Source organism: Notamacropus eugenii, chromosome 3, assembly GCF_028372415.1.
Source record: "Notamacropus eugenii isolate mMacEug1 chromosome 3, mMacEug1.pri_v2, whole genome shotgun sequence".
Classification (NCBI taxonomy): domain Eukaryota; kingdom Metazoa; phylum Chordata; class Mammalia; order Diprotodontia; family Macropodidae; genus Notamacropus; species Notamacropus eugenii.
The window spans coordinates 220,382,209-220,440,006 of NC_092874.1; the positions used below are offsets into that span (position 1 = coordinate 220,382,209).

At 37.1% G+C, this 57,798-nt stretch overlaps 1 protein-coding gene, 2 non-coding genes and 1 pseudogene across 11 annotated transcripts; 1 reads left to right on the forward strand and 3 right to left on the reverse strand.

The window, feature by feature from the left end:
• Positions 1-18,422: 18,422 nt before the first annotated feature.
• Positions 18,423-57,378, reverse strand: KANSL2 (KAT8 regulatory NSL complex subunit 2). Of its 9 annotated transcripts, none has more exons than XR_011977134.1 (11): positions 57,292-57,378; positions 56,333-56,591; positions 47,930-48,108; positions 47,246-47,360; positions 43,425-43,588; positions 43,021-43,187; positions 38,234-38,330; positions 32,195-32,448; positions 25,575-25,850; positions 21,403-21,522; positions 18,423-19,194 (listed from the first exon to the last, which is right to left on the reverse strand). XR_011977134.1 is itself a non-coding variant. In XM_072654522.1 (10 exons), the coding sequence occupies exons 2-10, from the start codon at positions 56,581-56,583 to the stop codon at positions 19,057-19,059; spliced, it is 1,485 nt and encodes a 494-aa protein (XP_072510623.1). In that variant the 5' UTR covers positions 56,584-56,591; positions 57,292-57,378; the 3' UTR covers positions 18,423-19,056. The 9 variants fall into 9 exon arrangements, 5 of the variants coding, with proteins under 5 accessions (XP_072510623.1, XP_072510626.1, XP_072510624.1 ...); XR_011977137.1 differs by having other exon boundaries at positions 43,021-43,183; positions 43,421-43,588; XR_011977135.1 differs by lacking the exon at positions 57,292-57,378 and adding an exon at positions 56,756-56,971.
• LOC140497923 (small nucleolar RNA SNORA2/SNORA34 family) lies at positions 22,780-22,915 on the reverse strand. The gene has a single exon (XR_011964926.1). It is a non-coding gene; the product is annotated as a small nucleolar RNA SNORA2/SNORA34 family (small nucleolar RNA).
• LOC140497922 (small nucleolar RNA SNORA2/SNORA34 family) lies at positions 38,002-38,136 on the reverse strand. The gene has a single exon (XR_011964925.1). It is a non-coding gene; the product is annotated as a small nucleolar RNA SNORA2/SNORA34 family (small nucleolar RNA).
• LOC140531072 (heterogeneous nuclear ribonucleoprotein A/B pseudogene) lies at positions 44,201-45,497 on the forward strand (annotated as a pseudogene).
• Positions 57,379-57,798: the final 420 nt, after the last annotated feature.

Here is a 57,798-nt window from a genome sequence, read left to right on the forward strand (position 1 = left end):
AGAATTGTTGAGTTAATTCACAACTCTACCAACAATGCATTAATGTCTCAATTTTCCCATATCCCCTGACATTTATCATTTTGTTCCTATGCTTTTTAGCATGTTTTCCACAATGTTGTCAGATGCCTTCAACGAGGTTAAAAACAACAGCAAGGTCAACTACCACACTGGTAATAAACTACTAAACTTGAAATGACTATAAGTGATAACTGAAGTAGAGGGAGAGTTGGTGTGCAGCTTTTTGTTTGCAGATGACTGTGCACTCAGTACAGTCTCTAAGGCTGAGATGCAACAGAGAATGGATTGATTCCCTGATGTTTATGCTAATTTTGGCCTCTCATCCATATGTAGAACCATTGGTCACAGCAAATGGAAAAATTCTGAATGCTGTAGATAAGTTCATTTAACTTGGCAGTATATTTTACAGGGATATAGATACATAGGTATAGATAGATAAATATAGATATAGATAGATGATAGATAAATAGATAGATAGATGGATGATAGATATAGATAGATAGATGATAGATAGAAAGATAGACAGACAGACAGACAGATAGATAGATAGATAGATAGATAGATAGATAGATAGATAGATAGATAGATAGATAGATAGACAGATAGATAGATGAGGTTGTCACCCACATTGTCAGCTCAGCTTTTGGGAGGATCCAAAAGAAAGTGTAGGAGAGAAGAGGTATTAGGCTACATACCAAACTGAAGATCTACAGTCATTTTGCTGACTTCATCATGGTATGCCTATGAAACCTGGACAGTCTAGCAGTCCCATGCTAGAAAATTGAACTGCTTCCATTTGAATTGTCTTAGGAAGATTCTGAAAATCATTTAACAAGATAAGGTACTGGACACTGAGGTCCTATCTTGAGCTTAACTGACAAGTATTCAAACTCTACTGTGGAGTGCAACTCCCATGGGCTGCTATATTGTTCAAATGTTAAATGGATGTTTGTCTAAAAGACTATTTTATGGAAAATTCCCACGAGGCAAGTGCCCACTTGAATGTGAGAAGAAGCATTACAAGAACATTCTCAAGATCTCTCTGAAGAACTTTGGAATTGATTGTCAGACATGGGAGACACCGGTATGCATACCAACATCAAAGATGTTGTGCTCTATGAGCAAAACAATTGCATAGCTCAAAATAAACGTGGACTGTGCAAATCACCATCCTAAATGTTCAAATGGACTATTTATGCCTGACCTGTGGTAGAACCTGCCAAGGTTATATTGGACTGATCAGCCATAGTTAAACACATTGTACCTTGACCCCAGCATTGTGATTCCATTGGTCCTCTTGGAGGATGAAGGACAAACAACAACAACCACCCCAGACCTGAAAGATTCTCCCTCCTCACCTCCACCACTTAGTTTCCCTGAATGTTTTCAAGGGTCAGCTCAAATCTCAGATTTTGCAGGAAACCTTTCCCCATTCCCACCCCACCCCATGTCCAACTGCTAGTGCCTTGCCATCTAACATTACTTTCTGTCTACTCTGTGGATATCTTGAATGGACCCAGTTACAGTCATTCTTGTCTATATTTTTAGAATCTGAGTACCTTGAGGGCAAGGACTGGTTTTAGCTGTCTTTGCATCTCCAGCACTTAGGAGAATGCTTGGCACACATTAAGTTGTTAGTAAATACTTATTGACTGAGAATTTCTGAAAATACTCCAGAACATTCCCACTAGATGCCCTTACTGCCAGTAAGGGAACATGTGTATTGATATAAGCCTGGATAAAGGTTGGTGTATTCCTGAGAATGTTGTTCATAGCCATAGCATCACATAACCTCATCCCACAGAAACTCATACACTTTTTTCAAAGTATTTTCACAAGCATTATTAAATACAGCTTCAAACCATGTGGCATGTCATATCATGTTTTAAAAAGGGGGAGGGGGGAGGCAGTTAGGTGGCATAGTGAATAGAGCACCATCCCAGAAATCAGGGGGACCTGAGTTCAAATCTGTCCTCAGACACTTGACATTTACTAGCTGTGTGACCTTGGGTAAGTCACCTAACCCCAACTGCCTCATCTCTTCCCTCAAAAAAAAAAGAAACAAATTTTGGGGGGAGAGGCTGCAGGAAAACAAGCACATTGATATACTGTTGGTAGAGCTGTGAGTTGGTCCAGTCATTTTAGAAACCAATTTGGAATCATGCTCCAAAAGTTGTCACCTGAATACCTTTTGACTGAGCAATATAGCTGCTAGGCCTATACCCCAAAAGAGATGAAAGAAAGAAGAAAAGATACTATATGTACAAAAAATATTTATAACAGCTTTTTTGTGTGTGGTATGAAAGAACTGAAATATGAAAGGGCACACAACAATTGGAGACATGCTACTGTATGTGAGTGTAATGGAATAGTGCGGTGCTATAAGAGTCAATTTCAAAGAAACCTGGGATGACTTCTATGATGTAATTGATGCAGAGAAGGGAGTAAAACCAATAGAACAATATATACTATGGCATCAGCACTGTAAAAATGAATGATTTTTGAAAGGCTTAAGAATTCACTTACAAGTTATATGTACCCCCTTCTGGGATAGGTCTTTTTTCTTTGCACTTTCCTCCTCTTTAAGATGACAAAACAAAGTGTGGGGTTGAATTGGCTGGGAGACTTTTAAAAGATGGTCACTTGTTTTATAGAAAACGTACCAGAAAGAAATATAATCTGGACAATTGGTCTTACAATGCAAGGTAACAAAGTGATTACTTAGAAAAATTGATTGAGAAGCCCCTTTGACCTATGGGCAACACCAAATGATACCTCCCCTGGTCATCTAAAACGCTGGGCAAGTAATGAGCTTTCACCCTGATATTAGCTAGAACTAAATGAAAATGATATGTTTGTTTTTATAATGTTGCAATGAGATGAATTTTGATTTTATCCCAGAGACCTTGAAAATAGCACAGAAATGTTTCCTGACAAAAAGTATTTGAGCTCACTTGATTAGAGGAACCAGTATAGGAAAGTTGGGATTTCAGACCTCACTAGTAACAGTGGGCTGCCCACCAGTCAGAAGACTTTGTTTCTGCTTTACTAAATGTGTATTTATTTAATCATCCTCATGGGAATCCTCATATGAAACTGAGGAGAAAAGAATCCCTTGTAAATAAACAGTAGTCCGAATCAAGAAAATTGAATGTATTATTAATTCTTATATGAATCGTGTTAAGGAAAATTATATATTTCACACCTTAGAGCAAAAGGGATCAAACTTGGAGAGGCACAAAAAAATAAAAGTTAAAAAGATTAAGGCCCAAGGTACCTAGACTAGTGACATGCTCTATCTTAGAGCGCCATCTGGTGACATGTACACAGATTGCATCCTGAGTGTTTCATTTATCTTTGCTCATCTGCCTTTACGTCTAGTGAGACCACAATGCCACTGCTCCTGTGGACAGGAGCATCCCTGTTTTACATATCTTAGACCCTGGCACTGAGAGTTTCAGTCACTTAACTATCATCACATATATTAGATTTGGGAGTTGAACCCAGGCCTTCCTAATTCCAAGGCCAGCCATCTGTCCATTGCATCACAGAGAATATATAACAAATAATTTCATTGAAGTCCCTCCTTATTCCTTGTAATAGAATTCTGACTTCAACACTGATGACAACTCTCAGAACTGACTCCACTCACTTCCTTATGTTCTCAAACTGATGAGCCATATGCCCAAGGACAAGAGACCAACTAAAGCCTTTTCTTATAATTCTTACAATAATTCATTACAATATTGTAATGGAAAGAGTCCTGAACTTGGAGTCAGAAGACCTAGGTTTGAGAACAGGTTTCATTCTGGAAGACCTAGAACAAATTTTCTTAACCTCTCTGAGTTATAGCATTATTACCAGTAGATGGGGATAATCCCTGTAATATCTACTTCACAGGATTGTGGTTAGGCTCAAATGAGATAATGTAAGTAAAGGGCTTTGAAATCTTCCAAGTACCATGTGAAAATGAGCTACTATAATGAGTTGTTATCAGGATAACAGATCATCCCACTACCAGGCCACAATGAGCTAATATAATAATATTATATAATAATAATATAATAATATATAATAATATAAAGTTAACTTTAAGGTTTAAAAGAGATTGACAGTAATTACTACACAAACTGTGGTACAGGAATGCAACACAGTATCACTGAGCCATGGAAATTAACAAATATGAAGAATTCAGAGAACACTTAAGAAGTGTTGCAGAGTAGAGTTAGCTGAACAAGGAAGACAATATACAGAATGGCAACAATGTAAATGGAAAACAATACTGAAGAGGTCATGTGGCATAACGGATAAGGAGCTGGACTTGGATTCAGGAAGACCTCAATCCAAATCCCTCCTTAAACACTTGCTAGCTAAATGATGTACAACAGTCCATTAACTTCTCTGTGCCTCAGTTTCCCCATATGTAAAATGAGAGGGTTGGCCCGAATATCCTCTAAGATCCTTTTCAGATCTAAATCTATAATCCTATGAATCTTGTGTCATTGCAATGACCAAATTTGATCAAAGAAGACTTAAGAAAAGATGCCTCTCTCCCTTCATTGTAAAGGTTAGGGGAGATGAGTGTGAAATGTTGCATACTGTGTCAGTCACAGTCAATGTGTTGGTGAGTTTTCCTGAACAGATTTGTTTTGATTTCCTTTATAAAATTTTCATTATAACAATGAGCATCAATAAAAAATAAACATTTTTTAAATCTTAAAGCATTAAAAAAAACATGAACAGCCTAAGTTAAGGTCAACATCAATTTAGTTGGAAATACGCAATAGGTTGTTCTCAATTTACCCATCATTATGTATTGCTTCTGCTGTGTGCACCCCTTTTTGTGTTGGCCTTCCTTATTTTCTACCCATAGAACCTAGCAGGGATTGTTGTTACCAAATTCAGTGAGTTTGAAAGCAGTTCATCAGAAAAAGCTGGGAACCTCTGCCTTTAGGAGAAGCACTGGGGTCAATGTAATCTGAGTGTAAAAGCTAGAATTAAGGTATTTCTGAACATAGGGGAATAGCGATTTTCATGTCCCAAGAAAAGTGACCAAGGACACCCTAGGAAGGAGCCTACCCTGTTAGGAAGGTATATGACCAAAAGTCTTATACCTTTACAACCTGCTCCTTCCCGGCAAGAGTGACCTCTTTCTTTGATCATCTTTTAATCAATCAATACATATTTCTTAAGCACCTACTATTTGCCAGGCTCTGTGCTAAGCTTCAAGGGAGTACTTGGGACAAACCTGGCAACCTCCATGGTACATTCTCAATTTGACTTGTTTTGTTTTGGGACAGTGTTTTTAAGACTAGCTGTCTCTATATGGCCCAGACTGGAAGTGCAAGGCCTACTTATTCTAATGAGCTTTAAGCTGCTTAATTAAGCGGGTAATGTCCAAGCTCAGTTCAATTTTCTCTAGGCCCTGTTGGGACTCGTTGCTCCCAAGGGCTCACCATAGGGGCACCAGACTTAGTAAGGAAAACCAATTGGCTTTAATCCTATTGCATGTACCAAATTCAAGTGACCTGCCTTCAGCCTCTCCTGATAGCAGAACTATAGATGAACACCAGCAGAACCCTGACTGTTAGATATTTTTAAACTGACATTTATCAAACTCTCTCTGACATACAGGGCATGTATGCAAAGGCAAGAAATCTAAATGGGCTTGCCTGGCCGGAGTGCTACCTTCTTGAAGCCTACAGAAACACAGCACATCATTATGATATTATTTCTTAATTATTCATTTGGTGGAGTATTATCTACCTTCTATTGGAACCATCAGTCAGTGTTCTCATTACAGTCTCACTGATATATGAATGGAATTATTTTTTTCTAAAATCTGAAACAAAGTCTACAGACTTTGCAAATTGTATTAGCTATGTACAAGATGTGACCAAATCATTTTGAAGGTCACATTCTCTGAGCAGAAATTCTTTTTTAAAAACTCTTGTATTGTCAGAATCTATATGCATAACTACTTAAAAGTTTTTTTGAGTTCTTGTGGCTATGATGGCTTTTTGAATGAAGTTTATGTTTCCAACGTCTTCAAAGTACGATAAAAATTTCTAAAAGGAAATTATTTTGGAAATTTATGCACTAGAATCATAGGAAACAAAAATTCATGTTTCTAGTTTTAAATTTCATCCCTGTTTTGAAAAAGGATTCCCACTAGCTAAAAGACACTCAGCCTGGAAATACCTACTCTGACCACTAAGACTGGGGCTTCAGTGGTGGTGCTGAGATTTGAATCAAACCCCCACCAGCAGAGAGCAGAGTTAATATAGGAGACTAAATAGAATATTACTCAAAATATTTAAATACAAAATCTGCAGTCTGAAGACTTCTTCTGGATTCCCTGCTCTCTTCATAAACACTCAGATTCATGAATTTAAAAACATCATGCTGTGTTGACATAGTTTATTGTACAAAGGAAAAAGTGAAAATAAATAGATCAAGTCCACCTATGTGGAGACATCCATGTCTAGACATTTCCAAAATCTCCTTCCAGTTATCCTCTTAAATCCCTGGATATAGCAGAAGCAACTACATGAGCCTATAGTACATGGAAAGGAATAATAGAAGGTGAGGACCACATACCATTCCAGAACAAAAAAGAGAACTTAAATAACACTACTTCAGAAAAATAAATTGGTCAAATCATAAACACACTCTCAAAGAGGGGAGAAAAAGGGCCAGATGAATCTACAAACGAATTCCATCAATTCAGGGAATCAATCAAATCAGGGAAAAGGATGTAATCTCCTATGGAACAAAAATAATGCCAATGCCAGGGAGAGGCAAAGCAGAAAAAGAAAACTAAAAACAAATATTTCTAATGAAACATTGAATAAAGTAGGTTATAGCAATATGCTAAAAAAAGGTTAAGCACTATGATCAGGATAGATTTATATCAGGAATGAAGAGTTGGGTCAATGTTAGGAAAAACAATAAACATAGAAGCCATATTAATAACAAAATCACATTATTATATCAAGAAATACGGAAAAAGTCAAAAGGCACATAGTAAGTGCTACATAAATACTTGATTAACTGATTATCAAAAACATTAAAAGCCATAGGAATAAATGAACGTTTCCCAAAGAAAATAGTTATCTAGTACCTAAAAACACAAATGAGTATTATCTGTAACAAAGGGAGAGGAAGTGGGAGCTTCACTACAAGAACAGGAGGAAAGCAAAAATATCCACTGTTGCCAGAAAAAAAAGATTGAGGGCATAACAATAGAAAGAGGTAACTAAATTATCACTTTTCGCAGATGATATGATGGTTTACTTAGAGAACTCAACCAAATCAACTAAAAACTCAAAATGTTTATTAATTCAATAACTATACACATTTCTTATTCTTATTTATGTGGAAAGGGAGGAGTCGTGGCAATTAAAAAGAGTGAAATGATAATGTTGGGGGAAAAGGAAAAAAAGAGGTTCAATTAGACTTGTTTTAAATACACAGAGAACAGGAGAAAGTTCATAAGGGGACACAGTCAAGTGGGGTAGTGTTGGTGCAATATTAAATTTATTATATACTTTTTAAAAGCAAGTTATACATAATAGAAATTAATAGTTACCAATATTGCCCCCTTTTCTGTTTTGTTCCTGTTTCCTGTTCTATGTAGAAATGTTCATATTTGTCAATTTCACATTTTAAAAATGAAGTTTTTAAATAATGGAATATTGATATTTAAAAGATGGGCCAAAATTCTACTGTCAGGAATATGCCCCCAAGGAGAAAGAGAGGTCTTAAATGCACTAAAATACTTTTTGTGGTAGCAAAGACCTAGAAACAAGGTAGATGCCCATCATCTGGGGAACAGATAAACTACAAAGAATTCAAGAATGGTAAGATGTGTATCAGTTGATGCACAGTGAGACAGAATTGGGAAAACAATATTCACAATTGTTACAATAATTTTAAAAAGGAAGGAAGGAGGGAGGGAGGAAAGGAGGAAAGAAGGAAGGAAGGAAGGAAGGAAGGAAGGAAGGAAGGAAGGAAGGAAGGAAGGAAGGAAGGAAGGAAGGAAGGAAGGAAGGAAGGAAGGAAGGAAGGAAACTTAGTACTGTATAATTTATGTGGGGGACTAGCATTGAATATATTGCCATATATAGTTGATATATGGATGGTAATACTAAACCATTTTTCCTTTTTCTCTAAACTGTTCTTATAAAGACCCAAAGGATGGCTTAGTGGGGGGAAAAAGAGGGAAGGACATTCAGAAATAAAGGTGATAGAAAAGATATACAGAAACAGCATTTAAAAAGATGGGCCTTTGCTTCAAGGAGGACTGTGGTATGAGTGTATACAGGTAGCTGCTTCAGAAATGGCTCCCATAACAATATGATTTGATTCTTGTCCATTGACAATAGAATCATTTTCATTTTTGGATGCTCATGTCCTGTGCCTTCCAATAGTTTTTTAAAGAAAGTACTCATTATGCATAGGATAGGCATGAAACTTCAGTGTAGTTTACAAGTCTCTTGATTAGTTATTCCTGATCTATATTTTCCAGTGTATTCTTTTCTAGACTTTTCACCAGGTAGGACTACAAAAGGGCTCTTGGTAGGAATGACAATATCTTGTTTCACTAGAGCAGTTATTATTAGATGGATACCTTTTTCAGCTTCTAGTTTAAGAATACTTTGGAACTAAGGGTTTCTGAGGATTTAAGGCTAATCCTGACAGACTAGAGAAGTCAAATTTGCTCATCTTCCTTGACATGTTAAGGTTGGGGAGACAGCAGTACCTTTAAGAATTTCCTCTTTTTAACTGAGAAAACTGAGGAGTGGAGAAGGGGACTTCTACAGAGGCTGTTGACTCTGATGATTCATTTTCACAAGAAACATCAGGTACTTGGACTAGAATACATAGTAAATAATACAAACTGACATCTCAATCTAGAAGATTTTATAGATGAAGGACTCAGAAAATTGTCTGAAATGGCATCCATGAAATAGTCAAGGTTTTCAAATGAAGAATAACTTGGTCAGAAATGCCAGTCGCATTTAGAGCCTTAGAGGATAGAAGAGTATTAAGAAAATCCTGAGAACAGAGCATCTAGCTCCAGTATTAATAGCATACTTTTTTTCCATTTAATCTGCAAAAAACATAGACACCAGATTGATCTAAAGTAAAGGCAAGATAAAATGACATTATAATTCCTTATGCATCAGAGGGGTTGGGTTGAGAAGAGGTGACTTGAATTTGCCAAATAGTGAAATGAATGTGGGGTTCTGACATTTATGTCAGTTTTTAGGTTACATTTAGGTCACTCGCTTTGTTCTTTAGGATCATTCATGTGGTTATCCTTGATCTTGTCATGATCTCTTCTTCCAGACCTTCAAAAAGGTCTCCAGGGAAAGATGAAGCTCAAAGAACATGATTTGGAACATGATATATCTTCAAGAAAACATAATCTTTCTTCCTGTGTAGAAACTCCTTTTAAAATTCCCAGTCCTACTACAATGTCACGAGGGAAAAATTTCTTGGGCAAGACAAGTTGCCAATAGCATACTATCACCAATGGATACAAGTTTATACTCCCAATGTCCCTAACACTCTCATGGTAAGAAGAAACAATTTTTTTTCCTCAATGGAATGACTTTTAAATAAACTCTCAAACTCTCTGTTAAGTCTTTCTAAAAATAATGGGTCTTTTTCATCATGAGAAATAAGGCATTACCAAAGGCATTTTTACTCAAGCTTCTCATTTTTATTATAGTTCACTTCTCATTTCAGTTGTTTCAGAATAGCTGCCTCTTCACTGGTACAAGCTTCTGCCACTAGTGTTTTGGAAGCTCCAGTTACAGTTCGTTTATTTTTTTAAAACAAGAACACATTGATCCAATGCTAGAATGAGGTATGGAATTTTACTGCTCTCTGCTAGTCATATCACCTTCACCCATCGTCCAGTTTCCAATCTTATGATGAAACACAATTTTAACTTACAGCTTATCTCACAATGCCTTGAGCTATGATCTTAAACACACCACTACAGGATGCTGTATGATCTCAAAATAAGGTTGTTGAAAAGTTATTCCCAGCCTTCTGTATAGGCTACAGAACTTACCTTGCATGTTAGCCTCTGGTAAGTCTTGTAAACATTTATATTGATTCTCAGGATGCCTTTGGCAATGCATATGATCGTGATCTACTTTGGAGATTTCTTCATGACAGGAGTTGCAAAAACTAGTAATTACTCTTCTGCAAAGGCTTTCCTTAATGCTCTGCAACCTTTTGCTTTTGTTATTATTGGGTGGGTTGCTTACCAGAAACCCTACAGGTTACCGGTAAGAATGCCTTGACAGCTACAAAGACCCTTTCCTCAAGTCAGGACACACCTTTGTTTGCTTCTTTTGTTAAGAGCCAGTCTCCTGTAGCAAGTCTTGAGGATGTTGCTATTCTCTAAAAACAGCTCTGAGAATGATGCTAGGACACTGGTGTGGTGTCTTTTCTACCTGGATCAACTAAGGTATCCATTTTCCAGAATAAGTTGTAAAGTAAATCTGCAAGGCATTCAATATCTTCAATGCTCATATCTCCAAGTCTGCAGGAGCAGAATGATAAAGCTGAATTCTCAAAAATAAAATAGCTATAATTTATGTCGAACCTGGACTTAGGTGCTTTTTGCCCAGTACTCTTGAGGTGCATGAAATCTACCAGAAGTCTCAACTAAAATCCCATTTTTTACAGGAAGCTGTTTCCAACCTCTCTTAATTCTAGTGTCTTCCTCCTCCCAATTCCTATTTATCCTATGTGTCTTGTTTATACCTATTTGTTTATTGTCTCCTCCGTTAAGTTGTGAGCTCCTTGAGAACAGAGACAGGACAGTATTTCCACTTATATCCTGAGCACTTGACCTAGCATATAATAAACACTTAATGTTTATTAACCATTATTGACTACTGACTAATAAACAGATCCCTGCAACTTTCTATATCGCTGGTGTCAACCATATTTTCTGATCTGAATGTAGTTGATGACATTGTTTTGAATTAGTGAAAGGTACAATGAAATGTGTCAAAGCTTTCCATACACAGGTCATGCCCAGAGAATGAAAGAAATGAAAGGAATCCTGCCATTCCATCCCATTCAGTGAGACAATGTGATGATATACCAACAAAACCCTCTCTGGAAGAGCCCATACAAAATTCTCCTGACACTGAAAAGAAGCGCCAAGTCCTTCTAACTTGGAAATTCTTCACAATGCAAAACAATTCTGCTAGACTCCAAACAACCATCATTGATCTCACTTGAAAGACTGTTGTACTAATGGGCAACAAGACTATCAGCCTATTCCAAGTCCAGTGGTGAGCCAAGCACCCACTGGGGAAGAGGATTTGTCATGCCACAGCAAAAGGAAATGCCATCTGGGAAGGCAAATTCTCTACTAAACCTAGACCCTGTAATGGTCCACTTTTGACCTTCCCTAGCAGGATTAGCATGGATCACAGACTAATCAGGTATTAGAATGACTCCTACTGCCTCAGGCAAATCATAGGTTCTGAACACATTCTTCCAATTATTACATCAGTATGTTTGACTTCAATATAGAAATGTGAAGTGTATTCATGTCCCTCATCATTTAAAAAAGTGTTCCAATGTTGGTTTGGTCATACTTGAACTCTTATGCCTTTGCAAAGTACATGAACTATAATTTGACTGGAATTTCTCTGACTAGAAACTTCACTGACTGATATCAAATTCAAAACAGAAAACTGCCAGTGACCTTTCAGATTTGTCCAGATAGGTCATATCATGTTCAAAATAAGTTGAGCCCACTGGGTCACGGTAACTACAATCACAGTGTAACCCAGAGGTTGTTAAACAGGATCCATAATTTTTTCAAAATATTTTTATAACTAAACTAAAATGTGGCTAATTTCCTTTATAATACTATGTATTTTATTTTATGCATTTGAAAAGCATTATTCTAAGAAGGGGCCCATAAGTCTTACCAGATTGTGAATGTGGTCTATGGCACAAAAAAAAAAGATTAAGAACCCCTGCTTTAACCTGTTTTCAATCTGTTAATATCATTGGATTTGGGTCTTGAATTATTCTCTGAATTCACCAGCAAAGGTCTTTCTGACCCTAAAGGGTACCTAAATCTGTAGTCATAACTGCAAAATGATTGAGATCCTGGCATATGACCCACTTAAGTGCCATCTCCCCAAATGACTATCACTGTACATTCACAATGAGAGCAGGCACTGAGTTCAAGGACATGAAGCTTCCAATATGTCAAATGCCATTAAAGAAATAAGATTATGTGGAGAAGGTAGTGGCTAGGTACAGAGGTAAAACATCAATGAAACATTTAAGAAATACAGAGCAGAAGGCAGTTCAGAAGAGGTCATAGAAAATAGGGAGACATTGGTACTACCATCTTAAATTTAAGCTACATGTTTTAAAAACTAAAGCTGCATGTGAAAAAGAGATTCTTGGCCATAATCCTAGCACAAAGAAAAGCACAACCTCAGAGTCAAAATAGTGGCTATCAGAGAAAGAGTCTTCCAGAACTGGAAGGCACTAGACTTTATCTAAACTACCAATGGGGTGAAAGGCACATGCCTTTATCAGAAAAGCACCGTACCTACTTAGGACTCCTGACAAACCTGAGAATCTCAGGTTTTGATAGAACATATTAGAAATTAGATGATCAAATTCCATCAGGACAACTGGTACAATTTTAAGATCTTGGTTCTATTTTGGGGTCCCTTGGTTCTACCCTCAAACATGGAGTCTTAATGATTATTGTACTTCCTCGAAAGTATAACATCTGCATATTAATAATTTTATGATGCTGTTCAAATTATACATCATTAGATTTTAGCCAAGAGTAAATGATAGTATGTAGACTGATTTTTTTAAATACAAACTAAGTAAAAAAAAATAATCTGATGTGTATTAGATTTGAGGAAAGCTTGGACCAACTAGTCACAAAAGGAGAAAATGTGGAAGTGTTATGGGAGTTAAAAATCTTCCCTACACATTAATAAGCCTCAGATGGGGCTTTTAAGGAAAGCTTGATTAGGGAAGGCTTGCTTTGTATGAAGGCCCACACCTTTCGTTGATTGCTAATGAGGTATTACAGTCACGTTTGCCCTCCAGCTCTGAAAAGTGGATATATATATTCTGAGGTGAGGTTTTGCTTTCGGGTTCAAATCACTGCAAGAGTGTTTATGTGATTATGCCAGCAAGACTCTGGGCAGTCATTACGGTGCCCTCCTAGCTTTGAAAACCCAGCTGGTGGCGTTTCTCTCTGGTAACAATCTATGGTCACAGTTGGAAGGCGTCTCTTGGTCTTTTTGTAATTTCTGCTTATGATTTGTTTGTATTTTCTCTGAAGTTCAGGGTGCTTTTTCCCCTGAACTAAATGAATGATACATACTTTACTAAAGTAAGACTGTTGTTGCTTTCCTTAGAAAAGCTTATCTAAGAACCTGTGCAGCAGGCCCTCCTGTGTATGCTGCGGTGCTTGCTATTTACAGAAAGATATAAAACATACCTCAAATTTCAATGTGTATTTATCAATAGAAAGGGAAGGGGAAGCTGCATTTTATTTGAAAAGTTAAAGTCAAAGGAAGAGTTACAGCTGTTTGATTAGAATTTCAACAACTAAGGATTTACAAAGCATACTTGAGGTAATATGCTATATCTTCCACTCTATGTTGAAAAGGTTCCTTGAGTTTTTAAACAATCATCTAAGGACTTAATAAAGCACTGGGCTAAGAGCTGGCCATATATACGAAGAACAAAAAAGTCTCCCCTTAAGGAACTTACATTTCAACATGGAGACAAGTAAATAGGTATATATGGTTGGTTGGTTGGATGTCCTTTGTTCTCAGAGGACCAAAATGACATCACTATGCTAAAGTCAAGTTTCAATGTACCTAGCTATGTAGACCAACACAAGCTCAGAATGGTCTACCACAGGTTGGGCACAAATAGTCCAAGTGAACATTTAGGATGGATTCTCTAAATCTGTGCTGTCTCAAGTCTGCTTTGCTCATAGAGCACAGAGCCCTTTCCGATGCGGACACATCATGCTGAGCAGTCCTGTGCCATTGTCTCCCATGTCACACAACCAATTCCAAAGTTCTTAAGAGACAGCTTGTATCACTTCTTCTGACTACCATTTGAATGCTAGTCCTGAGTTCTCCATAAAAGTCTTTTTGGCAAGCATACGCTTTGCATTCGAACAATGTAGCCAACTCATGGGAGTTGTGCTCTCTGAAACAGTTTGAATGTTTGGCAGTTCAAGTTATGACCTCAGCGTCTGGTACTAAAAGTTATCCTGCCAGGTGATCTTCAAAATCTTCCGAAGGCAATTCAAATGGAAGCAATTCAGTTTCCTCTATCCTACTTGTCATCAAAAGATAGTCTTCTTACCTGCCAGCTCCTGCCATCAGGTGATTGCTAAATTCATGGAGGGTGAAATGCAGTTACTGCTTTGGAAATAACCTGTAATAAGATAACTGTGAGCTACAACTACAACTAGTTAGATCCACCAGATTTAAGAAGTTATCATGGGCATGTGGTCAAATTCTCACACAATGTAGGGACCACACACTGGGAAATTATCAAAACACTTGTCCTGGATGTTGTCAATGCAGAAAGAGTAAAAATAATCATTCAGTGTTACCTTAAATCCAACATGGTCCAGATTTATATACTGATCCTATTGAAAATGAGCTAAAGGGAATGCCAGCCTTAAAAGAGCTTGTGGCTCAACATCCAAAAGCTGTTTGACCTACAATGTTACCATATGTTAAGTCAGCTGCAGCAGCAAGTAATGATATCAGTGGGGTAGGGAAAGCACTAGGCCCGAATCAAACATGCCAAACTCTGATTTTTAAAGATGTCATTGTAAACATTTTTATATTAGATGTTCTAAATATATGCCCTGGACTAATTTTAACTCTTTATTTGGATTCAAGATCCCCACTGCCCAGATGTAGAGTGCTGCAGGCCCAAAGTAACAACCTAGTACCATTCCCTGGACAAAGAGAAGGCAAGATTACATGCAATAACAGTGAAGAGGAACCAACATTTCTTCTAAAAGCCTAAGTGTCTGAGAAAGAGATTTCTCTGTTAACTGTTAAAATGTCTGTTGAACGGACAGGTCACGACATCAATTTCACAACTCCAAACATGAACCTCCTCCATTAGCTCTAAAGCAACAAATGAAAGTTGAACGTCAGTCAACAAATATTGAACATCAATTGGTTGTCATGGGGAAGAAGACAGAAGAGTACTTGACCTATCTCTGCAACGTCCATACAGCAGATATTAGGATAAAAGCCCACGAACACCAAATCAGAGTAGAGGGCAAGATAAACTAAATTCTTTGAAAATAATCTAGGGAGCATGCGTGTGTGCATGTGTGTGTATACCTTCCATACATACAGTCTAGTCATGCATTCCAAAACTTGAAAAATGTGTAACTTTAAATTTATTTTGTATTTTTTGGCTCAATACTTTAATCTGCTGGGATTTTTTCAGATACAGAGAGCATCCTTCCAAGCTTAAGTTTCATATGATCATAGGAAATCAAATATAACCATTGCATGTATCTTATGTCATCATCCAAGTCATTGCTAAATAATTGGCAAAATAGCATAAGGCCTGGAAGAGCCCTCTAGGATACACTACTAGAGAACTCCAAGTTGACATCAAGTCCTTAATGATTAACCTTTGGAATTTATCATCCAACCCATTCCAAATCAACCTAGCTATCACCCAGGGACCTACCACTTGGTAGCACCTAGGTTCCCTTACCATATTTCCGTACATATTTATGGAGCAAAGATGAGAGAAATGTGTTTTTTATCTTCTGTGATGCTGAGGAAAAATCACTTAACCATTCCATCTTAACTTTTTCTTTAAAATGAAATGAGATAACAAACTGAAGCTCTTTGCAAACCAAAACATCACATAAATGTCAGTTATTATCATCTAAGCCACATGCTTCCCCTTTTCCACAAGCACAGTAGTATGAGAGTTTGTTAAACAAGGACAGAATACTTTTTGTATGGAGAAGACAGAAGGGAATTACAGGCTAATAGATTCAAAATAAAAAAATTTCAGAGAAAAGAGCAGATGTGCTTTCAGAACGTGGACTAACTAAAAATGTTTGAAATCCACATTTAGAATAAATATGGTAAGTGGTTATGAAAATGAATAGGAACGGATGAATCTAAAAGACTTAAGTCATAGAATCCAAAGAATCCTATAGAATCGAGAGCTAGAAGAGGGCTTCAGAGATCTAGTGCAACCTCCTCATTTTACCGATGAGGAAACTGAAGCCCAAAAAAGGTGAATTATTTTGCCCAAAGTCACAAAGCTAACAAGTCAACAGCAGAGCTTGGACTGATACTTTCTTGACTTTTCGACTTCAAAACAAGTGCTCAAATACCACGTAACTCTAAGGAAGCAATCCACAGATGGGGTGTAACAGACAAATGATGCAAGACCTAAAAAACGATTTTTATAGTTCTAGAGCTGGAGTCTGAAACTTAGATAATTGAGGTACACAAGTTGAATCCATATAGGTAGATGAGACATAAATTAGATTGTTATGAAAAGAGAAAGGAGAATGAGAGCTACAATCAGTAGAATAATTTGTCAAAAGTTAGAAAACCTAGCATAATTAGAAATATTAATGGAAAGTCCTTCAGTATTTACAAAATGCTGTCCTCACAAGAAGCCTATAAGGAATGTAGAATATTATCCTCATTAAATAGAGGTACACCCTGAAGTTAAGAAAGGTTAAGTCATTTGCCTGTTATTACATAGTTGCCAAACTTCAAACACAGGTCTCCTGACTCCCAAATCCAGCCTCTCTACATCACAGTAGCCTTAGGATGAGGATAATCCAAGTTTCCAGCAATGTCACCAAAAGGGTCAAGTAAAAAATTTTAGGTTTGGCTAAACTGGCCAAACTAGGTGGGGGCACTGCACTTCGGCAGAGTTTAGTGAAGTAACTGCAATCAGTCAAGATTTGTCAAGTCAACAATATTAAACATTTACTATATGCCAGGCACTTTCCTTGCTGACTTGAGATATGGATAGGAGTTGAACGAAAAGGATGTGAACAGTTCCTCCAGGAAGAAGGTCAGATTTTGGAAAGGATAGTAGATCCAGTGAGGATTTCCAAGATTAGAATGTGAGAGAGAGGTTTAAAAGAAGAAAATGCTGAAAGTTATGTTGGCAAGGAATGGAATGGTTCTCGTAAGATAAATGTCAACTTGAGAACTTCTGCATGGATACAGTGATAAGCAAGGCCACCCAGAGCATTTCATACAGACAGAAAAGAGAGAAAGAATATAATTAAATGGCAAAGAAGTCTTAGTCTTTGTCTCAATTTTCAATTTTTTAAATAGGCTAGGCTATAAAAGGGTAGCTGGGAAATAACCTGAAACCCTAAAATGAGAAACCTTTAAATTATCTGTTTTATGAATTTTGGTAGCAATGGTCAGAGAAGGGGTTAAAATAAATTCAGAATTCTATTCAAGGCTGGAATAGATTTAGTCAGAAACTCCATGGCGTGCACAGATAGCATTACAACAAAGAACCAAAAGTAGAATCTTTTATGCAATTCAGGAGTGGGGAACCTGCAGTCTTAAGGCCACATGTAGCTTTCTAGGTCCTTGGGTACAGCTTTTTGACTGAGTCCAAGTTTTACAGAACAAATCCTTTTACTAAGTGGATTTGTTCTGTGAAGTTTGGATTCAGTCATAGGGCTACACTTGAGGGCCTAGAGGGCCACACGTGGCCTTGAGGCTACAGGTTCCCCACCCCTGCTACATGCACTGGGGACGACGGGGAAGGTACAGAACCCCATTTATTCTGGAAATACTTTCCTTCAATGTTTTTTGGCAACTGTCAAACATACGTGGGCTGTGGAGACTTACAATTAAGCAAAGAAGACCCCAGCAAGTGGACACCAGAAAGAGGGGAAGAGAAAATAATTATGTTGTCTCTTTCCCTGGCAAACTGTTTTTTTGCTTTAGTAACTTTTTCTAACACTGACATTCTCAATACACCCCCCAAACCAATGTCCCCATATCCCACAACCCAAAGTAGTTTTGATATTTTATTTACACAGATATGAGTGTGTGTGAGAAAGAAAGTGAGAAAGTGAGTGAGAGAAAGAGAGTGTGTGGTGTGTGTGTGTGTGTGTGTGTGTGTGTGTGTGTGTGTGTGTGTGTGTGTGTGTGTGTGTGTGTGTGTGTGTGTGTGTACAGGTTTAGAAGATGAGTATTTATAGGTCTTTGTAAAGTAAAAGATTCTCACAAAGTTCATATGCCAGCACCCCTTTTTTCCAACACAGAGGTGGCCCTCTCAAATACAAAATTATTCAACTAAACCCACAACTCTCATTCCAAGTGATAAGACTTCTTCATTTTCAATACATTTTCTTTCTTTTTGTAGATCATTTGATAGAAATTCTGTACAGAAAATTTATATTTTATCTTACATAAGGTGACCACTACAGAACTCTAGACTGGTTAAAAGCAGGAAGCTAGAAGGTTAAGGATTCGAGCCTGCAGACTGTCCACACCTGAATTTCTTTTGGGGTGGAGGAAGTAGGACATGCCCGGTTTAGCACTCCACTTTGGTGAAAGGTCAAGAGGAGCTAGGAAAAAACAGGGTACTGGAAAACCAGTTTCCAATTTCAGAAGTCATATTGGCTACCCAACTGGTTTCCTGGTCAAGTTTTTGGGATTCCATTATTAAGATATTTTCTTCCCCTTCGATACAAACTCATTCTCTGATCCCCAACAGGTAGCATTACATACATCTTGCTCAATTTAAAGAGTAACCCACAGCTGAAACAGTTATTTCTCTATTCTCAGAACAATTTGGCTTTATGATTCATTATACAGCTTAACTGCCTAGAGTGGGGAAAAATAAGTCAGCCTGGGTCGTCTCTTCTGGTGAGGAACAGACAAATTTTTCTTAGGGAAATGAAGAATTTGACCTCTCTCAAAGTCAACTTCTTAGCAGCAATTATCAGCTGACAGAAAAATGTTCTGGCTTCCCATTGGTGGCAACTATTCCACTTCCAGGCAGTGGTGCAGAAACTGTGCTTTCTTCAGGTTTTTGGGATCCCGGCAGCCTGGGCACACCTACTGCAATCTGTACTTGGTTCTGTTAAAAGAAACAAACATCTTGGTTAAGAATTCAGCCCTAAATGATATAGAAAATTGACTTACTGAAAGTAATAACAAAAGGAACAGCAAAATGTCCTGTGTCAATCTGGACCTCCAGCCCTTAAACCTCCTAACATCCTGGTCATTTTCCTGTCATACCACCACCCCTACTGCTACACCCCTCTGATCTAATCTCCACAGACAATGATCTGGAAGAATTGAACTTTGGAATTCCTACCACAGAACTATGTTGTCCTGCCAGCAAAAGCCCACTTAACCCATGCCCTGCAAGCCCCAGAACCCACATGTGGCCTTCTAGGTCCTTGGGTGCAGCCTGAGTCCTTTATTAAGGGGATTTGTTCTGTGAAGTTTTCGATGCAATCAAAGGGCTGCACTTAAGGGCCTAAAGGGTGGCCTCGGGGCCTAAACCATGTTTCAGCTCAGCTATTTTCCTGCCATGCCATTCCTTCACATCCTCTTTCTTTCTTACTCTGGAAAGGGTAATAATAAGTTAAATATTACCTTTTCTTCTGGAAAGTCAATCAGCTTCTCAATTGTCCCACTCTCCACCCTTCCCAGGTCACTACTTCCCCTTGAAGGCAAGAACTGCCTTGCTTTTGTATTTATTATACCCACAGCATTTAAAACAGTACCTGACACATATTAAGCACCTACTAAAGACTTTTACATTCCTTCCATCATTCTTTGCATCACCATCAGACAGACAGAAAGTCCTTATTCACAGAACCACTAGCTTCCTTGAGAGCTTAGCTCAAATACTAAATTTCTATGTGAGACTGTTTCCCCACCAAAATTTATCTTGTATCTATATATGCTAACTTATATTTTACATATCCATACATATATATGATGTCTCCTTTGATAAGACCGTAAAGCTCCTTGAGGATAGAGACTACTTATTGTCTGCATTTGAGAACTCAGCAGTGTTGGATATATAGCAGGGCAGGTACATCAAATGATGCAAAAATTTTGTTATAATTTTAAAAATGTTTATCCTATCTATATTTTACCTTATGTATTACAAAACTTCACTACGTTAATTAATGCAGTTTGGTTCACGTTATTCCTAAATTCCAGTACTTTTAGGTGTTAATAATGCTTGTTTACTGATAACTGACTTTTTCAATGTCCTATAATACCAATCACACCACATCGCAGCTTCCTCCAAATTAACCCATCTTCCCTCTTAAAGTTCTAAAACAGTTAGACCTTTCTCTAGACTCCTTCCTGAAAACAACTACAACATTCTATCAAAGGCTTAAAAACTGGAGAAAGACCACATTACATCCTACTGCTAACCTTCATCATCAGTGCCTGGTGCTTAATAAATGTTTGTTAATTAATGAATCAGTACTGGATCCTTCCCATTGTTGTTATTCTATTTATTGTTATGTTAAGTAAATTAAACAATAATAATATTTATAAGATTTTAAAGTTTGCAAAGACTTGCAAAACACTTTACACATAATTTCATCTGATCTTCAAAGACCCAGTGAGGTAGGTGATATCCGCTCCATTGCACCGATGAGAAAACTGAGGCTGAGAGAAGTTAAGCCTTGACCAGGGTCATATAGTTAATAAGAGTTGGAGAGGTGGGATATGAGCTCAGGTGTTCCTGACTCCAAATATAATATACTATCCACTATACCATCTAGTTACCTGCCCTTAAAAAGTAAATGTGGAAAATATCCAGGACCTATAAAAAGCCAGTAGCCTCTCCACAATCTTTTTCTAGATGACTAAAGAAACGCAGTTAAAGAGACACAAAAAAGAAAAGTTTTAGGATTATAAAGTTTTTGAAAAGATCATAATACAAAAGAATTCATATACTATTTGAGATTAAGTGCACTTAAATAAATGACTTGTTGGTTGATTCAAAGAAAATAAATTAAAATGATAAAATATAAGCTCTTTGAGGGCAGGAATTGTTTCATTTTTGTCTTTGAATTCCCAATATCTAGCACACAGTTTGGTATGTCTTGGGAACTTAATAAAGGTTTCTGGATCAAAAGACTGATTAGAAAGGGACGTACCATTAATAAGGTAAAATTCATTTTAAGTGACTTTACACTCCACCTGTGATGACATTCCCACACTCCCCAAGCACAGGTTGACCAGCAGAAAACCCCTCGCCTGTCCGTGTTACTGCATTTGGGATGAATAGCTAAGGGTGTTCTTCACTTGCCAGAATATCCACAGGAGCTTCAGCAATGTCTTTGATTGAATGATCCTCCAGAGTCAGTGAAGGGTCAAAGAGCAAGGGAGAAGGAGGACACTGCATTCCATCACCCACTACATCCAAGTCCTAGGAGAGGGGAAAAAAATACCACAGACAAGTCCATCAGTAAAATTAGAGGAACTGATCTAAAGGAAATATAGTAACCTCATTTTAACCAACTGTAGTCAACTCCTAATTACCCTCACTGACTTTATTTTTTCAAAAAGAAATAGAATTTATTAAAATCTACCTCCAGCTGGCTCCATATTGTTTCCTCTTCCCAACCTAATAAAGATGGCAATCAACAATAAAATGACTAAAAAGCTAAAAGGATGATAAGCAGGAAGTACTGTAGATTAGATAATGAAATGCCTTTTCTAATTTGTGACTTTACTCATTATATACATTTTACAAATACTCAATTCAACAGGCATACATTAAGTGCTCCAAATGTATACTGTCCCTGGTGCTAGGCAAGATTCAAAGTTTACAGGTGTGATCCTAGAATAATCCTTGTCCAGAGGACTTATAGTCTATTAGATAACACAAACACAAACATTATACCACAAAAGAATGCCTAAGTGTGTTAAAGAGATAAAAATAAAGTGTGAAGTGAGATCAAGTTCATTTACTAACTTTGGGTGAAAGGAGGAGGAAAGGAAAGGTTTTTGAGCTTCTATGGGTAGAAAATCAACAGCCATGCAGCATAGTAAGGAGAAAATTGCCTGCATAGAAAAGAGCATAAGCAAACGAAATGGAAGTAGAGAAGAAGGGATGTGTAAGTGGGATGGTACAGAGAAAAGTATGGAAAAATAATGGGAAGGAGGTTACAGAGGTATGACAAAGTTACTTACTGGGCAACAGATAGAACAATGACCAAAGAAGATATTTGAGAAGGTGAGAATGGAAGGTGAAAAGACAAATTAAGAGGCTACTGAAGTAAGTCAAGGTGGATAAGTAATGAGGTCCTATATTGGTATTGGTGGCAGCAGAAAGAGAGGAAAGTGGCAGATGTGGGAGTTATTAGGTGAAAGGACTAGGTAACTGATTAGATATGTAAACAAGAATCAAAAGATTCTTAATTCAAAACTCAGGTTTTGAATACAGGTGACTGGGTAGTGCCATTAAGATAAAAACTGTGGAGTGAGAAAGAGGAGCAAGTTTCGGGGAAAATATGCAAAAAAAAATTTTCAATTATACCACACTGCATTTTGTCTACATGCCTGATAGATGTCACTTTGCATGAGAATAAATGTTTCCTTAATTAAATTACATAACTTTCTCTTGTCAAGCTAGGAGTTAAGTAACACATTTAATCTTGATCCAAACAATACTTTCTACAGATTTTGTTTCTTCCAACTGAATTGATCATTCCCCAATGGAGATTTAGAATGACCAACAGACCATAGGGAGACATTCTTCTAGGCTCCTGTTTGAAACCAATAGTTACAACAAACCACTGGTCTTGATTCAGGGCCTGTCACAAGCATTGCAAAAGCTCAGACACTAAGAAGAAAATTTCTTTGCCACTGTTTTTCAAGGATTTCTGTTACAATACTAATTGTTTCCCCTTCATATGGTGAAAGCCAGAAACAAATCAAGGATTTCTTATCTTTACAATCAGCCTATATCCCTCACCCCTCAAAATGCAATGTTCCAGTTCTATCATGAATTGCTCTGCTCTATCTCAGGGAGCTTTATTTAGTCATTGTTGTTGCTTTCTTTTTCTTTATTTTTATTTTGTGGTCCTTGATTTTACATCACGTTCATTTATGAATATACTCCACTATGCTCAAATATCCAGTGAGTCAATCCCATGTAGCAAGTAAGGGGGAAAAAGCGGTTCAGCAAAACTAATCAACATATCAAGTTTGACAGCATATACCCACAGTCATCTACCTCTGCAAAGAACGGAGATTCATTTTCTAATTTCTTGTCCCAGATGATTTTAAAAGAACCATTTTCTTTCAATCTATAATGCTTTAGCTCACAAAAGTCACTTTGCTAAAGACATGTTTTTTTAAATTAATCAAAAGTACTCCTAGCATTTTAGCTAGGGAATGATATATAATAAAATATTGGTTTTACGATTTAGGTAAATTTATAGAAGTAAGGACCAGAACAGCCAGGAATGGAATATACCCAAAAAGGTAAAGGTCAAACTGTGCTGGTAAAAATATAGTTTCCTAGAGTCTTACAGATCTATGTCATTTTGCACAATGCTTTATACTAAAAAGACAACAGAGAAAACTGGCTCACTGTGTTATCTTTTAATTAGATACCATAAAGAGTAGGCAATACATAAGAAATGCACACCCAAAAACCTAAGGAAGGAGCCAGAAATTTAACATAGAGCCTCAGACACGTGTAGATAAGTGAAAAAAAAAAAGGGTAATTTAAAAAAATGACTAAGAAGCCAAACACAAAAGATCATATTTAATCTCACAGATGGCACTGAAATTCGGGGGAATGAGTTACTATAACCAGAATACAGCTTTCAAAGTATAATATTATTCAAAAGAAAAAGAACCAGTCAGATGTAGGGCAAATACATGAGGAAATCCAGAAATCAGTGGAGCATTAGAACTATGGTAGAGCATTTGAGGGAAAAATCAATTAAGACAGCAATAGAAAATAGTATTGTTTTTAGAGCATACTATCAATCGCAAGGATTGAGCAAGAGCACAAGCATTCAGGAAGCAGATCCCAAGTAGATGACTCTCACCAACAAGAAGGAATTGGTTGCTATGGTGGAATTGGTGGAAATGAACCTTGAGATGGAAGTTCTCCATTCTAGAATCTGTAACAGAGGAAAGGGAAATTTGGCACATTCTAAAATGTATCCTCTATTTTTGGACAACATTACCTCAAAAGGTTGAGAAAGGATAGGTAGGATTCCAAAAGCTGAAATTTTATAGGGGAAGTCAACCCAAGTGGGATCCTCAAAACATAAATTTTTAAGACACAAAAAGAAATAATTCTGACGAGGGAAAAAAAGGACAGCTATCTAAGAACAGGAAGTTAGCAAGTTAAGATTTTTTTAAAAAACACATACAAAAGATGGAAGAAGGCAAGAATAAATAATAGGTTGAATATAAAAAAATGGCAGAGTTCTGAAGGAATACTGCCTAAAAGTCAGAATGAGATTATGGTAGGAGAAAAAACACACAGTGAAAATGTTTTTCTTTTTAAGCCACACTAGAGAAAAGATCAGGATGAAAGAAGGTACAGGACTGGTCCTCAGGGTGAAGAAGATGATAAAAATAAAGACTACAGAGGAATACAAAATAGCTCAACTGTTAATTTTGCTTCTATTTTCTCTGCCAAGGAATATGAGTTTTGATCAGGAAAAATAGCTATTAAGAGTTGGTATCCAATACAAGAAAAGAGTAAAAGCCTTTAGCCACCTTCAAATTCTAGTCAACATGTCCACAAGAACTGATGCTAAAGTATCAACAAAACACAAAGATGTGGCTTTAGTGATCTTTGAAAAACTGTGAAGAATAGGAGAGGTAGGTACCACTGGATTGTAAGAAAGCAAACTGTCAATTTTCAAAAAAGACAAAGAGAACGGAGTCTGTAGACTACAGGCCAGTACGTTTGACTTCTAATTCCTGGCAAAATTCTACAATATATTATAATGGGGTGCATAATGAACACTTAAAGGAATGAATGATTTTAAAGGGTATTTTAAGTGGGTAGTTTTCAAAGGTATGGCTAGGGAAAAACCAAGATCACAAACAGAATGAAGGAATGAATGGATCAAAAGCATTTACTGAGGATACAAAAAAAGCAAGACAGTCCCTACCCTCAAGAAGCCTACATTCTGGTAAAGGAAAATAATGCAAATAAGAAGGTGGTGGCCATAGAAGAGTGTTTTGATTTTACATAGTTTGGGGTAGTTAGTAAGTGGAGCCATGGGGCAGTCAAATGACATCCTTCTATAAAAATAAAGGTAGGATTGATCAGATTACTATTCCCAGAGCAAGAGGCAAAAAGGAGGGGAGGGAGACACATTTCTCACAGCAAGATGGCCAGGGTATTGGATGGAATGTAAAGCAAGGTCTGGATCTGGGGTCTAGACGTGGCTAGATAGGAAAAATATGGTGGGCCATGTGCATTGGTTCTGGCTGACTCACCAATCAGAACAGCATGGCCCCAGGGCGGTGGTTCCAAAGCTGTGTGGATTAAGTCACCCAGGGCATGGTCTCAGGAGGTCCAGTGGTCCAGAGGGAGCAGCAGCAGGACAGATGGCAAGGAGATGGCCAGGGTGGACGGTCAGATGGGATGTGAAGCATGGTCTAGAGTCTGGGGCCACTAGGTAATATGGGCCATGTACGTTGCCGTTGACTGACTCACCAATCAGGACAGCACTGCCCCAGGGCCGTGGTTCCAAAGATGAGTGGATTAAGTCACTAAAATAGATAATTTCAATTATATGAAATTAAAAGGCTTTTGCAGGAACAAAATCAATGCAAGTATAAGAAGGCAAACTGTTGACTGGGGAAAAAAAACTTTGCATCAACTATCTCTGATAAGAGTTAGATATTCAAGATATACATTGGAATTTACACAAATATAAGAACAAAAGCCATTCTTCCATAGATATGAATTCAAAGGATATGAACAGTTCTTTTAACAACTGCAAATTATTAACAACTATATGAAAGACTGCTCCAGATTACTAAATTCTGGTCGCCCACCCCACATGAGGTCAAAAGCCTCTTTTCCTATGGAAAAGTATATACACCAAAATATTCATAGCAACAGTTTTCCGATAGCAAAAAGCTGGGGAAAAAAATGTGTTCATAAATTAGGAAATGACTAATTGCGGTGTATGAAAGTAAATGGAATATTATTTTTACCACAGGAAACAACATAAAGAATTTAGAGAAGCATGGGAAGGTTTGTATAAACTGATGAACCAGTGATTTAAAAAAACACAGGAAAAGTCACGTACACGATGGCATCAGTACAATGGAAAAGACAAAAACAAAAAAAACAAATACCAGCCCTAGAAAAGAAAATTCACTTCACTTCCTATTTTGAAGGAATGAGAGTACAGAATACTGTATACTCTCAAACACAGAAAATGTTTGGTTGGTTTGCTAATTGTTTGTCTTTTCTAATCTTTGTCACAATGATGGCTCAATGGGTAAGGGAGGGATGTATCTGAAATAAAAGTGATGTAATAACAAAAGATCTCAATAAATATTCATTGGGAGGAGGGGTGAAGGCCCAGCATGACTTTGTCAAGAATGGGGATGTGTCTGACCTTGTATTATTTAATATTTTTAATGGTGACTACACAAAAAGGTATATCTCCTTAACAAATTTTCAAATAATACAAAACTAAAACGGATAAGTAACATATTAGGTTAACACTATCAAAAGTGAAATAATTTTTAAGAGGCTAAAACACTGGGCCAAATTTAGTAAAACACTGGGCCAAATTTAATAACAAGACACTTAAGAGGGATAATTGTAAAAATCTTATTCTTAGGTCCCAAGAGTTAACTTCACACATACAAGAAAATAAAGATATGGCTAAACAGTAGTTCATCTGAAAAAGATCTATGGGTCTTAATGGACTGTTCACTCAATGTGGTACAGCAGCCAAAAAAATTAATGAGATTTTAAGATTACACTGAATTTAATGAGATTTTAGATTACACATAATCGCCAGAATAAGGTCAGACCACATCTGGCTGGTTATGTGCAGTTCAGAGTAGCACTTTTTAGAAAGAATACCAAATAAGCTTCAGAGAATACAGAACAGGGCAAACAGGATGGTGAAAGAACTTTGAGATCAGGGCAGGAGCATCAGCTGAAGGTTAGCTTGATAAAGAGAAATGCAGGGGAAACAAGATAGTTGTCTCTAAATATTTAGACTTGTACCATTTAGCTCCAATTAAGCAATCAACAATAATTTATTATGCAACTACTATGGTACTAGATGCTAGACTATGTGTTTGAGAAATGACTAAATAAGAATAATAGCCAGAAATGAATAATAAAAATGAAAATTGGGATAAACCTGATTGACAGTAATATTGAACCTAGAAGTATAATTAGGAAGCAAATGTATAGGCGTTTCCAATATTGTCTAATTCTTGATATGTATTTTAATATGGATCAACAGGAAGAGGACAATTTATACATGTTCAATCTGAAGAGGGCATTCTGAATGTAAATATACAAGGTGTTACAAAAGTCTCATTAAAGTTCTAAGTTACTACAGCTTTAAAAATTGAATGCTGTAGAATTTTAACACCCAAGTTTGGGCCCAAAGATGAGATATAAGACATGCAGGGGCTCCTGAGTGAATCCAACACTACAGATAACTTTAGGATTTTTCAATGTGCTAGTTAGTTTTGCTGAACTGGTTTTTTCCCCTCTCATACTTTATTACAGGATGTGTCTCTGGGAGGGATCAGGTAGAGGGCTAAGTTAGCTACAACAAAAAATGTAATTTTTCAAACCAAAGAAAATAACTTTAAACAGCAGAAATAAAGAAAGCACAGGACCTTCCAGACCTCAAACTCAGTCTCACATTCTATGTGTCATCCTTCACTCTCTCTCACACCCCTACCTCCAAGCTATTGCCAAGTACTGTCGATTTCACCTTTGCAACATCTCTGGAATATGTCCCCTTCTCCATTCTAATACCACCACCATCCTAGTACTGGCCCTCATCACTTCATTTGATCTACTTCAATAGCCTACTGATGGGCTGGCCTGCCTCAAAGTCCTTCCTCACTCCATTCCTTTCTTCATTTAGCCACCAAAGTGATTTTCATGAAGGACAGGTCTGACCATGCAATTTCCTATGCAATAAACTACAGTGGCTCCCTATCACCTCCAGGATCAAAGTCCTTCATAACCTACTTACCCTTTCCAGTCTTCTTATGCCTTATTCTTCCTATTTATATATTCATCCATACTGACCTCTGCTATTCCACAAACAAGACACTCCATCTCTCACATCTGGGCACTCTAGCTGTCCCCCATGCCTGAAATGCTCTCCTTCAAGTTCATACCAAAATCTCATCTTCTACAGGAAGTCTTTCCCAATCCCTCTTAATTATAACGCCTTCTCTTTTAATTACATCCCATTTTTCCTGTATGTAGTTTGTACTTATTTGCTTATTTTCTCCCCCATTAGATTGTGAGCTCCCAAAGGGGAGGGATTGTCTTTTGCCTCTACTTGTATCCCCAGAGCTTAGCACAATTCCTGGCAGATAGTAGGCACTTAATAAATGTGTGACTGATTTGATTATTATGCAACTACTAGATACAGGAATCATCAAAACCACTTAATATTGGTTAAAAAAAATAGAGAAGCAGATCAATGGAACTACTAAAGGGAGAATCAAAAATAATAAAATTCAATAACCCAGTGTCTGATAAACCCGAAATCATAACTTAATTAGGAAAGAACTCTCTATCTGATTAAGAATTTCTGGGAAAACTGAAAAGCAGTTTGATAGAAACTAGGCTTAGACCAACTTCTTACAATATCTACAAAACTGGATACATGACCTTAATATTAAAGATTATGCCATGAAAATGTATTTAATGCAAAAGTATATGTATAACCTTATCAGACTGCACACTATCTGGGGGAAGGGGAGAAAATTTAGAACTCAAAATCTTATGGAAGTGAATGTAGAAAACTAAAAATTAACTAACTTTTTAGAAAAAGATTATACCATAAAAAAGTGAAAGATCATATATCATTTATATGTTTATAGCTCTAAGTAGGAAATGTTTTCTTAACCAGATAAAGGATAAAAGCAATTACAAGATAAAATAAAGGGATAAAAGACAAATTTCTGATTACATGAAACTGAAAAAAATCTTGCACTAACAAAATTAATGTATCTGGAATAAGGAGAAAAGGAATCAAACAGGAATAATCAATGTTTGAGGGATTACTGAAAGAAAGGTACACATGCACTTTTGGTAGAGTTGTGATTTAGTAACCATATGGAATTATGCAAACTATGTATTCTTTGACCCAGAGATTCCACTAATAGGCATATACGCCAAGGAGAGTACTAATAAAGTCCTCATATACACCAAAGTATTTGTAGCATCACTTTTTGTAGTAACAAAGAACTGAAAACAATGTAAATACTCATCAAGTGGGAATGGCTGAACAAACTGGCACATGAATGTAATGAAATGTGTTGTAAAGAAATGACAAATATGATAACCACAGAGAAGCATGGAAAGACTTAAACGAAGTAGAGTGAAGTAAGCAGAGTCAGGAAAACTATATATATATATATATATATATATATATATATATATATATATATATACATATATATATATATATATATATATATATATATATGTATGTAATAACTAGAACACTGTAAATACAAAGAACTGAACTGAAAACAAGTGCTGAAAAATTACAAAGCACAATCATGGCCCCAAAGAAGAGATAAGAGAAGACACTCCTTCCTAACAACTCTTCTGCTTTTTCTCTAAGCATTTTCACTGGAAGTCTACCACACCTGGAATGGTTTTCTCTTCTCACTTCCACCTCTTAGCTTCCTCACATTCCCTTCAAGTCCCCACTAAAATTTCTAATCCTCAATTCTAGCGCCTTCTTGTTATTATCTCAAATTTATCCTGCATATAGCTTATTTTTGCACATATCTGTTTGCCCATTAGACTGTAAGATCCTTGAAAGAGGAACTGTCTTTTGCCTTTTTATCCCCAGCACACAGCACAGTGTCTGGCACATAGTAGGACCTTAATAACTATTTAACTGAGGTCCGTGGGTGTGGAACACTGCATATATTTTCTATGTGATCAGTTTTGTTCATTGTTTTCTCTTCTCCCTTTTTTATTTTTTTTCCTTAAAAAATATTCTTTGTCATATGGGATAGCTCTCTGGAATAGGAAAGGATAGAGAAGATACAGGGGAATTTAGGTAATACAAAAACAAAAGATATCTATGCTTTTTTTTTTTCAAGAAAACAATCTTTCTAATCTAGACTGAATTTAAATTTGTCTCCTAAAAAGGTAGGATAACAGTTCATTACACAAGATAAAAAACTAGAAAAACTATTAAATTAATTTTCCTATCTAAAAGGTGAGGGGACTGTCAATGAGATAAGCAGAAAAGTAAACACAGATTCAGCAAATACTGATTTCCTGGTAGACTAGTAAATTGTTATTCTAGTTTACAAATCAGTCTCCTCATGAAACTAGTTTGCATGAATCATTTTTCAGAACCAAATAAAACCACTGAGATATCAAATATAAATTGTATGACCACATGCCAGAGCAAAAGTGACCATTCTTGACCATGCTGAAACCAAAAATAAAATTAAAGGAACAGTTAATTTCATCATACATCATCATCCACTTAAATTCCTGAAATAAAAGCCGTAAAAAGAATCAGATGGGGTTTAAAGAAGTTTCAGGAGAGTTTCAAAAGTCAATCATGTAGTTTGACAGACAAGCACATTCTCCAGGTTTCTACTTAATCAAATATTTCCAAACACCATAACCCTACTGACCTACACAAACAATCCCCATGCCCCACAACCACCAATTTGTACAAAAGCCCTTCATCAGAGGAAACAGCAGCAATCTATGTTATAAACAAAATCCCTTTATTAAGAACTTTTAAAAAACTACACAGCCAGGGTATATAGAGGAAAATATGATTAGGGAAGTGAATGAAAGCTAATTTAGGGTTGATCAACCTAAATGATGAACAGGAGATGGGTTAAAGTGAAGCTAGTTTAAACAAGAATACTGACCCTTAGACTCAACTACATAGCAGGAAAATTGGCTCATTTAGACAGTTAATAATCCTAAAAGCAGCTATAAATGATAACAGCAAGGATATGAGTCAGAAATTTATATGAGCAAATGTACAGAGATCAAAGTTCATAACAAAGATATCACATGTTCAGAACCAGAGCTCCATAAAAAACCATGACAAATTTAAGATAAAGAGCAAGCTGAAACTGAACTGTATTATCTCTTAGTGAAACAACTTCTAAGTGACCAATCTACACAATAAAACCCATTATTTTGAAGGTATGTGTATACTGTCAAAAGTTGATCACTAAAAGAATTTATATAAAACATTTTGTAAACCTTAAAATGCTATGTGAATTCAGCTACCATAATCTTTACTATCATTATAAGTAAAGTTTGCATTGGTAAAATTCCAGTGACCCTTTTCACCTTCCTACCTCCATTCTTCTTTTCATTAATATTTTAAAATCTTCAACTTGCTTTTCCAAACTCCCTCAAACCTAAAAATGTGCCTCGTCCCAATCAAAAAGACATTAACAAACAATATATTAAAGTAGTTGGCAACATTTTCTAAGTGCTTCCAACAGCCAACCTTGGCATGATCAGTTGCCTGGGCAGATTCCAGGTTATAAATATCATGTTTTTAAAAAAAAAAACAAAAAACTTTCTTTAAAAAATAATACTGTCCAGATTCCTAGTCTGAAAAAACCTAGTTCAGGTGGCTTAAAGGCAAGTGGAGAAAATGTTCACACAACCCAAGGTCCCAAAGTTTCCCTTAGTATCTACCCATTAATTCTTTGGTATTTATCAGTAAATAACTCAAATAACCAGCCACAGAGATTTGAATCCATATACTAATGGCTACTTTATAACCAGCTTCTTTGACCACAAAAGATAAAATCTTCTCCACAACAGCAAGGCTTTATAGAAAAATGGCCAAATAAAGCAAATGGTTTCTCCAACTTACATCACTGAACTCCAGAGGTAAACTCTCTGTGGGCTGAAGTTCAGCAGCACTTAAGTACATATCCATGGGGACAGCTTCCAGTTCATCTGGCACAGAGAGTATCTGCTCAGGCTTATACATCTGAGGTGGCAGCTGGAAATGCAGTGGGCAACAGGGATCCTCTGAGAGGCTGACAGGAACTGGTTTGTTGCAGGGTACCTCCTCAGAGCCCTGACACCACTTGAAGAGAACCTGATTGGTATCCTGACAGATATCTGTGAAGAAACAGCAAAGGGAAACAAAGTAGAAAGTAATTAACATTCAAAATATTGAAATATATACCCCTAAAGAGTTGAAAGCTGTCTAAGAATAGGAAACGAAAGAAACTGGGCTACACAAAATAACTACAGTTATATTTGATACAAGACACCAAATGGCATAACTAATGAGAAGCAAAGTCACTTTCAAATTAAGTAATGAAATTATTGTAGAGCATAATTTTCAGCCTGTCTTAGGATTCTTTCTTGTCAAATGGGAATAAGGTCTCTGCCCTAAGAGATACATGAATGATAACTCAGGTCATAAATTCATTTAAAAGACAAACAAAAACTAATCAAGGTACAATTTCAGAAAATAAAGTTTTGAATAAAGAGAAATAGTAATAATATTTCTAGAAACTCATTCTTATTCAAAGCATATATGCAGTTTACTTCTAGGCATTATTATGAATGGGAACAATTCCAAAGGAATAGTCCACATGATCATTTTTCTCTCTCCAGGTTGAGTCAGAATCTAAAATGACAATCACAGCAATTCTAATAAGATCACCATTTAATATTTACAGTGCTTCTGTACAAAGCTCTTTTCCCCAGTCGGTGCTCCCCTGCTAAATTCAAAAACTTTCATTTTAAATTTATCTAAAAACAAGCAGCAATTCTTATTAATAACTAGACCTAGCAAGAATAATGGCTAACTACATATGGTATATATTAATAGCTAATAATAGCTATTTAAGGTTTGAAGTAAGTTTCACTTATTTCATTTCAAGAAAAAAACAACGCAGAAAGATTAAAAAAAAAATCACATTCCACATTCATCTGGTCCTTGAAGGACAAACCTAAGCAGAAATATAAATAGGAGAACTTGCTTATGCTCTGAGTGCTAGCAGGTTATAGGCACCTTCTTCCCCTTCTTTTGCCTGTATGAAGAACAGAGCAATCATAAGACTAACTACTCCCTTACAGCTCTAACTCAAAAAATCCATTAACATATTCTCTACTTCTGGTCTGGAAAGAAGAGTTAGATAATACTTTTTAAATGCTGTATCACACTAAAATTTGCCATATTTCACAGATCATGATATTTAAGTAACACCATCACTCTATATGCCCAAACTTTTAAAATGAGAAAATCTAAAATTTATAACAAAAATCTAGAATAGCAACAGATTTAACTGCATCTTCCCTACTACCCCAACAAAAGATTCTAGCCCAATAAAATCTATTAACAAAAATCTAGAGTTTTTAATTCCAGCAAATGGTTCTCTAGTATTCCCTTTCAACACAATCAGTTAAGAAATTATTTATTGTCCTGAACTTCACACCTGAAATCTTAGTCTACTAAGACCACTCTGTCTTCTTCCATCAAAAAATAACCAGTTAAAAAAGACAGAAATCTTACTGATGCTACACGAAGACAAAAACATCCACTTCGCATGCTTACTGATCTGCAAGGCACAAGAACACTACTTGTCTTTTAAAACTAAGTTACCAAAAGTAGAGAATGTGAAAAGAAGGATCACGAAATTACAGATCTAGACGTAGAAGGGACCTCAGAAGCCACTTACTCTAATTCCTCAATTTGAGAAAGAGGATGGGTTCACTCACTCTGCTCAAGTCCTCACTCCACAGTATAGAACTACACCATTTAGAGTGAAATAACCAGAAAACACAAAAATGGTTTTAAAAAAGTTTTAATGCTTCTGTGATTTTATAATCATAATCACAAAAAAGTGCTGTTAATGCATGACTCTTCTTCATCTGATCAGTCATTCCAAGCTACATAAAAAATAAATACCCCAAAGGCAAGATCCCTATCATATCTGCATTCCATACACACAACAATTGATGGTATAGCTAACTTCTTAGCATAGACAAAAGGGATTTTCTTCCTTCATCTCAGCTTGTCTTTCTTCTAATTCTCCCCCTGTAAAACTATGGAGGAGAGGAAAAGATGCAAATTCAAAAGAACAGGACAAGATTCAGAAGCAATAATTCATACCTATTCACAACTAGGATACTTGAAGTATATTACTATTAATTACTCTCACTACTACTGTGAGAAAACTCTATTATGTTTAAAATTTATTTTGTTATATTTAAATCAACTTCAGAAAGTTCATTCAAGAATCAGCTTCTTTGAGGTTGAAGAAACATGTAAAAATCTGCTAGGCAAAGAACTGAAAAAAAGTGGATGCTGAATAGTTGGGGAATAAACTGTAATGCATGAATATAATGGAATATTACTACACAATAAGAAATAAAGAATATGAAGAATTGAAAAAAGAAAAAATATATATGAACTGAGGCAAAGTTTGCAATATCAAGAAAAAAATACATAAATATTTATGCATAAGGGTGTGCATAAAATGATTCCAGCAATTTAAGTAGAAAGAAAACAAAAAGAATGCTGTAAAATTATAATGATCAAGCATGGCTTTGGGAAAAACGAGAAAATGTACCTCACTCCATTTTTTGCAGTGGGCCATGTGGAATATACATACATAATGCAGAGCTAATATGTTAGATGGTTTTGCTAAACCCTTTTCATCTTTATTCTTTGTTTTAAGGAACAATTGGCTAGATAGTTAAAAGGGGAGAGGAATTCTCAAAAAATGAGGTGATTAAAAAAAACAAGATATCAATAAAAAAATACAGAATTTTTAAAGGTGTTGCATTTTAAAAGAATACTGTATTTCCCTTTAGCTAGCCAAGAACAGCCTTCTCACTTTCCCACCCCAATGGTTCTCCTCATCCTCTCCCAAATTTGGAACACAAGGAAAACAAAATCCATCCTAAGAATGTATAGTAAATCAAAACAAATGTCCACACTGTCCAAGTCCAAAAAGTGCTATCTCATTCTGATTCCTTCATCACTCAATGAGGAGATGGGGGAACACGTTTCCCCATCAATCCTCTGGAATCCTGGTAGACCACTGTACTGATAAAAGTTCAGCACAATAGTATTTCCTCATATTTATGTATCACAACCTGATTATAGTTATTGTTTTCAATTATTTATTCCCAAATTCATTGGCACTGCTTCAGATTCACATTCTTTGTCACCTCAAAAAGTTCTAATAAATTTTGACCAACTTCAGTACGTTTGGGTTAAAAATAATCTCTCCCCTTAAACAACTAATTTCTCTTGCTCCCCCCTTTCCTTCCATCTTTGCTGTTGAATGAAATGGATTTTTTATTTAGCTACATGTATGTGTGCTGTGTTCAGATGAAAGTAAGGTTCAAGTGACAGCCACACCCCACACCTCCTTACCTGTATAGATATTTACTTGTGCACACCAATTATGTAAGACAATTTTCCCTAACCTTTCTTTTTTTTCCCCCACCCCTCCAGTTTATATTTTCTTAAGAACATCTGGACATAACAGAACCATACCCAGTCCCTGTCCAAGTGAATTTTTATAAATCTTGACGAGATCAGGGTTCAAAGCGAACAGGTATCTCTTCATATCTGAATATAAGCCATTTATCTTTGTTTAGTCCTTTATTATTATGTATTTTCCTTTTCATACTTCTTTTTTATATTTTTTATACTTATTCTTACTGCTACGTTTAAACTTCAAAGTTTCTCCCCAGCTCTGCTCTTCTTATCAGGAATATTTTTAAGTCCTATATTTCATGTTTTTGTTGGGTTTTGTTTTTTTGATGAAGCAATCAGGGTTAAGTGATTTGCCCAGGGTCATACAACTAGTAAGTGTTTGAGGCTGGATTTGAACTTAAGGTCCTCCTGACTCCAGGGCCAGTGCTCTATCCACTCACTGCACCACCTAGCTACCCCAGAAGTCCTATATTTCAATAATGGCCTATTCCTACCCCTGTCCCCCCATGGTATTATACTCAGTTTTGCTAGAGAAATTATTCTTGAATGTAAGCCCATATACTTTTGCCTTCTAGAGTACTACATTCTAAGTTCTCTACTCCTTTGTAATAGTGGCAGTTAGGTTAAATCATTTGTGAGCCTGACTACAGTTCCTAAGTACTTGAATTCTTTCTGACTGCTTGCAGTATTTTTTCCCTGACTTTAAAGCTCTGGATTTGGCAATGATGTTCCTGGGAGTTTTTATTTTGAGGTTTCTTTCAGGAGGTAACCAGTGAATTCCTTCTACTGCCAGTTTGCCCTCTTGTTGTGGGCAATTTTCTTTTAAGATTTCTCAAAATACGAATTTCTAGGCTTTGGTTTTGCTCATGGTTTTCAGATAGTCCACTGATTCTTAAATTTTTTCTCCTTGATCTGTTATCGAAATCAGCTGTTTTTCCTATAATACTTTACATTTTTCCATTTTTTCCCAGCTTTTTGACTTCGTCTTAATATTCCTTGTTGCCTCATGAAGTCACTGGTTTCCATTTGGTCCATCCTAATTTTCAGAGAATTTGTTCTTTGGGCAAAATTTTGTACCTCTTGTGCCGCATTTTTAATTCCCATTCCAATTCTTTCTCCCATCACTCTCATTTCTCTTCTAGTTTTTTCCTCGCGGGTTTTTCATTCTACTTTTTAAACTTTTTTCTAACTCTTGCTTCATCTCTTCCAAAAATTCTAATTAAGTCTAAGCTATGGTTTCCTCTGAGGCATTGATTATAAATGTTAGAAGTCATTCTCTTCTGACTTTGTGTCCTGGGCATGTCTGCCATCATAATAGTTAACTACCACTACAGTAGTGTTCTTTTGTAATGTCTATTCTTCCAGCCTATTTTCTTGACTTTAGACTAAATGTTAGGGGCGGGCTCTGCCACACTTCTGGAGGGAAGGTCTGGGCTGATCCTTTTGCTCCCCATCAGGAGAGTGAAAAGAAAAAAGTAAACTCTTAACCAAAGACAGCCACATATTTCTAGGGGATAAGAAATTAAGCACATAGGTTAAAATTAAGTGCATAACTTCTTGTTAAAAGAGGACTATGGCAGCTAAAAAAGTAGTGGGGTATTGACTACAGAAAGCAAATTCCAAGTTCTACATCCCATTTCAATTTTTAAATAAATCCTGATAGCCTTTACCAAATAGGCAGCATCAAGCAGAGTTTGTCCCTTACACATAAAAGAAAACTGTAAAGCAAAATTTTCCACCCCAAATATTTCCATTATAAAATTAGAAGTGCATTGTCAGAAGAAAAAGTCTAAAACCTAGCTAAGAATTTCTGGTAAAAAGTTAAAAATGGAAGCACACTGGGAAATATGGTTTCACTGGCCCATTTTCCAAATTCCTTTGGGAAGTGAACGATCAAACTCCAAAAGAAAAAAAGATCTATCTCCTAATTTGGAGCAGGAAGTTCTCAACAAGATGAGTACTATATACATAATATGATAGTTCTATTCCACACAACTTGATTAGCTATTATTATCAATCATTCCCAAAGACATAAAGACAAATGGCTTCTCTAAGTCAGCTGTGAAGAAATTCAATGTCACCTAAGAGATTTTTATCTTTCCACAACGATTTTATGCTGTAATTTAACCATTCAATAATTGGTTCAGCATTCTACTAAAAAAGGAGTAACTATTTTATTAATACACAGATCATTTCATTTCCAATAATTCAAATATTTCTTCCTAATGAACTGGCCATTCCCTATAATGCTCTGAAATGGCCAGAAGACCATAGGATGACATTTCTTTAGGCTCCTGTTTGAAACCAACAGTTCCAACAAACTGTTGGTCTTGATTCAGGGCCAATGGAAAACTTAAATCTTGAAAATAAGAAAACTGGTAACTACTAAAGCTCACTCCATCTGGAAAAATCATAAGCAGAATAGATAAGGTAAAAACATACGATTCAGACAATGCCTGGTCATCGGGAGAGACTGGTTGGAACAACGAATATCATCAACAAAAGCCAAACACCTTTGACTGGAACGAGTAGTATGTGCCTGAAATGAAGAAGAAAGAATGGATCATTCAAGAAAATAATTTATCATAATAAAAGATAAAATAAAATTACATAAAATGGAAGTTCTCAGTTATGAACCAAATGAAATGTTCCTCCCAGGCACTTAAAAATTCTGAATATGGTTAAAAATTATGTTATTCTATTTATGCACACTACTAGTATTAATGCCTTCTTTTGTGAGAAAGAATGCAAGTTTAATCTCAACCAACAAATCAGGAACTAAAAAATCTATATAGAATTGGGAATCTCTCTGAAAACAAGAAGGCAGTAAACGAAGCCACAGAAATGAATGACGCTACCAAAGAGACAATGTAGACAGAAGAAAAGAGGGTTAAGGACAAACTCTGGGAGAATACCCATGTTAAGGAGCCAAAAAAGACAGATGACTATTTACAGAGGTAAAGAAGTTACTAAAGTCCAAAGCTGTTCCAATCTTCTATAGTTCTTAATCTACACTCTTTCAATGTCACCTTTGTTTAAGATGTTTGGCCTCTCTCTGAAATACAATCATAAAATGTTAGATATGAAAGAGACCTTTCAAGATCTTGTCCAAATTCAGTTAAGAAGATTAAGGAAACTTAGACCAAACAAGTTAATTGACCAAGATCACACAAAATCCAACGTATCCTTACACTAAACTAGTATGGGGTATTTTGCTCACTCAACTTCAGTATGTATAACTTGAAATTAATTGTACTACTCGATATCTGACTGAAGCCACAGAAACAGAATGTGTATTGTTCTTACCAAAACATAGCATGGAATTAACATCAAACTGAAATAAAACAAAACTAAAGTAAAAGTGCCAAAAAAAAAATTTAGGTCTCCAAGCCAATAAGCATTCCATCTCATTGCTCATCTATTAAGTCAAATTTCAGCACCAAGGTTAAAATGCAATACTTTGAAGATTAGCATCTCTCAAAACCAGAAAACATTGCATGTGCTATCACTCATAAGCTACTTTCATTCATGCTTTTTTTATAACTCATCTTTTAAACCTGAGAAGGACAATATAGCATACACATACATGGCTGCAAGTATTAACACTTACTCTTGGTCAATTTCACCCAATAGTAGTTTTATACCTTTTCTGAGTTCTAAAACTGCAGGCAAAGAGACTCAAATTTATCCTCCAAATACATGAATCTAGATGACCAAAACAGGAAATACATTTTTATACCATTCAAGCTGGCATTAGGAGACTCATACCTATGCTTCTCAAGTCAATATTCTATTTTATCCTTACAGTTTCCTTTAAAAGACCAATTAAAAGCTTCAGTTGGTACAGAAAGCAGTGTCTCAAATTCTATCACATGCCTAATCATTTTTCAAATGTAATTAAAGTGCTACCTTTAAGTCTTAAAATGGTTTAAATGCTACTTATCTTAGATCTATGAAAAAGCTTCACATGCAAGTTTTTCAGATTTTAGTTTTAACTGCTGTCTATCAGATTCAACAAAAAACTGTCTCTCCTTACAAGACTCTACTACATAAATCCAAGGTCAATTAAGGTACTTATTCAATAAACACTAAGGGCCTAATATGCCTAGAACACCAAGACAAACTTCATAAACACAAGATCCCTACTGGAATGTACAGTCCTGAAGGTGACTGAGACACAAGGAAACTTATCTTCTGACTAAGGAATACAACACACACAGGAAATTAATTGGCGGACAGGGAAGGAAGTTTTAGTCTAAGGAGACACAGTAACATGGTAAATAGATATGTAGGGCAGTTAACTGGCATGTACTTTCCAGGTAATCATATCACTGATTTGCTTACCAGGACTAAATAAAAAGCATCACGTGGACAAAGGGAGGCCAAGGAAAGACTTCATAAAGAAGGTAATAATTAGATTAAGTTTTGAAAGTATGGACAAAAATTCAACAGTCTAAAAAGTAGAAAGGTAAGCAATTCCAGGCCTAGTAAACATGAGCAAAGGTCTAAAAGGTGGGAGGAGGCAGGGAAGAGTCTAGGAGGCCAGAATAGCCCAATTTGGCTGAAATCCAGAGTACATAGCAAGAAAATGAGATAAGACTAGAAAAATTCAATTGTGACCAGTTAGGCAAAGGAGTTTGACTTCTACTAAGTAGATAAAGAAGGGGTCATTAGATTTTTGAGCAAGAATAACACAATTAGATCTATCCATAAAAAATAAAAGATTATCTGAAAAGTTCTATGAAGGATGGATTAAAAGACCACAGAGGCATAACAAGCTGTTAGGCCATTATTACACACAGTAGTTTAAATATGGCATAAAGAAGGCCTGTCCTAGGGGTAATAGCAGTAGCAACAGAAGTTTTGCTGTCATTCAGTCATGTCCAATAATTCGTGACCCTATCTGGGGTTTTCTTGACAAATATAATGGAGTGGTTTGTCATTTTCTTCTTCAGCTCATTTTACAGATGAAGAAACTAAAGCAAAAGGGGTTAAGTGACTTGCCTATTACCCAGCTAGTAAATGTCTGAGGCCAGATTTGAACAGAGGGAAAAGAGTTTTCCTGATTCTAAGCCTGGAACTCTATCCACTGCATCTGGGAACAGAGGATGTGAAAGTTTACAGAAGGAGAATTGGCAGGACATGAAAGGGAGGGAGGGGATGAGCAATAAATAACCCCGAGATTACAAACCTGGGGGATAACAAATGGTTGTGACACAAGAAAAATAAAGAATAGAGCAGATGAAATTTAGAGGAAAAGATAAGTAGCTAGATTCTAGATATACTGAGTTTGAGGTGCTGGTGGGAGCTGTAGGCAGAAAGGAACTGAAAGCAGTTAGAAATACAAATCGGAAGTAAAATCAGAACTAGAATATATATTTGGGAATCTCTTTGGGAACAAAGAGGAAGTAATTGAAGTCAGAAATAAATGAGACTGTCAAAGAAACAATGAAAACAAGGGGCTAAGAATAGACTCTAGGAAAACACTGACATTAAGGAGACAAAGAAGCGATTAGAGTGATAAAAGGAAAAACAAAACAGTATGGTATTATTAAAGACCACTGAGTTTGGTGCTCACATAAGTCACAGTCACAGAGTCATAAAAGAACTAAGAGGCCATCTAATCATTTTACAGATGAGGAAACTGATTCCCAAAAAGGAAACTGACTTGCTTGTGGCAAGGTACAAAACCAGAACTCAAATTCATATCCAACAATTACAAATGCAGAGCTCTTTCCACTGAAATCATACTATGATTTCCACTGAAAATCATACAATCCTTAACGACCTTTGAAACAGTAGTTTCATTCAACAGACTGGTAGGGGCAGAAGTTAAAAGTTCAAGGAACTGACAAGATAGTGAGGTTAAAAAAAAGGTTTATTACTAAAACAACTACTTCACATTTCTATAGTTCCTTAAAAGTTTACAAAGTGCTTTTATCTCAACAATCCTGTGAAGCAGATATTTTGAAGCATTATCTCCATTTTACAGATGAGAAACCTGAGGTTGTAAAAGTTATTATTTACTCATGGTTATACAACCAGTAAACATCTGAAACAGGTTTCAAATCTAGCTCTCAACTTCATGTCTAGTGTTCCATCCATTGCTACATGTTGGCTCTTTTACCAAGGAGTTTAGCAGGAGAGAGAAAAGAAATAGCTGAAGTAAGATCAAGGGAATATTTTTTAGGATTGGATATACTTGTCTATTTGTAGACTAATGGGAAGGATTTAGTGGAAAGAAAAACTACAGGTACATGAGAGTGAGAAAAATGCTAAAACAAAGTCCTCTAGAAACTGAAATAAAAGAAACTTAAGGATCCTGAAATAGGGCTATCCTTTCTCCAACGACCAAAGAGAATGATTTCCAACTGTCTAAGAGTCTATGATACTGATTCAACCAGTTCTGTAATGCATTAGTGAAATGTAACCTATCATTTTCCCTTGACACATTTCTGTAATTATAAAATAGAAACTGAGTTATCTCTCCACCTCCCTAAAAACACACTACTACTACAAGTTCCACCTAAATTATTTAAACAAAGCAAGAAAGTACAGAGACTCAGTTCAAAGGCTACTCAAATACCATAATATTCTAAGACTGAAAATGAGGGCTTAGAGGACTCCACCTGTCTTACTACAACACATGTAAAGAGGAAATATATGCTGAAGAGCCCTATCTCCACAGCAGGGAATAACCTTTAAAAAAAAATGGGAGCACAAATGAAAAATTTCAGTTACAGAAGTTTGAATCCTCCTGCACAAAAGAAGCTACATGAATTGTCTCCATTAGAATGTGAGCTCCCTGAGAACAAGGACTATCTCATTTTTCTATTTACTTAATAAGAACTTAATAAATGCTTTTTTATTCATTCATTCATTCATGAAAAAGGAAAAAAGAGTACATGATAATGCTATTAAGTAATGTCCAGTTAAAAAATAGAATTGTTCCATATCTTCCTACCCATCATGGCCTAACAGAGCCCATTAATGTTACATCACAATCAAGTTCCAAACCAATTTGTTTTTATAGCAAAGTTTAGATACTGAATTTTCTTATTTGGGAACAAAGATACCATGATGCAACAGATTCTATTTTACGAAAAGTATAGTTTCAAAGGTCATAATAAAAGTATTAGTAAATATGATATCCAAAATTAAAGAACAGAGCAATAAGACTGACCATGGTAACCACATGTAAATTTAACTCCTAAGTAAGCAATAAGTACCTGTTGGGCAGCCCCATCTGTGGCCAGCATCCTGCGTTCTTTTAATTGTCTGTGTAGCAGGGCCTCCACACCATAGCGTTGGCGGTAGCGCCGAAGACATTTCAGCTGTTTCAAGCTTTCACGTTCTTTTGTTAAAAGTCCCTCCGGACCTGTCAAAAGGCTACTACCTGGAAAGATATGAGTCAAAAAATATACCCTCTTTGATGCCACCCTAGGGTACTTTTGAGGACACGACCCTAAACTACCAGCAGTAAACACAGAAACTTCTGGCAAAGAGGAACTAAAATATTTTTTACAAATTATTCTCCCTGTCACATATGCCCCAAAAAGCAATGAGACTAATCATGATTACTATACATTTCAGGAAAGGAGGGTCAACTTGTTGAGGTTGGCACATTACTTGCCTAAAGCTTCATGTTCTGCTTTGCGATTATGTAAATAATGACGTTTCTTCTCTTTCAAAAGATGCTGAAGTCGTTTGAATTGGTCAATGTATAAAGACTGTAAACGAATCAGTTTCTCACGCATGATCAGGGCCACCTCTTCAGCTGTGTAGACGCCAGCATGTCTGCAACAAAATAGTAACCAAGCATAGAATGGGTAGAATGACAAAACAGCAAGGGGGGGGGGGGGCCCGCAGATGGAGAGGCTAGACTAGAAGAATGTTATATCTCTATATCTGAATGGTTGTGTCATTTTAATTAGTCAACCAGCCAACAAGCATTTATTAAATACAAAGTAAGCTCATAGGACAGACACTGTGCCAAGCACTGGCAACACAAATATAAGCAAAAAAATGCTAAGTCTCTGCCCTGAAAAGAGGGGGGAGCATGATGGAGAATTCCTGAGAGGGATAAAAAGACAGCTGGCAGGTCACCCTCTGAGAGGAGTTATCCAATCAGGGGGGGCCCATAGGGCTAGAGAAGGTACTTCCCCCCAAGGTGTGAATTCCAGGGCTAAAGGGGTCTGGGATAGAGTATTCTAGAGGGACCCCTTTTTGTCTTGCAGCATTCACTGGTGCTACATGGCTTGATAGCAAACACAATACATATGCTGTGTGTTCAAGACCAAGACTGCAGTGAAGTTATATGATGTAACAGGGCAAGCACTGCCAGAAACACCTTGGATTCATTACGCATTTGATTTTTAATTAATTTTTGGTTACTGAGTGTTCTAGAGCATGGTAGAAAAGTCTATTGCTCAAGACAAGGTCAGACATATTTATGAAGTAGTCTTCTCTAATTTAAAAAAGAAAAGAAAAAGGAGGCAGCCAAAGTGAAGCCAGGTAGAAAGGAGTAGGAGGAATAGGAGGTCTGCACCACCACCTGCCAAATGTTTGTAGGTGGCCTCGGACAGAACACAAGCAAAACATCCTGAGACTCATCCCCATCACCACTGTCAGGCCACCATGTCTGAAGCAACAGATGAACAATTAACAGCAGCCACTACTAAGAATGGCTGTGAAACTACTCTTAATGAGGAACCAAGGACCAAAAAAGTTTCAAGGCCAGAGCCCAAGACAGGAGCCAGAGACCCAAAGGATATCAGATCAACATCAGTAATAAAGAGGAAGATTCAGGAAAAATGTCTTTAAGAGGCCTCAGTTGGAAAACAAGTAAAAAAGACTCGAAAAACTCTTTCACCAAGTCTAGAGGTGTTTGCATAATAGAGATGATCTCTAATACAAGAATATCTAGGGATTTGAGGTTTATCCTCTTTAAAGAATCTGCAATGGTTTTAGATCAAAGAATACAGCTTAGATGGACAAGTAATTGAACCCAAAAAAGTTTATGGTTGTGAAAAAAAAAAAAAGATTCCGTGAAGAGGATCTTTGTTAGAAGACTTAATCCACAAGTTTACAGAAAATAAAATACAAGTTTACAGAAAATCTCTGAGATACAGAAGTATCTCAGAGACTTTGGAGATATCAAATCCATCAAACTTCCAATGGACCCAAAGATAAACAAAACAAGGCAGTTTGTATTCATCCCTTTTAAAGAAGATCCTGTTAAGATTTTAGAAAGGAAATTCCTTAATACTGGTGAAAGTAAATGTAAGGTAGTCCAATTAAAGTAAGTATGCCAGTGGCAGGAGTACAGCTCTGGGGGCAGTCGACGAGGCTAAAGCAGAAGAAACTGAAAAGATGGCAGATGCAGCAATAGTGATGACAGGGAAGATCAAAGTCAAAATTGGAATCAAAATTATGACAACTTTTGAATCAAGGATAAGTATATTGCCAGGGCAAGGGGTTATAGCAAATTCAAATACTCCTCTTATGGTTTTATGGCTATGGACTTATAGGTAACAACTATAATCAAAGCAGTACAAATTATCAAAAGATTTCAAGATGTGGTTGTGGTCATCAGAATAATAATAAACCCCACTGAGACAGTTCTATGTGGTTTGCAGCACCAGGTTCAGTATACAGAGGGAACATAAACACTTTATACGGAAATACTCTAGGTGGACATTAAAATAAACTTGGCAAACTTCATAGAGTTTATTCAAAATGTGCATCTTATTTAAAATTCCCCCTTGAAAAACGTCTTCTTCAGTTGAAATCTGTAAATTTCTAGTTGTCTTAGTGTTATGATGTGCAAATGTAAATCTTTAAAAATATACTAATAAGTGATTTAATAGATTAAATAGCAATGACTTTATGAGTCTCCTTAAAGCCTAGCTCAGCTTCTTTGGCCAGACACAGCCTCTGCAATTTTCCAGTTGCTTAGATGATAATATTTCCTTTTTTCACCTTTTAATTTTATACTCTTTGTATGATACGTTTATGGAGACAGAATCATTAGTTTTTGGTACTTTTTGGGAATCTACTATATTGTCAAGTAGTTTACATGCATCCTAATTACCATGAATGGATAATAAGCTTTTCTAGTTTCTGAAAAAAGTTTTAAAAACACATCTCCCCCTAAAAAACCCACTTTGCAAGTGGATACTACAGATTGCAACCCCACAAAACAGGTTTTAACACAATTTACTGCTGTTATCTTGTCAGTCATGTCCAACTCTTCATGACCCCATTTGGGGTTTTCCTGACAGATACTAGAATGGTTTGCCGTTTCCTCCTCCAGCTCATTTTATAGATGAGGAAACTAAGCCAAACATGTGACTTCCCCAAGGTCACATAGCTAGTGTCCAAGGTCAGATGTGAAATCATGAAGATGAGCCTGACTCAATATCCATTGCACCACCTAGTGTACCATAATTACCTCCTGAATTTTCATTATGTTTTTACTCCAAGATGGATGAGATCATAAAATATTCACTAACACCCTCAAGATCTTTATAAGCCTTTGATACTGTTTCTCCATTTATTAAAAAAAAAAAGGCTTAGTATAGTATAGCACTTTTTGTAGTAGCAAAGAAAAATGAAGTAGATACATTTCAATTGGGGAATGGCTAAAACAAATTATGTTACACGAATGTAATGAAAGAAAAGATAAATATGATGCAATACATGAATATAGAGAACCATAGGAAGACTCACATGAACTAATGCAAAGTAAGCACAACATAATAACAGCATCATAAAGACAAACAATTTTGAAGCGCTGAGCTAACTAACAAAGCACATGCTCCTGACAGAGGTGAAGAAGTCAAAATGAAGAACGAGACATACATTTCTGGAGACAGTCAATGAAGGAACTTGTTTTGCTTGACTATTATGCATATTTGTGAGGAGATTTTTTATCATTTTTGGTGGCTGGGAAGAGAAACTTAATAGTTATTAGTCGAAAAAAAGTAAAATAAAAGTCTGCTCCTCACAACAGCCCAATGAGGTAGATCCTATTATTACTCCCAGTTTACCAAAAGGAAGCTCAAGCAACCTACCTACGGTCACACAACTGTTAAGTTTCTGAGGCAGAATCATTTTGTCTTTCAATCCTATCCTTTACCTACTGTGCTACCTAGATGTCCCAAAGTATGTAATAAATTCAACATACAACTTTCAAAGCTGTTCTACTTATGTTTTTCCTTCTGGTCTTTCTTTTGTTCTCTTCTGTACATTTTTTAAAATGCTTCAATAGACAATAGTTAAAGATCTGAGTGGAAAGTACCAAAGAGAAATAGTTGTTCTTCAGGAACCAAGTTGTTCTCAAAAGTAAGTAACTGCTTTATAACAGTGGCCCCAAGGTAGGGCCTGCCTTAAAGTTAAGAAAACTGTCACTAACTACAGAAAACATTCAAAAACTATAGAGCTGCAACTTACTTTAAGGGGTCTTCTTGATCACTGTCTATGCTATCAGCTTCACTGTCAGGATCACCTCTCCATGTCTGATCCACAGTAATGGGCTCCTGATCCCCATCACTCCAGCTGTCTTCATCTGAGACAAGAAAGGGAATGTAGTTATTAAAACATTCTCCCTCTGTAATTCCATTACAACAGTAGTATCAAAAGGCCTAAATGACTTAAACAACAACCCAAACTTCACAAAATATAAAGATCTTATTTAGAATTTTGATACTGTAGGTTATTTTGGAACTGAGTGAATAAAATCACCAAAAATACATTTAGATTAAAGTCAAGGAAAGATTACTCAATATCAAATCATATAAATAGGTTAGACACACTATGAAACAGGAAAACCAACTTCCTAAGTAATGACTGTCTCCTGAACTGACTTTTTTTTTTTTTAACAAAACTAAGTAAAGCATTAAAAAATTGCTCCTTCATTAGTTTAATGAAATGGGCATGAAAGAAAATTAATTTAATCACATTCAGCATGATACCTCTTTTCAAATTCAAAGTTGGTAACTAATAAATCAACCTTTAAATTCTTACCAAATTATTTGCTAGCCTATGTGCAAGGTACCAAACCAGTAGTATGAGCTCAATTTTTTTTTCCTCTCTATCAACCCCACCCCGACTTTGACTCTAAAAGAAAACCCTTACCCAGGATTCGGCTGGCTTCACTGCGACTACTCTCTGGGGTCTGGGAGCCCAGTTCTGATTTAGCATATGAACTCAGTTGGCACAAAAGTGTTTCACCCATGGGTCCAGCGTTGTTTTTCTTCATCTGAGCATGAAGTGCCAGGGCATTTCTACGGGCATGTTCTGCACAGAAGGACACACTAGAGAGATAAAACAAGAAAGGAGAAAAAGTTATCTCTGCAGCTTCTAAAACTTTTAGAATAAATCCTTGAAAATTACAGTCCTTCAAGAAATCATTATTTGACAAAAACTTCTAGGAAAACTAGGAAACAGTAAGGCAGAAACTAGGAATAGACCAACATCTCACACTGTATACCAAGGTAAAGTCAAAATGGGTTCACAATTTAAACATAAAGAGTAAAACCAATAAACCAGGATAGCAAAGAATAGTTTACCTGTCAGATCTATGAAGAATTTATGACCAAAAAAGAGAGCATTACAAGATGTAAAATAGATAATTTTTATAATATTAAAAAGGTTTTGCATAAACAAAACCAATTCAACAAAATTAGAAGGAAAACAAGTGTCTCACTTATCAAATATATAGAGAACTGAGTCAAATTTATACAAGTTATTCCTCCAATTAATAAGTAGACAAAGGACATGACCAGGCAGTTTTCAGAAGTAGAAATCAAAGTTATCTATGGTCATGTGATAAAACATTCTAAATCACTACTCATCAGAGAGATGCAAATTCAAACAACTCTGAAGTACCAATTCACCTATCAGATTGGGTAATGTGATAGAAAAGGAAATTGATAAATGTGAAATGTGAGAAAATTGGGATACTAGCACACTACTGAAATTGTGAACAGATTCAATGGTTCTGTAGAGCAATATGGAACTATGCCCAAAGTGTTATAAAACTCTCCATACCCTATGATCCAGCAATACCGTTACTAAGTCTATATCCCAAAGAGATTTTTAAAAAAAAGGAAAAAGGAAAAAGACCTATTTGTACAAAAATATTTATAGCAGCTCTTTTTGTGGTGGGCAAGAATTAGAAATTATGGGGATGTCCATCAATTGGAGAGTGGCTAAACAAGTTGTGGTATGTGATTATAATGGAAAACTACTGTGCTATAAGAAATGACAAACAGAATAACTTCTGAAAGACTTAGACAAAGTGATGAAAGGTGAAACGAACAGAACCAGGAGAACACTGTACACAGTAACAACCATAGGGTACGCTAATCAACTGTGAATAGACTTAGCTATTCTCATCAATACAACAATTCAAGATATTTCCAAAGGATTCATGATGAAAAATGCTATCCATATGCAGAAAAAAAACTGATGGAGTCTGAATACAGATTAAAGCATACTATTTTCCACTTTTTTCTGTGGCTTTTTGTTTGTCTTCTTTCACAACAGGATTGATATGGAAATGTTTTACATAATTGCACACATATAATCTATATTAAATTGCTTACCTTCTCAGGGTGGGGGGAGGAGGGAGGGAGAGAATGTGGAACTCAACATCTTTTAAAAGTGGATGTTAAAACATTGTTTTCAGATGTAATTGAAAAAAGAAAATATTAAAGGAAAAAAATTATAATCGTCGAAAAAAACACACTAGACCAAACTACTTAGTCACCATTTTAACAAAGTTTTAAATTCTGATTATTATTATACATAGCCTTCTACATGTAACACCATTCTCTGTATGCTATATACATTTTAGCCTTATAGATTTATTTCAGAAGAAAATTTGCCAAATCACTAAGATGCTCACCAATTTCTTCCTTACCAAACACGTCTAACTATTCCTGGCCTCTTCCAGAACTCTTATTACAAAACTACTAAAGGTATGCATGAATGCACGCATATATACATATACATAACGCAGGAGCACATGCACACACACAGAGCTCCAATCTTTTTATCAGGAACTCATAAAAGTCCTCTATTAAATTTTTAATTTTCCCTCCGTAGGATTATACTCAGCTTTGTAGTTATTCTTGATTATAATTCTGTTTCTTTTGGAATATAGAATTCCAAAATCTTCTGTTTAGGGCAGAATCTGTCAAGTGCTGTGTGGTCCTGACTATCTGGTTCCTTGGTATCTGAACTCCTTGTTTCTGCTCACATTATACTTTATGTGACAGCGAAATCTCTGCATTTTGGCTGTGACACTGCTGGGACTTTTACTTTGGGGTTTCCTTCAGGAGGTGGTCACTGTATTATTTCTATCTTCACTGTACCCTCTGGTTCTATTAGATCCGGATGATTTTCTCTATCTCTTGAAACAGCATCTAAGGTTTTTTTGTGGTATTTCTAGGAGTCCAACAATTCTCTCCTTAACCTATTTTTCAAGTCAGTTGCTTCTGACAGAAAAAGATATTTTTTTGATTTGATTTGATTCTAACATATCTTACTTATACTCCTAAGATTTTTAGTCTATTCTGATTTTCAGGAAATTCATTACTTGGGTAAGGTTTAGCACTTTCTAATTTCACTATTCCTCCTTCCAATTCTTGCCTTCAGAGGTTTTAATTCAGAATTTTTTTCCCCTCTCTTGCTTCATTTATTCTAGGTATACATGTAGTCCCTGTGGAAAATCCATTTTTTCCTTTGAATCTCTGTATGCAATTGCTGAATCACTCTTTTTTTTTTTTTGGTAGATCTCTAGATCTTATAAGTACAATTTTCACGCTGGTCAGTGCCTTTTTTAGTTTATTCCGCTCTCTAGAACTAGTTCTTAAAATTGTGCAGGACCAGGTTTTGATCGCTGCTGCACTTTTGTATGGAGGGGTTAGTCTTCAAACTATGTCACCTAGGTTCCTGTTATGACTTCTTAAGAGTTAGGCTCCTCCTTGATCTCTGATATTCTAGAGTTCTGGATCTTAAAGGCCTCTGCTGGAATTCCAAGACAAAGTGTCAGGAACCTCAGAGCCCCTGAGCACTGGAGTATCCCCTGCTCTTCATGCCCCTAAGAAACCAGGATATAGCCAAGGATGGCCCAAGGGAGCCTGCAGCTGTTGACTCTGACAACCCCACTCAGGAACGTGCAGAGCTGGGACTGGGAAGGCAATAATTAGGAAAAATCCTAGACAAATGATAAATACCTCAAAGCCAAGTCTCAAAGAAAATCAGCTTTGCCATACATTCTACAGGAATTCCTGGAAGTAATGAAGCATGAGTTTCACAAAACAGTATATAAATGAAATGCAAGGAAACAAAGGGAAAGGAGAATAAATAACTTAATACAGAAGGTACAAAACCTTACTCAAATAAAAGATTCCTTGAAATTTGGATTAAAACAAAGATGATACTAAGAACAAAATCAAAAGACTGGAAAAATATCAGGAAACGTAAGGTATTTCTTATTAAAACTAACCTGGAAAATAGGTCAAGGAGAAAAAAACTTAAAAATCATCAGACCATCCTACCCACAAATGTCAAATCTGATTTGTCTTTTCTCAAATTTCATTCTTCACAGCTCTCTGCAACATCTGATACTGATAAAAACACTGAGACCCAGTACTCCCTGAACACTGGCTCCTCTCTGGATTTTGTTCACATTACACTTCTCTCCTAATTTTCCTCTTACCTGTCTGAAACTCTAAACCAACTCCTCCTCCAAAACATCCTGATTTCTGCTAATGGCACCATCATTCTTCCAATCTCAGGTTCATAATCTCAGTGATATCCATAACTCTTCACTTTTCCTCACATATCCAAATGGTTGCCCAATCTTGCTACTTTTACCTCAACAACAGCTCTCAAATCTGACCTCTTCCCTCTACTCACACAAAACCACTTTACTTCAAGCCCTCTCTATCTCTCAACCTGGACTATTGCAAAAGCTTCCTAACTTATTTCTCTGCCCCTACCTTTACCCCACTCAACTCTATCCTCCCCACTGCTGCCAAAGTGCTTTCCCTAAGCACACTATGTCACTCCTATACTAACTAAACTCCACTGGTTCCCTATAGCCTTTTAGGATAAAAATCAAACTTGTCCATTTACCTCTTAAAACCTTTTAATATCCAGCCACAATCCATTCTTCCAGACTCACTGTACCTTACTCCAACTCACTGTCCAATTTGGTCAAATTTGTCCTTTCCCTGCTGTTCACACAGCTTCTGTCCCATCTCTATGCCTGCGTACTGACTATCCTCCTTTCCTGGAATGCACTCCCCCTACAATCCCAACTCACGCATTACCTTCTACAAAAAGCTTTATTCAATCCCCATCCCAACTGCTACAGTACCCTCTCCATATACCTGATATTCATTTTTATTAAATTTCTTTATACTTATTTGTATACACTTAAATGAAAGCACAGTGAGGTCTCTCCTGTTTGTACTTCAAGCTACTATTATAAAATAAGGAGACAGCTAGATAGCTCAATGGATGGAGAGTTGAGCCTGAAAGAGTATTTTTCAACTGATTAATCACCTAATGTAATCATCATAGGCTAAGAAAAGTAATTATAATGTTCCATCAACACTGAATGATGCAATTAGACTTTGAGATGAACAGACAAAAAGAAGACATAAGGACAAAAATAATTTTAAAAGAGTATATAACTAAAGGAACATTACTAATTAACAAAGATAAAAAAGCAAATGAGGGTAAAGAACAGAGCAAAGCTGCTTGTGTGGGTTGGCAATGACAAGTTTTAGAAATGAAGAATAATAGTTTTTTCTTGTTTTTAAGTGTGGCCTAACAAGCTGGACACTAAAAACCTTGCCCTCCATTCCTACCCTTGGGGTTTTTCAGTTATGTCCACCTCTTAGGGTTTTCCTGGCAAAGATACTGGATTGATTTGCCATTTCCTTCTTCCATTACTTTTATAGAAATAGCTTCTAAGGTAAACAACTGCCCAGGGTCACACAGCAAGTTCTGACTCCAAGCCCAGCACTCTGTCCATCTTACCACCTACCTTGACTACAGCAGTGGCCATCAAAGTGGAGAAGGAAATAGGTGCAAAAAATGTTATAATGGTAGAATCAACAAGACTTGGCAATTGAATGGAGAGGGGGAATGTTGAAAGACAGTAAAGAATTGAGAGTCAGTCAACTAATCAACAACACTTAACAAGGCCTGATAATATGCCAGACATGGTAATGAGATGGCAAACCTGGGTGAACAGAAGAATAGTAGTGCCCTTGCCAGAAATAGGGAAGTCAAGAAGAGAGCTAGGTTTTAGGGAAATGAGTTGTTTTAGACATGAATCTGATATGCCTCTCAGCCATTTAGAAATGTCTAGTTGCTAACACAAAGACTACAGCTCAGGAGAAACAGATATAAGAATCATCTGCAGAGAAATAATTGATCCCTAAAAAAGCTGATGAGATCACTGAAAGTATATAGAAAGAAGAAATGAGAATCCAGGACAGAGCCTTGGGGCAGCCTCACAGTTTAGGGGTAAGGCAGAGAGATAACAGCTAGATAGGGCAGGAGGAAATCCAAGAAAGAGGATAGTGCTATGGAAACCCAGAAAGTAGTGTGAATGCTGCAGCGTCATCCTGCAGCGTCAGTGCTGCAGAGATGAAGGATGAGGACTAAGAGAAGGTCCCAAGATTTGGGGTCCCAGTACGTGCATGTATGCATGTGCACAAACTCTTCTGAACTAAATTGTGAGCTTTTGGAGGGAAACACCTGTGTAATGCATCTTTGCATCCCCTACAGCAGCTAGTACAATGGTACTAATATAGTACCATTAAACGAATGAATGAGAAAAGCTCACTCAAAATATAATTTTGTAAGAAGCCTTCCTAGATTGGCTTACTTGTATTTCAGCATTTTTATCTTGCCATTCTGTACTTGCTAACATGTTACTTGGTAGTTACTCTCAAATTTTGTACCTTTTGACATATTAAGATCATAAAATCTCAGAGGGCATGAAATAGAACTTCTAATCCTTTCATATCCTACCCAAAGTGTGTGTCATTCTTCACACAATAGATACTCAAATTTTAATTAACTGTTAATTACAGGAAGAGAATTGAGAGGAAATGATCTTAAATTACACTATGAAAGGAGATTGAGAAGCAAGGATATTATTAACTCCTAATAACAATGTTTCATTGTAGTGTAGAAGTGATTCTGATTTTTCCAAAATATGTCTTTCATAGGCCAATATGCTCTTCAAGTTGGAAAATAACAGATCACATCCAACTAGCCAGTGATCCATGAAACAGAAAAAAATACTATAAAGGTCTTCAGTCCTGCAGGATTCCCTCACTCAGACATGACCCCAGTCAGGGCCTTCCATCACCTTTTGTCTGCACTACTGCAATAGCTTCCGACTGCTTATCCCTCCACCTCAAGCCTCTTCTCATTCCAACCCATCCTCCATTAAACTGCCCACGTGATATTTTTTAAAGCCCAAGTCTGATATGACCTTTTCATATCCCCCTTGCTGCTCAATGAGCCCAGTGGATCCCTATTTACCTCTGGAATCAAATATGATTGGCATGTAAAGCATCTATTTATAATCAGACTCCTTCCTATCTTTCCAGGTTTCTTTCATTAGTGTGGCCTACTTATTGTTTTTCCAAGGTAATGCTCCATCACCTACCTCTGTGCCTTTGCACTTACTGTTCCCCATGCTTAGAATACTGTCTCCTCACCTTAGCCTCTTAGTTTCCCTGGCTTCCTTTAAGACAGAGTTCAAGCCCTACTTCTTTAGGTGACCTTTCTCAGATGCTTTAGCTACTGGTCCCTTCCCTTTGGGATAACTTTCATCTACTCTGTACAGTAAATATCTCCTAGGTGCCTAGTTATTTAGATGTTGTCTTCACTAAAACGTACATTTCTGAAGGGCAGGGATTAATTTTGCCTTTCTTTGCATCCACAATATTCAGCACAATCCTTGGCACATAGAAAAACTTAATGTTTCTTGATGAACTGATGTTCAACACTGCCCTGAAATCACTGCAAAGTAACTTTAGTTAATTCATCATAAATAATCCCCACTAAAATTCATCAAACTTTTTCTGAGTCATCCAGTGACCCATTTATAACATCATTTCCATGTAACTAACTGCCCCACAACACTGTTTCATCTAACCTGGTGTTTACACAGAACATCACATTAGTTTGTTACTGCATTCTTGTAATTTTTGTGCCAAGAATACTTTTCCACCTTCTCCAACCCCCTTCTTCACCATTCCTTGATTAAAAAAAAAAAAATCACCTTAATGATATTTCCTGCTTTGAGCATACCTGTAAAATACTTCCTTTTTGTTCTTAGTAATTACAATTTCAGACAACACTCCATGCTAAGCTAAAAGTAACAGCTCTCAGAATGGGGCGGGAGCAAAGTTAAGCCTTTGCAATTAAAAAAAAATATTTTCTCAATAGAATTATGCTATGGGTGAGAATGACTGGTAAGGTAATTTTCAAGGACTAATATAAGTACAAGCCTCTGGACAATAAAGAAAAATATATGGCAATGAAGAAAAAAATCAGAAGGTTAATTTTCAAAAAGATCACTTAGCTTCACCTCATGATAGTGAAACCCTACGCAATAGCCAATGCAAATAACTAATCAAAGGAGAGACTGAATGAACTATATGGCTGAATCTATGCAAATAAATGAAGACTCAGAAAAAAGACATTTGTTTTGATACAGATGATGAGATTATCAAGATCAACAATTAAGGTATCTCGATCATAACTTCTGAAAAAAGTCTTAAAGATAATTAGCATTAGCAACATACGCAAATAAGGTACTATCTATATATATAAATATGTATGTGTATATATGTATAAATAAACATTTTGAGCACAGTACTTAATTTTACCGCAATCAGTTATGTCATTCACACTTTCCCAATACCAACCTGAGGATCATCTGGTTCAATCTTGAAGAAAAATACCTAAAAGTGTCTCAAGAACATGGCCATGCTTCTTTTACTCAGCTTGCCACCCCTATACGTTACCTACAGCCTATATATGAGGGACACTGAGTAAAAATGTAACAAGTGGATTACAAAGCCTGTACAGGAAAATAAGATAAATTCTCCAAACTAACTACAAATTCCTTACCATAAGGTGACTCACTATTTACATAACACCTTTCTGGGAAAGAGTTCAAAGCATTTCCTCACCTTATTTTCTACGAGCGTAAGAAGTGAAGGTTACCCCGGTGGTAAGACACACACAAAGACGGACAACGTTAGTCACATGGGCTCGTTATTAACAAAAGTTTGAGACACAGCAAACATTCTACCTCGCCTAATAAAACATTCAGCAGCTCCAGGGTCACTTTAGAAAAGCCAGCACCCACCGCCTTCAGCTCGCCGTCTCTACACCCCAAGGCACCACAACGGAAAAACCCCCACACCGCTCCCTCGTCAAACCCTCCCCCAAAACGAAGCCCGATCAAACAGACAAAAAGCCACAAACCCATCTTTCTTCTCGGGCTTGGGGCCGGCGTTGGGGCATCTCTTCCCATTCTTGGTGGATATGTAGCTACATTGCTTGAAAGGGGCATTCCTGTCTTCAAGGATATGCTTAATGCAAAACTCCTGCCCTTCGAGCCGGGGCTGGGAGCATGGGCGGTGTGAGAAGGAACAAGACAGCGGCTCCTGGGACCTGGGCACTGGGTTGACGCGCCCCCGATTCGATGGCAGGACGTGGATCCGAATTCTGTTCATACCAACACCTGCGGAGGGAAGAGGGGAGACACCGCACGCGGAGAGGTCAGGGTGCCCAAGCCGCCTCCGTGGCCCTTCCCCCACTCCCAGCCAAGCCCCGACATTCACAACTCAAGAAGCAGCGCTTCTCCTTTTAAGAAAAAGAACTAAGGTCAAAGCCTGTCTCACGTACCCCAAGCCGGCCTACTACGGGCCAGCCCCCGGAGTCTTGCCTGAACTACTCGAGAGCTCGGCTTCTCCCGCGGCTTCCCTTTCTCGAGGGGCCTCCACTACCACGCATGTGCGCTGGCTCGGCTGCCCGGGCCTCGCTCTCCCCAGCTCCCTTTCTTAAGAAAAAAACCAAGCCAGCTCTCGAGGATCTCGCCCGCCCTCCCCAGTCTCGCGAGGCCGGCTCCAGCACCGCGCCCTCGGGCTCCCTCCCCGCGGCTTTGCCCCGCCCCCCTGCCGAGCCCGACCCTCCCCCCACCCGGACCCCAGCCTGCCCACGGAGACTCCAGCGAACGCCATTTTGACCCAGGGATCAGGGAGTCCACAGAATCCTTTTCGAAGAGGGATGGGCCAGGTATGGGAAAAAAAGAAATTTTAAAGCCCCGTCAAAGGTCGCCGCCACCTAAGCTCAAGTCTCGGCCCCCGATGGAGCCGAAAGGAGAAAGACAAAGGTGCCGTCCGGCCACCAGAAGAGTAAACCAGCTGACGCCGCCATCTTACCTCTACGGCCTGGCTGCTAGTCCTCAAGTGGCGCCCCACCGCCCTCTAGCTCAGCTGGCCCCGCCCCCTAGCGGTCGATTGGCTCCTTGGCTGGAGGGTGCCGCCACACCATTGGCGGAATGCTCACGTCCGTCAGACCTGGGAGGGTGTTGCCCTGGGAGGAAATGGAGTGGGAGTGGGGGTGGGGGTGGCTGGAACGGATCGTTTCTCTGCCGTTAAAGCTGGTGGGAGGGTGAGCCAGAGAGGATCAAAGGTTCGCGGGCTTTTGAAGGTTCCGCGGAGCCCGCGCCGGCTATTAACTAGGTACCGGACTGCAGCAGGGACTTCCGTTGGGAGTTTCCCGAGAGGGAGGCGCTACATTGTAACTTCCCCTCGGCGCCACGTGGGCCTTAATAAAAGTTGGCCAAACGCTGTGTGTTGGCACGATCATCCACCCACCGTGACTGCAGACGGGCAGCCGCGTGCAGTGGGTAGAAACCCGGCCTGAAAGGTCGGAAGACCAGGGCG

What these genes read in the sequence shown, in the direction of transcription:
- KANSL2 (XM_072654522.1), bottom strand. Translation starts at nt 56,583, where the DNA reads ATGAACAGAATTCGGATCCACGTCCTGCCATCGAATCGGGGGCGCGTC. An exon ending in AAGCCCGAGAAGAAAGATGG is followed by an intron (nt 48,109 to 56,332) that starts GTTTGTGGCTTT and finishes TTATCTCTCTAG; the next exon opens with TGTGTCCTTCTGTGCAGAAC. An exon ending in TACCTCTGGAGTTCAGTGAT is followed by an intron (nt 21,523 to 32,194) that starts GTAAGTTGGAGA and finishes CCCCTCTCCTAG; the next exon opens with GACTTGGATGTAGTGGGTGA.